Source organism: Acipenser ruthenus, chromosome 45, assembly GCF_902713425.1.
Source record: "Acipenser ruthenus chromosome 45, fAciRut3.2 maternal haplotype, whole genome shotgun sequence".
NCBI lineage: Eukaryota > Metazoa > Chordata > Actinopteri > Acipenseriformes > Acipenseridae > Acipenser > Acipenser ruthenus.
Window position 1 is genome coordinate 2,888,384 of NC_081233.1, and position 60,898 is coordinate 2,949,281.

Below are 60,898 nucleotides of genomic sequence, written 5' to 3' on the forward strand. Positions count from 1 at the left end.
GTCCTTTGTGAAGTTCATTTTCTGAAACAAAACACATAATTAAATAAGATGAATTATGGAACAGTACAGAAAGGCTTTCTGTAGCTATAGGATGTATTGCGTTGCATCTAGCTCTTTGCACAGCCTTGCCTATCCCTGATCAAACGAGCTCAGGAAGCATTCAAATCAGATGTTTTCAATACTGCAACACACGATGCTGGTCAAAAAGGTAAATGCTGGGTCTTTATGAAAACTAAATTATAATTGATTCTTTCATTTCTATCTGTATTTGTTTCATGCAAAATAATTTTAAAATTGAAAATGTTTTTGAATAAGTGATTGATCGTGTAAAGCAGTTTAATTTAAAGACGAATCTCCCGACAGCGTTCTGGTGAAGCAAACCTGTAATAGTAAGAATTGTAAAAACGTGTTTATTCATAAAAAAAAAACTGTGTTCTCTAACATTTTGAAATCTCACTCCATGACAGGAAATAACTTTTTTTTACATAATTGTGCAAATGTTGTAAAAAAAATAAAAATAAACTAAATAAGCACACCTCTGCACTGTATGTAATTAATGAACTGCTGTTCACAGTGACTGGACTCACGTCCTGATACCTCTATCTCTCTCAAATAGAAAAGATGACAACTGACACAAATACAGTACAGCGAGCCTCACACGGGTACAGTGCAGTGAGCCTCACACGGGTACAGTGCAGTGAGCCTCACACGGGTACAGTGCAGTGAGCCTCACACAAGTACAGTGCAGTGAGCCTCACACGGGTACAGTGCAGTGAGCCTCACACGGGTACAGTGCAGTGAGCCTCACACAAGTACAGTACAGCGAGCCTCACACAAGTACAGTGCAGTGAGCCTCACACGGGTACAGTGCAGTGAGCCTCACACAAGTACAGTGCAGTGTGTCTCACACGGGTACAGTGCAGTGAGCCTCACACAAGTACAGTGCAGTGAGCCTCACACGGGTACAGTGCAGTGAGCCTCGCACAAGTACAGTACAGCGAGCCTCACACAAGTACAGTGCAGTGAGCCTCACACGGGTACAGTGCAGTGAGCCTCACACGGGTACAGTGCAGAGAGCCTCACACAAGTACAGTGCAGTGAGACTCACACAGGTACAGTGCAGTGAGCCTCACACGGGTACAGTGCAGTGAGCCTCACACAAGTACAGTGCAGCGAGCCTCAGTGAGTCTCACACGGGTACAGTGCAGTGAGCCTCACACGGGTACAGTGCAGTGAGCCTCACACGGGTACAGTGCAGCGAGCCTCACACGGGTACAGTGCAGTGAGCCTCACACGGGTACAGTGCAGCGAGCCTCACACGGGTACAGTGCAGTGAGCCTCACACGGGTACAGTGCAGTGAGCCTCACACAAGTACAGTGCAGCGAGCCTCACACGGGTACAAAGCAGACGCCTCTTTAGCTGAACTATTTGGATTGAAGTACATCGGACGAAGCTATAAACTCAGAGGCTTTATTTTTTGCACATTATCATTTCGTTTGTTCCTTAGATAGTTTAAATTTTCTATTTCATATCTACACTGTTGTCTGAATCATGTTGTGTGCCATTGTATAATGTATTGAAGCAGGGATAGTAAAACGTGGGGTAATTGTCTTAATCATGTTTGGTGCTGCTGTATATTTTAAAATATATAAAACGTGCACCTTTTCTAAAATGGGCGTGACTATCACTGCTTACTGAATGACGTCACTGGCTGTGCTGGTTGTCTCCACCCATCATGCTCAGTATATCACAGCAGGTCTAAACTGAGCGTCACAGTGTCAGCGCGTTTCAGACCAGGGACGACACTTTGGCACTGCTTTGTGTCTAAGGTAAGACTTTCCAAAAACATGATCTAGATGTGTTTGTCTGTATGTAGATTACTAAATATCCATTAAAAACAGCAGCATGTTTATATGTGAAAGTCCCAATAGGGTTTAAATATAGATTTTAAGGAGGCAGTTTCCTCAATAGTCCATGTTAAACATATTAGCTTTATAGTTGCTTCTTGCAGAAGGAGTTTACTACTCTATAGGAAATAAATTTAACAAAAATGTTATTATTACGATTATTATTGTATTGCTTTTTAATATTTATATTTTGTATTGTTTTAGATGCATATGTGTTTCTTATACAGCCCTACTCTGTTTAAGTCTGTTTAAGGGTTAAATGCGGGAGTCATTTGAGCAGGAATTCTTCGAAAAATATTTAAACTGTAGAAATATATTCAATTCAATCTGTAGCAGCATAAAAAGTCATTTGGTCTATGGGATGGGCTGTACTTTGCATAGCCTTGCTTAACCCTACTCAAACCTGCCAAGAAAACATTCAAATCAGATGTTTTCAATGCTTCAAAGTGCAATATTGGGTCTTTATGAAAACATAGTGAAACGAAATCATTATAATTGATGATGTGTATTCCATATAGTATTGTTTGCTTCATTCAATAGTACTTGTACATTTGAATTTCCATCGCATAACAACCCAATAAGTGACTGATGGTGTGAAGCAGTTTATTTGATCAATACATCTCAGTGTTCCGGGGCAGCAGCACAACTCGACTCGTTTTTCCTTTTCTCTGTTTTTGACGTACAGTCGGGTTTTGGTACTGAATGCATCAGAGAAATAGAAAAGGGATTGCAAAATAAATAAATAAATGCATTTTTATTTAATTAATTCATATTCAGTATTCATGTTAATATTATTTTTCCATGTCTCCGATCAACACACACAAATAAACATGCTTTTGAAACACGCAACCGGGTGAAGCATGTTCCCTATTCTGTAGTGATGGAACGACAATCACAATGCTACGCTTCTGAAGATGATTATATTGTTAGTACAGTGAAAGCCGGGAGACTTTGTAGGTGTTTGAGTTTTCATAATGAAGGGAAGGCTTCTCCGTGGAATATAGTACTTTTATATTGCAGATTTTTATAGTATTTTAAATAGAAAACTTAATAATTCTTCTATTCGCTGCAAGCTGCTTGTCTCAACTCTCGCTCTCTCAGGCTCACTCGACGGAAGATTTGATTTCTGGCAGGAACACGCGCAGCCTGTAGCTGTGCAAGGACGGAACGGTGTTGAAAGCGTCATTAAAGACGCAGCTCACAAACAGCGTCCTCAATACTACTTAACTATATACACAAATCATAGCACATTATTTAAGAAATGAAAGGCCATATTTGCATCCTGAACCATTCGAAAAAAAAAACATAATACCACAGTAGTGACGTAAAAAAGTGATAATTCCTCTAGAGCAGTGGTTCCCAACTCCAGTCCTCAAGTACCCCTGTGTCTGCCTGGGGTTTGTTCGAGCTGAGCTCTGTTACTTAATTGAACCCTTAATTGAACTAAGAATTAGCCTAATCAGATAAAATATACAATTGTATAATGGACTTGAATTATCCAACCTTTTATAAACTAAACAATTAAATAATTAAAATTTAGCAAATTCTTAGTTTAATTAAGGGTTCAATTAAGTAACAGAGCTTGGTTGGGACAGAAACCAGCAAACACAGGGGTACTTGAGGAATGGAGTTGGGCACCACTGATCTAGAGGAGAATATACTTGAACTTTGACTCATTCGACTCCTTGAGACCACCACTTTCAATTCAAACACAAAACGTCTTGTTTTCAATCACTCGACAACACCCATAGTACAGAAATGTTCATTAATGAGCAACAAAATGAGAATATATTTTTAAAAAATGATGTAAAGCTGGTACATTTGTATCTCAGATAAACTGGAGAGGAACGGGAAATTAAAACCAGGTAAAGACAATCATCCAAATAAAGCTGAAACACTAACGGATAATGACACAGGAAGTCTGTACAGCACTGAAACATGACGTTTAAAAACAACAATAACTGTACTGCTGATCCTCGTCTTCTTAATATTAGCATCACAAGGGTATCCGTGGATTATAATGTATGACGTCACAGAAACCCTATCTATCTATCCGCATATTAAAGAACTGTGTAGTCATAATCAACGCTACTACTAACATAATGTTAACAACAACAACAATTATCATACTACTAATATTACTACTACTACTACTGGCACTTTTTCAGAGCTCCTCCAGTAGTGCAATTCAAACAGTTTGTGGAAGGGTGGTGGGCAATTCACTGATACACAGGAGACAGAACTTCATTTAAATGCCCCTTGGTGCATTGATTTATTTCTGCCACAAGGTGGCACTGTGATTCAAGTCCAGAGCACAACCTGATAGCAGCAATGGTAAAAGGCTGGCCGTTCACTCATGGTGTGCTGCACACAGGTGCTCAAAAATAATAATGAAAACAAAGGGCACAGAGAAAAAGGGAAAATAAAACACTGTAATAAAAACTACAAACAAAAGTTGGTGCTTATGCAGCGTCCCCCACTGCCACTAGACCGGTCAGCTCGGGGCTCCACCCTGTGCTCTCACTATACACTGGGGGGGCCAAGGTTCCCAACTACCTACACACACCCCCCCCCCCCCCTCGGGTACGTCACAATTATTTTGATTGTTTCTCTTATTTAACCCTTTGCAGTCCATTTATTAAGTGCGTGTCAGGCGCGTCAGGTCCAATTTATTTTCACATGCGCAGTTAATTTTAGACGCACTGTTTAAAAGTTTTTTTTCCACAGTCAAACGGATTTAAAAGGCCCTGCAGATCAACTAAGCACTCACTAGGCATCTCCAGCCCCGCCCCACCCTTTTGTTCGCTATCGCTTTCACATATGCTAATAAATAAATAATAATAATAATAATAGTCGTACATACCGATCGATCATCTCCTGATCACTCGTTTTATCGCCAAACTCCTCAATAGTGCAATCCAAGTCATTATTTTATTACTATAACATCTCAAAAAAGCTCTGCAAATGTCTGTGTTATTCTCTGTGCGCTGATTCAATAACGGCCAGCTTGTTTCCTTATGACGGCCCCTATGTGATGCCAGGGGCATGTATGACTATTTTTTTTTTCTATCGGCTTGTCTCGGCTCCAGTCGCTCCCACTTGGTCATTGAATGGTTTTCTCGGCTTTTTCCGGAGAAAAAACAACTAGAAACCCGTTTTTTGTGTTTTTTTGATGATGTCGGACAGGGTCCGACAATGGACCGGATAGGAATAATTGCAATGTCGGACCAGGTCCAACAATGGACTGCAAAGGGTTAATATTGGCTGTCTTCCTCAGCCATGCTTGCCTGTTTCGTTCTCTCGCTCCAGCCGCTGGTGTTCCTGCTTTGGGTTATTTACACCGGCTTCCTCAGCCAACGTCACTGGGTTTCCCCTGTAATGGCCACCTGAATGCATAACAGAGCGAAGTTCTTATAGGTCGAGCGACCCCTCCCAAGGCCCGCCTCTCAACCACTCAGATAGCAGCACAGACATCCCCCTGCAGGATCATGCATGCGTTAGATAACCAGCACAGACCTCGCCCTGCAGGATCATGCATGTGTTAGATAACCAGCACAGACCTCGCCCTGCAGGATCATGCATGTGTTAGATAACCAGCACAGACCTCGCCCTGCAGGATCATGCATGTGTTAGATAACCAGCACAGACCTCGCCCTGCAGGATCATGCATGCATTAGATAACCAGCACAGACCTCCCCCTGCAGGATCATGCATGCGTTAGATAACCAGCACAGACCTCGCCCTGCAGGATCATGCATGTGTTAGATAACCAGCACAGACCTCGCCCTGCAGGATCATGCATGTGTTAGATAACCAGCACAGACCTCCCCCTGCAGGATCATGCATGCGTTAGATAACCAGCACAGACCTCCCCCTGCAGGATCATGCATGCGTTAGATAACCAGCACAGACATCCCCCTGCAGGATCATGCATGCGTCAGATAGCAGCACAGACCTCCCCCTGCAGGATCATGCATGCGTTAGATAACCAGCACAGACCTCGCCCTGCAGGATCATGCATGCGTTAGATAACCAGCACAGACCTCGCCCTGCAGGATCATGCATGCGTTAGATAACCAGCACAGACCTCCCCCTGCAGGATCATGCACGCGTCAGATAGCAGCACAGACATCCCCCTGCAGGATCATGCACGCGTCAGATAGCAGCACAGACATCCCCCTGCAGGATCATGCACGCGTCAGATAGCAGCACAGACATCCCCCTGCAGGATCATGCATGCGTTAGATAACCAGCACAGACCTCGCCCTGTTACACAGTTATTTAAAAAAATATATATTTTCTAAATCTTTTTACTTTTCTTTTTTCTAGTAGTAGGGCACCTTTTTGTTAAGGTATTTTTGGTTTTATTGGTTAAAGTTTAAAAAAACACTGTTTCTTTTTTCTTTTGTTCTCCCTGCACTTGCACTGTTTCCAAGTGAGAGCAGTCATTTCCCTTTGTCTGTTTCTATTTTTTCTTCATTGAAACTCTTTTAATTTATTTGCTTTTAAATATTTAATTATAAAGCACTTCCTTTTGTTTCTTTTAATTTTAATTGTAATTTTAATGACAAAACTTTTTTATTTTAAATTATATTTTAGTTTTAATCCCCTGCTTCTGCTTGTGCAGAGTGGGAGAAGGGCCGGCGCATTGCTCTGTTCTGTTTTCTTATTTTTTTTATTTCTCCCCAATTTGAAATGCCCAATTATTTTTAGGCTCAGCTCACCGCTACCACCCCTGCGCTGACTCGGGAGGGGCGAAGATGAACACACGCTGTCCTCTGAAGCGTGTGCCATCAGCCGCCCGCTTCTTTACACACTGCAAACTCACCGTGCAGCCGCCTCAGAGCTACAGCGTCAAAGGACAACACAGCTCTGGGCAGCTTACAGGCAAGCCTGCAGGCGCCTGGCCAGGGGTCGCTGGTGCGCGGTGAGCCGAGGACCCCCTGGCCGACCTAACCCTCCCACCTCCCGGACGATGCTCGGCCAATTGAGCACCGCCCCCGGGAGCTCCCATCCACGGTCGGCTGTGGAATAGCCTGGACTCGAACCGGCGACGTCCAGGCTATAGAGCGCATCCTGCACTCTAGCAAGTGCTTTTACTGGATGCGTCACTCGGGAGCCCCTTATTTTAATTAATTAATTTTAATTACGTTGAACTTTGTTTGGTTTGTGCTGTGTTTTTGTGTGCCCCTGTACTGGTGTGCAGGGGTGTGTCTATGTGTGTGTGTCTTTGTCTCTGTGTGTGTGTGTTATTTGTTTAATTAAAACTAAATAAATACATAACAAAATAAAAAATAGTGGACAGGCTCCACAGCCCCAGAAACAGTGGGCACAGGTCCTGCAGGGGAAGCTGCTCCCCATTTAAAATATTAGAAGGTGGTACGGGGTGATGTGCCTCCTGAGAGACACCCTCTCAATCAAGGCCATGGTGAAAGCCATGGCCAAGGTGGTCAGACCGTCGCCCATTGTGGTGACACACACTGCGGGTTGAGAGGGGTCTCGCAGTTGGGGGGATGTACATCCTCATAGAACCCATGGAGTGGTTGGGCAGCAGGGTCGTCCTTTCTAACGTCCCACCTTTCTTAAAGCATGACCTTCTAAAGCCCCATCTTCAGGCCCTAGGGGAGCTGAAAACAGCGATCCACCCCATCCCCCTAGGGTGCAAAGACCAGCCCCTCTGCCACATGTTGACCTTCTGACACCAGGTTACCATCCACCTGATGGGGAGGGAAACCATGGAGGCCAACTACTGTATGTGATTTTTTTCTCCTCGGAGGAAGTGCGGTGCTACCACTGCAGAGAGCTGGGGCACCAAAATAAGAGGTGCTCTAAACTCAAGCAGAGCGCAAAACCATCCATGCCGGCACCGCACACCTCCGAGTCACCTCCCCCTCAGGGCCCTCAAACAGGTATCTCGAGGGGGTCCTTAGGACCGGAGAGCCGGTCCTGCTGATTAAACCAAAGGTGCTGGACCCTTCTCAGCCTTCCCTCGAGAACAACCTGAGCAGGATCTCTGATTTCTCCTCGACCCCTCCCTCCGCTCCACGTCAAGGACAACCCTGTACTATTTGTTACAAATAGTTAATGGCCAGTTTTTGTTAGCACCCCCTTTTATTTAGGGAATGCTAATTAGTATTTTTTTTATCAGTTGTTACATTAGCCATACCATATTTAGTAAGCCTCATCTCGTCTGAGCTCAGACGCTAAGCAAGGCTGGGCTTGGTTTGTACTTGGATGGGAGACCACCTAGAACACCATGTGCTGAGTGAAGACTGACTTAGTCCTCCTATTGGTCATCAAATAGGACTACTACTAATAATAACAACAAAATCTCTATTGAGGTTCCAATGTGATTGAGTGTTTTGTTTTGCTGTGTTTTTTATATTTGAAGCGTCCCTTATGAAGGTGATTAATTGAAAGTCTTCTCTTTCTAATGCAGAGTCTGCTGTGATGGGGGAGAGAGGGCTGCTCATCCTTCTGCTTGCAGGTGGGTTTCCTTTATTTCTGTTTTTCTCACTATTTGCTTTGGTATTTTCCACATTCTCTCTCAGAAAAGTTAATGCGGTTCTTAAAGCTGCAGTGTCCCTCAATCATGTTCACTGTGAAACTAACATGTGATTCCTGGGTATGTGTGTTTACTGCACTGCTCCACTTCTACAGAGCAGACCTGGCTGCAGTTATATCTACTCAGCTCAGCACAAGCTATTGATCGGTACTGTGGGAGGTATATGGAGGCTGTCTGTCACACCTACATTGTTACAAATGTGTAGAGAACCGCTTGTCCACTTAAGATGAAAGGGACTTTTTAAAGTAAAAATAAAATCTGGTTTTATTCCCTAAAGGTGTATTTATTTATTTATTTATTTATTTATTTATTTATTTATTTATTTTTTAAAAGTTATTCTATATCTTTTAAACAGACATTAATCTGGGATGTACAGGACATGGAGGCTGTCTGTCTGCCCAAAGTTACTCTCAGAATCCTGGGGTATACTGGGGCAGTCTCACTGGGCTCTATGTATCATTGATTTTTCTTTTGTATCTTGACTTTTTGTAGGTTTTTGTGGATTTGTAGATTTACCCACGATGTATTAAAGTCATTTTCATTCTCGTAACTCAGTTTCATGGCTGCAAACTACTTTCAAACTACTTTCATATGTAAATGTGTGGATCTCATGATAATAGTAGTATCATTTTCTTCCTGATTTACGACTTCGGTTTGTTATTTTACGCATGCCTCTCTGTGGCGGAGTGTCCCGCCCCTATTTATTATTATTTGTATTTTTGTTTGCGGCGCGGGTAAAAGCGCCGCGTCTTTTATTATTATTTAAAAAACCCCGTGAGGATGCATGGCTGATCAGCTACTGATTACTTAAATAGCTGACAGTCATGCATCCTTACCAAACGCGTGCAGACTCTGGCCGGGGGATAATAAGATAATTACCAACTAGTTAATCCCTCGGCCAGAGTATATAAACCTGCAGCTCTCTGCACTTGATGTTGGGGTGTTGGAGTAGAGAGTACGGGGAGCGGAGAGAAGGATAATATTTAAAAAACAATTGCTAATACGTGCTGGATAATCCAGCACGGCACTTACTTGTTTGTTTATTTATTCGTTTGGCCCTCGTGCCCTTTTGTTTGTATTTTGTTTAAATCTGTTGTTTGTTTATTATTAAATACGCCGAGTGCTTTTGCACTCGGTTTCACCCGCCCATCCACTGTTTTGGAGTCAGTTACTTCCTGGTCCGTGACGTCATCCACCACACCACTGCGAGCCAGACTGTCACATATGGTGTCCTGCGTGGGACAAAACAAACGCCTCCAATAGCCGGACCAGGAAAGAAAAGCTCGTTTTTTTTGTTCGTTTTTTTTTCAAAGTGTTTTTGTGTGTTTTTTGGGGAAAAAAAAAAAAAAAAAAAAAAAGAAAATATGGGAAGAAGCGGACGGAGGAAGCAGCAGCTACAGCAGCGTGGGGCCGGTCGCAGGTCCCACTGTAGCTCAACCATGCTGGACGTCTGCCCCACCTGCTTGAAAGGTGAGGAGTGGTGCTTCGCTGTTGGGGAGGTGGGTCACATAGCACCCGACCAACCCCCTCCATGGCAGGAGAAAGAGGAGCCAGAGCATCCAGTGAGGGAGGACCTGCATCCTCCAAAGAGGACGAATGCACTCTCCTCTGAGGGAGTCTGGGACTGGCTGGTGGAGCCGGGGAGGGATTATGAGGAAGCCCTCCCTGCAGTGATCAACCTCCTGTGGGCAAGAGATGGGGAGCGCTGGGAGGCCTGGGAACAGCAACACCACCCAGCATCCCTCCCAGACATCGCAGCCATGGTGCTCAACTACCTGGCTGCGGATATGGGAGAGACCCTGCTGCTGCCATCTCCAGCACCAAAGGGAGAGGAGCCATCGCTACCGTCTCCACCAGCAGAGGGAGAGGAGCCATCGCTACCGTCTCCACCAGCAGAGGGAGAGGAGCCATCGCTGCCGTCTCCAGCGCCAGAGGGAGAGGAGCCATCGCTGCCGTCTCCAGCGCCAGAGGGAGAGGAGCCATCGCTGCCGTCTCCAGCGCCAGAGGGAGAGGAGCCATCGCTGCCGTCTCCAGCGCCAGAGGGAGAGGAGCCATCGCTGCCGTCTCCAGCATTAGAGGGAGAGGAGCCATGGCTGCCGTCTCCAGCATTAGAGGGAGAGGAGCCATCGCTACCGTCTCCACCAGCGGGAGAGGAGCCATCGCTACCGTCTCCACCAGCAGAGGGAGAGGAGCCATCGCTACCGTCTCCACCAGCAGAGGGAGAATGCCTGCTGGTTTCGCCTCCACAGCCTGAGGAGGAGGAGCCCGAACGTCCTACGCCCGAGTGGGAGGAGCCCGAACGTCCTACGCCCGAGTGGGAGGAGCCCGAACGTCCTACGCCCGAGTGGGAGGAGCCCGAACGTCCTACGCCCGAGTGGGAGGAGCCCGAACGTCCTACGCCCGAGTGGGAGGAGCCCGAACGTCCTACGCCTGAGTGGGGGGAGCCCGAACGTCCTACGCCCGAGGGGGGGGAGCCCGAACGTCCTACGCCCGAGAGGGGGGAGTCGGTGCGTCCACAGCCCAAGAGGGAGGAGTCGGTGCGTCCACAGCCCAAGAGGGAGGAGTCGGTGCGTCCACAGCCCAAAGAGGGGGGAGTCGGTGCGTCCATAGCCCAAGAGGTGGAAGTCTGCGCTTCCACAGCCTTAGGACCCAAGCTGCAGTCCCAAGAGCCAGAAGGGGAGGAGTTACAGGCTCAACCCCCTGAATTTTTCTGGGGGGGAGAAGGGCAGGATGCTGGTGTTCCCCAGCAGCCTCTATTTATGCTGCTGAAGGGAGCACGGCACACACCAGCCCAGCCGCCACAGCAGAGGGAGCCAGCACCGCCACAGCCTCCCTCTGAGTGGCCAGCATCCGCCCCATCGCCTCTGCCTCCACCACCACCAGGAGCAGAGCAGCAGGAGCTGCCTCTGTCTCCACCACCACCAGGAGCAGAGCAGCAGGAGCTGCTTCTGTCTCCACCATCACCAGGAGCAGAGCAGCAAGAGCTGCCTCTGCCTCCGCCACCTCCACCAGCAGAGGGTGAATGCCTGCTGGTTCCACATCCACCGTCGTGGGAGGACTGCTTGCCCCTCCCACCTCCACCAGCAGAGGGTGAATGCCTGCTGGTTCCGCCTCCACCGTCGTGGGAGGACTGCTTGCCCCTCCCACCTCCACCAGCAGAGGGTGAATGCCTGCTGGTTCTGCCTCAACCGTCGTGGGAGGACTGCTTGCCCCTCCCACCTCCACCAGCAGAGGGTGAATACCTGCTGGTTCCGCCTCAGCCGCCGTGGGAGGACTGCTTGCCACTCCCAGCTCCACCAGCAGAGGGTGAATACCTGCTGGTTCCGTCTCAGCCGCTGTGGGAGGACTGCTTTCCCCTCCCACCATCGCCATTGCCTGGGGATGGCTGTTCTGCATCGCCTGGGGCTGCCTTTTGTTCTCTACAGGACACAGGGTACGAGGGAGAAGTGGAGCTCCCGCTGCCGCCTCCATGGCCAGGGGCTCCCCTCCCGAGTTCGCCTCCCGAGGGTCCGCTGCGGCTGCCGTCGCCTTCCGAGGGTCCGCTGCGGCTGCCGTCGCCTTCCGAGGGTCCGCTGCGGCTGCCGTCGCCTTCCGAGGGTCCGCTGCGGCTGCCGTCGCCTTCCGAGGGTCCGCTGCGGCTGCCGTCGCCTTCCGAGGGTCCGCTGCTGCTGCCGTCGCCTTCCGAGGGTCCGCTGCTGCTGCCGTCACCTGGGGTCGCCAGGGATCCTGCTTCGCCTGGGGTCGTCGAGGGTCCGGCTTCGCCTAGGGTCGCCGGGGATCCTGCTTTGCCTGGGGTCGCCAGGGATCCTGCTTCGCCTGGGGTCGTCGAGGGTCCGGCTTCACCTGGGGTCGCCAGGGATCCTGCTTCGCCTGGGGTCGCTACACGATGGCCGGAGCTCCATGAAAGGGAGCTGCCAGAAATGAAGAAAGGGGGGGAGGTCAGGAGACCAGCTCCCCCAGCCGCACTTTCGCGGCTGGAGATCATGTGGTCGGAGCCCCACGGAGGGGAACTGCCGGCCATGAAGAAGGGGGGAGAGGTCAGGAGACCAGCTCCCCCAGCCGCACTTTCGCGGCAGGATAGAGTGTGGCGGGAGCCCCGGAAGAGGGAGCTGCCGGCCACGAAGAATGGGGGGGTGCCAGAGATTCCACCATGGCCACCCCCCAGAAGTAACTTGCTTCCCCCTCTTCCGGGACTTTAAGACTGAGGGGGGAGGTGGCCGTTGGGGCCATGTGTGCTGCGCACAAGGGGGGGCATGTGTGGCGGAGTGTCCCGCCCCTATTTATTATTATTTGTATTTTTGTTTGCGGCGCGGGTAAAAGCGCCGCGTCTTTTATTATTATTTAAAAAACCCCGTGAGGATGCATGGCTGATCAGCTACTGATTACTTAAATAGCTGACAGTCATGCATCCTTACCAAACGCGTGCAGACTCTGGCCGGGGGATAATAAGATAATTACCAACTAGTTAATCCCTCGGCCAGAATATATAAACCTGCAGCTCTCTGCACTTGATGTTGGGGTGTTGGAGTAGAGAGTACGGGGAGCGGAGAGAAGGATAATATTTAAAAAACAATTGCTAATACGTGCTGGATAATCCAGCACGGCACTTACTTGTTTGTTTATTTATTCGTTTGGCCCTCGTGCCCTTTTGTTTGTATTTTGTTTAAATCTGTTGTTTGTTTATTATTAAATACGCCGAGTGCTTTTGCACTCGGTTTCACCCGCCCATCCACTGTTTTGGAGTCAGTTACTTCCTGGTCCGTGACGTCATCCACCACACCACTGCGAGCCAGACTGTCACACTCTCACTGGTGTAGATTCAACTAGCTGTTCGGATCTGAGACTTCCAGTTTAAACGTTTCCAGGGTTTTAGTTACTTTAGAATAAAGCACCTTCAAATAGAAAAGAAACCAAATAAATACATTTTGTTTTGGTTTCTTTAATATTTGAAGGTGCTTTATTTTAAACTGTACATTAATAATGGAAAGGAAGCACAGAAACAAATCATTGCAGAGTTCTTTAAACACACACTGAAATCTTTTCTACTCAGTAATTCATTATGTAATGTATAGACAACTCAGTTACCATGAAAAGTATTTACTTGCGAAGCCTACATACTGTACTTTATTCCTTTACACAACTAAAATATACATCAACTCAAACAAAAGAGTCTGCGATATTGTTAAATAAAGCACTGAAAGCATAGGGAAGCATGGTCAGGGTACAGAGGAGTACAAACATGGTAAACTGCAGAATTACCGTGCTGATTTCCCATGGTAAACTTCCATATATAGCAACAAGCTTAGTTTTATTCATGCTTTCTGTTGTTGGGACCCTTTCTTTTCGATCTATGTGTTGGTTTGTTTTCGCTGTGCTCAGGCTCTGCGTGTGTTTAACGCATCACATTCAGTTTGTCCTGTTTGTTTTCTCTGTGCTCAGGGTCTGCGTGTGTTTAACGCATCACATTCAGTTTGTCCTGTTTGTTTTCTCTGTGCTCAGGCTCTGCGTGTGTTTAACGCATCACATTCAGTTTGTCCTGTTTGTTTTCGCTGTGCTCAGGCTCTGCGTGTGTTTAACGCATCACATTCAGTTTGTCCTGTTTGTTTTCGCTGTGCTCAGGCTCTGCGTGTGTTTAACGCATCACATTCAGTTTGTCCTGTTTGTTTTCTCTGTGCTCAGGGTCTGCGTGTGTTTAACGCATCACATTCAGTTTGTCCTGTTTGTTTTCTCTGTGCTCAGGCTCTGCGTGTGTTTAACTCATCACATTCAGTTTGTCCTGTTTGTTTTCTCTGTGCTCAGGCTCTGCGTGTGTTTAACGCATCACATTCAGTTTGTCCTGTTTGTTTTCTCTGTGCTCGGGGTCTGCGCTGTGTTTAACGCATCACATTCAGTTTGTCCTGTTTGTTTTCTCTGTTCTCAGGCTCTGCGTGTGTTTAACTCATCACATTCAGTTTGTCCTGTTTGTTTTCTCTGTGCTCAGGGTCTGCGTGTGTTTAACGCATCACATTCAGTTTGTCCTGTTTGTTTTCTCTGTGCTCAGGGTCTGCGTGTGTTTAACGCATCACATTCAGTTTGTCCTGTTTGTTTTCTCTGTGCTCAGGGTCTGCGTGTGTTTAACTCATCACATTCAGTTTGTCCTGTTTGTTTTCTCTGTGCTCAGGCTCTGCGTGTGTTTAACGCATCACATTCAGTTTGTCCTGTTTGTTTTCTCTGTGCTCGGGGTCTGCGCTGTGTTTAACGCATCACATTCAGTTTGTCCTGTTTGTTTTCTCTGTTCTCAGGCTCTGCGTGTGTTTAACTCATCACATTCAGTTTGTCCTGTTTGTTTTCTCTGTGCTCAGGGTCTGCGTGTGTTTAACGCATCACATTCAGTTTGTCCTGTTTGTTTTCGCTGTGCTCAGGCTCTGCGTGTGTTTAACGCATCACATTCAGTTTGTCCTGTTTGTTTTCTCTGTGCTCAGGGTCTGCGTGTGTTTAACTCATCACATTCAGTTTGTCCTGTTTGTTTTCGCTGTGCTCAGGCTCTGCGTGTGTTTAACGCATCACATTCAGTTTGTCCTGTTTGTTTTCTCTGTGCTCAGGCTCTGCGTGTGTTTAACGCATCACATTCAGTTTGTCCTGTTTGTTTTCTCTGTGCTCAGGGTCTGCGTGTGTTTAACGCATCACATTCAGTTTGTCCTGTTTGTTTTCGCTGTGCTCAGGCTCTGCGCTGTGTTTAACGCATCACATTCAGTTTGTCCTGTTTGTTTTCTCTGTGCTCAGGCTCTGCGTGTGTTTAACGCATCACATTCAGTTTGTCCTGTTTGTTTTCTCTGTGCTCAGGCTCTGCGTGTGTTTAACGCATCACATTCAGTTTGTCCTGTTTGTTTTCTCTGTGCTCAGGGTCTGCGTGTGTTTAACTCATCACATTCAGTTTGTCCTGTTTGTTTTCGCTGTGCTCAGGGTCTGCGTGTGTTTAACGCATCACATTCAGTTTGTCCTGTTTGTTTTCTCTGTGCTCAGGGTCTGCGCTGTGTTTAACGCATCACATTCAGTTTGTCCTGTTTGTTTTCGCTGTGCTCAGGGTCTGCGTGTGTTTAACGCATCACATTCAGTTTGTCCTGTTTGTTTTCTCTGTGCTCAGGCTCTGCGTGTGTTTAACGCATCACATTCAGTTTGTCCTGTTTGTTTTCTCTGTGCTCAGGCTCTGCGTGTTGTAACACAGCAGGGAGGGGGTTAAAGCCTCCCTGAGTAGAAAACATGTGCAGAATGCACATTTGTTTAGTTTAATTGTTTTGGTTTATCGTTGAATTTGATTTGTTAATTGTTTTATTATTAATTATCCCCTGCACCTGGTAGCCATTGTTAAATTAGTACCAGGTGCAGGGTATTTAAGAGAGGCAGATAGTCTGCCCATGGCTGCTGAGAGAGAAGGAAGCAGGATAGGTGCTCTGCTTCCGAGCAGTCGGGTGAAGAAAGGTAGTGTAAACCTGTGTGGTTTGTTTCGTGGTGAAGACTTTGTTTTGTTACAGGTAAACAGCTTAGCTGTCCTGATTTATAGTTTAGGTTCCTGTTTGTTTAGTTAGTGCTCGTAAAGAGCTAGGTGTTTATTTTGTGTTTGTTTATTTTTGTGTTTATTAAAAATAGCGCAACCGCGCTGAAAACTCAATTTCTGTCTGCTGGGTCAAGTTCTTAAAGGGGCAACGAACCCGAGTGAGTTGTGCTTTGTCACATGTGGTGGAGAATGCGGGCATGAAACGCGCCCTACTGACCCAGCACAGTAAAATAAATAAATAAAAAAATGGAAGCGCTGCACGAGATGATCCGGGCAATGAAAGCGGCCACCGCTGTTCAGGAGGAACTGAACAGAAAACGGAGACAGGAGCGGGGACTTCCGGACCCAGAACCAACGGAGCTGGAGCTAATGTTCCAGAGATGGGTGAGGTCAAGAGAAGCCCCGCTGTCTCCAGCACCCGAGGGAGAAGCCCCGCTGTCTCCAGAGCCCAGAGGGGAGGAGCTGCCGCTTCCAGAGGCCAGAGGGGAGGAGCTGCCGCTTCCAGAGGCCAGAGGGGAGGAGCCGCCGCTTCCAGAGGCCAGAGGGGAGGAGCCGCCGCTTCCAGAGCCCAGAGGGGAGGAGCCGCCGCTTCCAGAGCCCAGAGGGGAGGAGCCGCCGCTTCCAGAGCCCAGAGGGGAGGAGCCGCCGCTTCCAGAGCCCAGAGGGGAGGAGCCGCCGCTTCCAGAGCCCAGAGGGGAGGAGCTGCCGCCGCCCGAGCCAGAGGGGGAGGAGCTGCCTGAGCTGCAGCAGGAGCTGCAGCTGAATGAGGAAGAGGAGCTAAAGTGCCCAGCACCACCACAACCCCGACCTCCACCCCAGCAAAGCAGTCCGGCGCTGGTGGGTACGGTCCCTTGCTCCGTGCTCGTGGACACCATGCCGGAATGCATGGACCTCCCTGTGCTCGACCTAGTGCCCAGGTCGGGGCACCACCAGGCACAGTTGCTCACCTGGTCCCTTGCTCCGCTCCCCCTGAAACCTCAGACGTCACGACGCGGTCGTGTGACGTCACTGGCGTTCCCCCTTCCTCCCGCTGTGTTCCCCCTGGAGTCTCAGAGGTCGTTGCGCCGGTCCTGTGGCTCACACCTCTGCCTGTTGCTGCACCGTCCAGGGTACCAGCCTACGCGTCGGTCGCCCCTAGCAAGCCGTTTGGGTCCCTCCTTGCTGGATCATGGTCCCTACCCTGAAGCGCCGGAGGACTCCACCCATCCTCAAGCCCACCCGAAGGATCGGGAGAAGGTGGAACTTTGTGGACTCGAGGGTGGGTGGTTATGCTTTAGGGGAGGGGGTGGCCTTGGAATGGCCGATCAGTGTTGCACACTTAAGGGGGGGGAAGTGTAACACAGCAGGGAGGGGGTTAAAGCCTCCCTGAGTAGAAAACATGTGCAGAATGCACATTTGTTTAGTTTAATTGTTTTGGTTTATCGTTGAATTTGATTTGTTAATTGTTTTATTATTAATTATCCCCTGCACCTGGTAGCCATTGTTAAATTAGTACCAGGTGCAGGGTATTTAAGAGAGGCAGATAGTCTGCCCATGGCTGCTGAGAGAGAAGGAAGCAGGATAGGTGCTCTGCTTCCGAGCAGTCGGGTGAAGAAAGGTAGTGTAAACCTGTGTGGTTTGTTTCGTGGTGAAGACTTTGTTTTGTTACAGGTAAACAGCTTAGCTGTCCTGATTTATAGTTTAGGTTCCTGTTTGTTTAGTTAGTGCTCGTAAAGAGCTAGGTGTTTATTTTGTGTTTGTTTATTTTTGTGTTTATTAAAAATAGCGCAACCGCGCTGAAAACTCAATTTCTGTCTGCTGGGTCAAGTTCTTAAAGGGGCAACGAACCCGAGTGAGTTGTGCTTTGTCACAGTGTGTTTAACGCATCACATTCAGTTTGTCCTGTTTGTTTTCTCTGTGCTCAGGGTCTGCGCTGTGTTTAACGCATCACATTCAGTTTGTCCTGTTTGTTTTCTCTGTGCTCAGGCTCTGCGTGTGTTTAACGCATCACATTCAGTTTGTCCTGTTTGTTTTCTCTGTGCTCAGGCTCTGCGTGTGTTTAACGCATCACATTCAGTTTGTCCTGTTTGTTTTCTCTGTGCTCAGGGTCTGCGCTGTGTTTAACGCATCACATTCAGTTTGTCCTGTTTGTTTTCTCTGTGCTCAGGGTCTGCGCTGTGTTTAACTCATCACATTCAGTTTGTCCTGTTTGTTTTCTCTGTGCTCAGGCTCTGCGTGTGTTTAACGCATCACATTCAGTTTGTCCTGTTTGTTTTCTCTGTGCTCAGGCTCTGCGTGTGTTTAACGCATCACATTCAGTTTGTCCTGTTTGTTTTCTCTGTGCTCAGGGTCTGCGCTGTGTTTAACGCATCACATTCAGTTTGTCCTGTTTGTTTTCTCTGTGCTCAGGGTCTGCGTGTGTTTAACTCATCACATTCAGTTTGTCCTGTTTGTTTTCGCTGTGCTCAGGGTCTGCGTGTGTTTAACGCATCACATTCAGTTTGTCCTGTTTGTTTTCTCTGTGCTCAGGGTCTGCGCTGTGTTTAACGCATCACATTCAGTTTGTCCTGTTTGTTTTCTCTGTGCTCAGGCTCTGCGTGTTGTAACACAGCAGGGAGGGGGTTAAAGCCTCCCTGAGTAGAAAACATGTGCAGAATGCACATTTGTTTAGTTTAATTGTTTTGGTTTATCGTTGAATTTGATTTGTTAATTGTTTTATTATTAATTATCCCCTGCACCTGGTAGCCATTGTTAAATTAGTACCAGGTGCAGGGTATTTAAGAGAGGCAGATAGTCTGCCCATGGCTGCTGAGAGAGAAGGAAGCAGGATAGGTGCTCTGCTTCCGAGCAGTCGGGTGAAGAAAGGTAGTGTAAACCTGTGTGGTTTGTTTCGTGGTGAAGACTTTGTTTTGTTACAGGTAAACAGCTTAGCTGTCCTGATTTATAGTTTAGGTTCCTGTTTGTTTAGTTAGTGCTCGTAAAGAGCTAGGTGTTTATTTTGTGTTTGTTTATTTTTGTGTTTATTAAAAATAGCGCAACCGCGCTGAAAACTCAATTTCTGTCTGCTGGGTCAAGTTCTTAAAGGGGCAACGAACCCGAGTGAGTTGTGCTTTGTCACATGTGGTGGAGAATGCGGGCATGAAACGCGCCCTACTGACCCAGCACAGTAAAATAAATAAATAAAAAAATGGAAGCGCTGCACGAGATGATCCGGGCAATGAAAGCGGCCACCGCTGTTCAGGAGGAACTGAACAGAAAACGGAGACAGGAGCGGGGACTTCCGGACCCAGAACCAACGGAGCTGGAGCTAATGTTCCAGAGATGGGTGAGGTCAAGAGAAGCCCCGCTGTCTCCAGCACCCGAGGGAGAAGCCCCGCTGTCTCCAGAGCCCAGAGGGGAGGAGCTGCCGCTTCCAGAGGCCAGAGGGGAGGAGCTGCCGCTTCCAGAGGCCAGAGGGGAGGAGCCGCCGCTTCCAGAGCCCAGAGGGGAGGAGCCGCCGCTTCCGGAGCCCAGAGGGGAGGAGCCGCCGCTTCCGGAGCCCAGAGGGGAGGAGCCGCCGCTTCCTGAGCCCAGAGGGGAGGAGCCGCCGCTTCCAGAGCCCAGAGGGGAGGAGCCGCCGCTTCCAGAGCCCAGAGGGGAGGAGCCGCCGCTTCCAGAGCCCAGAGGGGAGGAGCCGCCGCTTCCAGAGCCCAGAGGGGAGGAGCCGCCGCTTCCAGAGCCCAGAGGGGAGGAGCTGCCGCCGCCCGAGCCAGAGGGGGAGGAGCTGCCTGAGCTGCAGCAGGAGCTGCAGCTGAATGAGGAAGAGGAGCTAAAGTGCCCAGCACCACCACAACCCCGACCTCCACCCCAGCAAAGCAGTCCGGCGCTGGTGGGTACGGTCCCTTGCTCCGTGCTCGTGGACACCATGCCGGAATGCATGGACCTCCCTGTGCTCGACCTAGTGCCCAGGTCGGGGCACCACCAGGCACAGTTGCTCACCTGGTCCCTTGCTCCGCTCCCCCTGAAACCTCAGACGTCACGACGCGGTCGTGTGACGTCACTGGCGTTCCCCCTTCCTCCCGCTGTGTTCCCCCTGGAGTCTCAGAGGTCGTTGCGCCGGTCCTGTGGCTCACACCTCTGCCTGTTGCTGCACCGTCCAGGGTACCAGCCTACGCGTCGGTCGCCCCTAGCAAGCCGTTTGGGTCCCTCCTTGCTGGATCATGGTCCCTACCCTGAAGCGCCGGAGGACTCCACCCATCCTCAAGCCCACCCGAAGGATCGGGAGAAGGTGGAACTTTGTGGACTCGAGGGTGGGTGGTTATGCTTTAGGGGAGGGGGTGGCCTTGGAATGGCCGATCAGTGTTGCACACTTAAGGGGGGGGAAGTGTAACACAGCAGGGAGGGGGTTAAAGCCTCCCTGAGTAGAAAACATGTGCAGAATGCACATTTGTTTAGTTTAATTGTTTTGGTTTATCGTTGAATTTGATTTGTTAATTGTTTTATTATTAATTATCCCCTGCACCTGGTAGCCATTGTTAAATTAGTACCAGGTGCAGGGTATTTAAGAGAGGCAGATAGTCTGCCCATGGCTGCTGAGAGAGAAGGAAGCAGGATAGGTGCTCTGCTTCCGAGCAGTCGGGTGAAGAAAGGTAGTGTAAACCTGTGTGGTTTGTTTCGTGGTGAAGACTTTGTTTTGTTACAGGTAAACAGCTTAGCTGTCCTGATTTATAGTTTAGGTTCCTGTTTGTTTAGTTAGTGCTCGTAAAGAGCTAGGTGTTTATTTTGTGTTTGTTTATTTTTGTGTTTATTAAAAATAGCGCAACCGCGCTGAAAACTCAATTTCTGTCTGCTGGGTCAAGTTCTTAAAGGGGCAACGAACCCGAGTGAGTTGTGCTTTGTCACAGTGTGTTTAACGCATCACATTCAGTTTGTCCTGTTTGTTTTCTCTGTGCTCAGGGTCTGCGCTGTGTTTAACGCATCACATTCAGTTTGTCCTGTTTGTTTTCGCTGTGCTCAGGCTCTGCGTGTGTTTAACGCATCACATTCAGTTTGTCCTGTTTGTTTTCTCTGTGCTCAGGGTCTGCGCTGTGTTTAACGCATCACATTCAGTTTGTCCTGTTTGTTTTCTCTGTGCTCAGGGTCTGCGCTGTGTTTAACGCATCACATTCAGTTTGTCCTGTTTGTTTTCTCTGTGCTCAGGCTCTGCGCTGTGTTTAACGCATCACATTCAGTTTGTCCTGTTTGTTTTCTCTGTGCTCAGGGTCTGCGTGTGTTTAACGCATCACATTCAGTTTGTCCTGTTTGTTTTCTCTGTGCTCAGGGTCAGCGCTGTGTTTAACGCATCACATTCAGTTTGTCCTGTTTGTTTTCTCTGTGCTCAGGCTCTGCGTGTGTTTAACGCATCACATTCAGTTTGTCCTGTTTGTTTTCTCTGTGCTCAGGGTCTGCGCTGTGTTTAACGCATCACATTCAGTTTGTCCTGTTTGTTTTCGCTGTGCTCAGGCTCTGCGTGTGTTTAACGCATCACATTCAGTTTGTCCTGTTTGTTTTTTATTTTCTGCTGCTTTCTGTTTTGTAATCCTCATGCCATTTTATAATATCAAGTGTCTGTCGTTTAGTGTTCAAGTGAATTTGTTTTGTTAGTTATTTCTGTTTCTCATTAACAGTGATTCTGAATGAATACCCCGCTAGTCTGTTTATATCATTTACCCTCCTGCTAATACCCCGCTATTCTGTTATCATTAACCCTCCTGCTAATACCCCGCTATTCTGTTCATATCACTAACCCTCCTGCTAATACCCTGCTATTCTGTTCATATCACTAACCCTCCTGCTAATACCCTGCTATTCTGTTCATATCACTAACCCTCCTGCTAATACCCCGCTATTCTGTTTATATCATTTACCCCCTGCTAATACCCCACTATTCTGTTATCATTAACCCTCCTGCTAATACCCTGCTATTCTGTTCATATCACTAACCCTCCTGCTAATACCCCGCTATTCTGTTTATATCATTTACCCCCTGCTAATACCCCACTATTCTGTTATCATTAACCCTCCTGCTAATACCCTGCTATTCTGTTCGTATCACTAACCCTCCTGCTAATACCCTGTGTAACAGGGCAAGGAGCTCATTAAAATGTATTATTTATTTATTTTTAGCACGGGGTCTCCCCCTCTGCCCCTGTGCAATTTATTGTTTTGTATTATGATTTATTTATTATTATATTTATATGACGGTGAAGCGCTGCAGGTTTTGTTATTGTTTTGTTGTTTATAAGTGTGACGGCGGAGCTGTGTATTTTGTTTAGTAGCGTGGATGGGAAACCCCATCCACAGTAATTTAATAATCTCGTGCAGATTGTGGTAGAGGGGTCATAGAATAATTACTAGCCAGTTAAACCCCTCGGCCACGATATATAAACCTGCAGCTTTCTGCACTCGGGGTGGGTGTGTGTTAGGAGCGAGAGGAGCGAGAGAAAAACAAAACAAAAAATTAAATACAGGATCAGTGAAGGGTACTGTCCAGCCTGACTGGTATTGTTTAAACTTTGTGTTTGAGATTTGTTTTGTTTACCTGTTTTATTTTAACTCTTTTTGAATCTTTTTATATTTATTTTTGTATTATTTGTATAAAACGGCGCACACCACGTCTTTCTTTTTGAATCCGCAGTATTTGGTGTCAGTGTTTAGTTCCTGCTTCTGAGCTGACGTCACTGCTCAGCCACCCTGTCACACGTGCTGTTCTGCGTGGGATCACCAGCGCCTCCTGGACGCAGGCAGAGTAGGATACTGCAGGGTTTTTTTTTTCTTTTTGTTTTTGCTATTTTTCGTTTTTTAATACTTGTGGAGTGAAAATGAGAGTGAGGAAGAAGGACTGGAGGAAAAAGGAGAAAGAGCTGCCAGGAAAAGCAGCAGCAGCAAAGCAATAGGTGGTGGTCCCGGGTGCCAACTAATTTTGGGCCCCCGGACTGGGCAGCCGAACAGGAGCAGTGGAGGATGGAAGGCGCCTGTGTTGAGTTTGGGCACGTCCGGGAGGACTGCCCCTACGGGGACCCCCAGTATGAAGAGGCATGGAACCAGGGTCTGGTGGTAGACGCTGCAGAGTGGTTCTGGGCAGTAGACCAGACCCGGCCATCTCCAGCACCCAAGAGGGAGGAGCCCGAACGTCCTGTGCCCAAGAGGGGAGAGTCGTTGCGTCCACAGCCCAAGAGGGGGGAGTCGGTGCGTCCACAGCCCAGAAGGGGGGAGTCGGTGCGTCCACAGCCCAAGAGGGCGGAGTCGGTGTGTCCACAGCCCAAGAGGGGGAAGGCCAAATGTCCACAACCAAGGTACCCACCAGCAGAGGGAGAATACCTGCTGGTTCCAACTCCGTCACCGTGGGAGGACTGCGGGTCACTCCCACCTCGACCAGCAGAGGGAGAGTACCTGCTGGTTCCGCCTCCATCGCCGCCACAAGCAGAGGGAGCATGCCTGCTGGTTTCCCCGCTGCAGCCAGAAGGGGAGGAGCCCCTGCCACCTTCGCAGCCAGAAGGGGAGGAACCCCTGCCGCCTTCGCAGCAAGAAGGGAGGAGCCCCTGCTGCATTCGCCACGATCAGAGCAGCAGGAGCTGCCTCTCCCTTCAAGACAGGATGGACCAGGACAAGATGCTGGCGGTCCGCAGCTGCCCTTGCATGGGCTGCTAAGAAGAGCAAGGGGGAAAACCGCCGGGTTGCAGCGGCTGAGAAGAGAGCCGACCCCAGCACCACCGCTGGTCCTGGCTCCCCTCCTGCAATCGCCTTCCCGAGGGTCTGCTGCCGCTGTCGCCTCCTGAGGGACCGCTGCAGCCCTGTCGTGCATTGCCTGGGGATGCCAGTTCGCCATCGCCTGGGGATGCCTGCTGCTCCGCATCACCTGGGGCTGCCTGCTGCTCTGCTTCGCCTGGGGTCGCTACCAGTCCTGCCATGCAGCAGGAAACACTCATGGAGCTGAGCCATGAAGAAGGGGGGTGGAAGACATTCCACCATGGCCACCCCCAGAAACACCCTGCTTCCCCCTCTTCCGGGACTTTGAGACTGAGGGGGGAGGTGGCTGTTGGGGTCAAGTGTGCGTTGCACACAAGGCCCTGTAAAATGTATTTATTTATTTTTAGAACGGGGTCTCCCCCTCCACCCCTGTGCAATTTATTGTTTTTACATAAAAAAATCCTCACCTCCAGACGATATTACAGCGAGCCGTGGCGGCGCAGACTGACACTTTCCTTGACATGGTGAAGGACTTGCTAGCCAAGGCTTTGAGGCCTGTAAGGGAGGCAATGCATGACAATGGTGTGCTCCTTCATTCCATGAGAGCAGACCTCGATGCACACAGACAGGGTGCGATTTGTCAAATTTCCAGTGGGGGGGGGGGGGGGGTGTAACAGGGCGAGGAGCCCTGTACAGTGTTTTGTTAGGCGGGGGTGTAACAGGGCGAGGAGCCCTGTACAGTGTTTTGTTAGGCGGGGGTGTAACAGGGCGAGGAGCCCTGCACAGTGTTTTGTTTATTTATTTTTAGAACAGGGTTTCCCGCTCCGCCCCTGTGCAGTTTATTATTTTGTATTTGTGGTTTATTATTATTATGTTTCTTGTTCTGATTTATTATTGTATTTATATGACAGTGAAAGCCGTGTTTATTGTTTATTTGTATTTATTTAAAAATGCATTTATATATGACAGTGAAGTGTTATGTTATTTATAAATGTGACGGCGTAGCCGAATATTTTGTAATGTTTAATAGTGTGGCTGGGAAACCCCATCCACAGTGATTTAAAAACCTTGTGCAGAAGGTGGCCATCTCCCAAATTAATTAAGTGATTCACTTGTTGCTAATCGGGAGATGGTCACCTGCTCTCTGCACTCAAGGTCGGTTGTTAGGAGTGAGAGAGTGAGAGGATCACTGATGGCTGCTGCCCAGCCTGACTGAGGTACCAAAAACTACCTACGTTACAGCAACTCCAATAATGTTAAAATGCATTCATGACAAGTACTTGCATTTTTGCACATAACCTCAATCATGGGCTTTCCATGGAAGTTTTTTTTTTTTTTTTTTAGCTCAAGACATTTACCCGAGAAACATGTCTCGTGTAAAATGCTTTTCTGAGTTTCCATTCGCTCCGTTTACTCGAGTAAAATAAACTGGGCTTTTCACTCGACGTCATGCAAATGAACAGGAAAGGTGGAGGTTGATATGTAAAGTACTCATGCTGTTTTTGAAGATTACTAGTGAAATTTTGTGAAAATGTGGTTTCCATGTGCAGAGACCTGCTACACGAGTGAATCGAAGCTGCTGTAATAAAGCAAAATACCTCGTGCCTGGCTGGTTAATAATGTGTTTTACTTCTCTTGCCCAAATTGTTTTTCAAAAATTAGTAGTGAATACTGTTTCAACTACTGTATCTTACGACTCATTAATTAAAAATAAACTCAGAGGTATAAAATGAAACTGACCAGCAGGTATTGCAGATCACCATGGCTGAAAACCGGCGTATCAGAAAAAAAGGACAGGAATTAATTCAGTTAGACATTTAAGTAGCAAGGGTATTCTCAAACAGCTGCATTAATAACAAGGGCAGAACGCAGTTCAGGGTAAGTGTTTTTATACAGAACTGTAAACCCACAAGAGATACAACATGACAGAGCAGACACAGCAAAAAACAATAATAAAAAAAATAAGCCGCCCGCATTATCATTGAGGTGAACTACACCACTGCTAACCATAAAATCACCCATCAGCCACTACTTTCTGCCGTCTAGGAATCCACAGTAACAACTGACCTGCTCCCTTGCAATATTGATAGTTAAGGATAAACACTCTCATTAACATTTACATGTGAAATGCGGGTTCCCATGCGAAGCTGGGCGTGGTTTTCCCGTGTATTTCGTCATTTACACGAGTAAATGAGATTTACCCTATCCTCCTCTTTGGCCATTTTTTCCAGCCACAAACCTGATTTACCCGAGTAATTCTCCCTAACGTGCCCGCGCATCGCCATTTCACGTGTGAACTGACCCGCATGGAAACCCCATGATTGATAACTGCACAGAGTGTAACAGCAATGAAGGGAACATAATACAACACCCGTATTTTAACAGCTTAATCTGCAGGAGTTCATTGTTGTTAATCTTTTCCACTCTGCTCAGCGGGTCACTCGACGGGTAAAAGTTCCAGTCTTTGGCTCTGGGGCTGTTTAAAAAAAGCTACTATGGATTTTTCGTGTCCTGTCTTCATTTCTTTTTTTCTTTAGTATAGTATGCACTTCCGATAATAATAAAAAAATAATATTTTTGAAATGCAGCAACTGAATGGCGTTGACACAGTTGATTTTCATTGGTTAATTTGCCTTGCTCCGGTGCACACACCACTACTGTTGGATGACAATGACGGGTGAGTGGAATCCAAGCCTGATGGTTTCAATAACACAGCACAAACAAAAACACTCTTCTTCTCCTTCCAGAACTCTCTCCTCTAACTGGGAGGCTGAGGCCTCCTTTTATGCCAGGTGGCTAAGTCCATAATTGAATAATTAATTGACTGATTGCTCCCACCTGAAGCAATCAATCTGGGCAGGGAGGAGAATTTAACTCATTCCCTGCCAGTATTTCTAAGAGCAGAGCCCTGCTCTGCCACACACCTCCCTCCACGTACAAAGTACGGAGGTCGCAATCGGCAAAACTCCCCCCCCCCCTTTGAACCCAAGCCCTCCCCCCAAGAGTCCCCTTATGTCCCTTTGGTGGGCTATTTCAACGGGCGGTGGTGGGCGGGGTTGATGCCAGATCCCCCAAGCTTCCTTCAATAGTGGGGGCCCCGGACCTTCAAAGCCCATGAACGCTGGTAGGGAACCTGGAACGTCTCCCTCTAGTGGCGGAGGCGGGAACGGCGTCCCGTCTCCCTCTGGTGGCGGAGGCGGGAACGACGGCTCGTCTCCCTCTGGTGGCGGAGGCGGGAACGGCGGCCCAACTCCCTCTGGTGGCGGAGGCGGGAACGGCGGCCCGACTCCCTCTGGTGGCGGAGGCGGGAACGGCGGCCCGACTCCCTCTGCTGGCGGAGGCGGGAACGGCGGCTCGTCTCCCTCTGCTGGCGGAGGCGGGAACGGCGGCCCGACTCCCTCTGCTGGCGGAGGCGGGAACGGCGTCCCGTCTCCCTCTGGTGGCGGAGGCGGGAACGGCGGCTCGTCTCCCTCTGCTGGCGGAGGCAGGAACGGCGGCTCGTCTCCCTCTGCTGGCGGAGGCGGGAACGGCGGCCCGACTCCCTCTGCTGGCGGAGGCGGGAACGGCGGCCCGTCTCCCTCTGCTGGCGGAGGCGGGAACGGCGGCTCGTCTCCCTCTGCTGGCGGAGGCGGGAACGGCAACTCGTCTCCCTCTGGACCCCCTGGCCCCTCTGACGACGCTGGACCCTCTGGACCCCCTGGCGGCGCAGACAGGCAGGCAACCCCAGGCGATGGAGGGAGAGACAGCTCCGGCTGTTCCCCCTCTGCTGGCGGTGGAGGGAGAGACAGCTGCGGCTGTTCCCCCTCTGCTGGCGGTGGAGGTGGGAACAGCCTGTATTCTTCCCCTGCGGGTCCCTTCAGCCCAGGGCCTGTGGGCTTCCCCTTCTTGGGCCGTGGACGCACCGACTCCTCCCGCTCGGGCCGTGGACGCACCGGCTCCTCCCGCTCGGGCCGTGGACGCACCGGCTCCTCCCGCTCGGGCCGTGGACGCACCGACTCCTCCCGCTCGGGCTCCTCCCCCTCGGGCTGTGGACGTTCGGGCTCCTCCCTCTCGGGCTGTGGACGTTCGGGCTCCTCCCTCTCGGGCTGTGGACGTTCGTGCTCCCCCTCTCTGGGCGACGGCAGCGGCTCTCCCTCTCTGGGCGACAGCAGCGGCTCCCCCTCTCTGGGCGACGGCAGTGGTTCCCCCTCTCTGGGCGACAGCAGCGGCTCCCCCTCTCTGGGCGACGGCAGCTCCTCCCCTTCTGGCTCTCGGGACGGCGGCTCCTCCCCTTCTGGCTCTCGGGACGACGGCTCCTCCCCTTCTGGCTCTCGGGACGACGGCTCCTCCCCTTCTGGCTCTTGGGTCGATGGCTCCTCCCCTTCTGGCTCTCGGGACGACGGCTCCTCCCCTTCTGGCTCTCGGGACGACAGCTCACCCCTCTCTGGCTCTCGGGACAACAGCTCACCCCTCTCTGGCTCTCGGGAAGACAGCTCCACCTTCTTTGTTGGAATGACTGGGGCCTCTCCCATATCTACCGCCAGGTAGTTAATGACCATCAGGGCCAGCTCTGCGAAGGACGCCGGGTGATGCAGTTCCTCCCACTTTTCCCACCTCCCCCCATCTCGACGCCACAGCGTGTTGATAACTATGGGGAGGTCGTGGAAGAGGTCCGCCTCAGGGTGCATCAACCAGTCCCATATTTCCTGGGATGGTGGTGAAGGCGGTGATGTTGGAAGTGGTGGGGTGGCTGCCGAGGACGGGGTTTGCAGCTGCTCCTGGTCCAGATTGTGGGGGCATCCTGCCCAGCTGTGGCCATCCGCCTCACAGCGCCCACACCTGTCAGCTGGTGGCCCATCTGGACAGGACCTCCACCGATGATCCACCTTCCCGCACCAAGAGCACCAGGGAAAAAGGCTGGCTGGGTCCTCCAGCTGGGGTGGCTGTTGTTGCAGCAGCTTACATTTCTTCAGCTGCTGCATCTCCTGCCTTTGCCGCTGTCTGCTCTTCTTCCCCATTTTTTTTCAAAAAAAACCTCACAAAATTCAAAAAACAAACAAAAAAAAAAAAAATACTGCCCTGAGCCTCCAGGTGGCGTTATCCCACTTCTGAGCACCAACTGTGACAAGGATGACCGAGGTTTGAGACTCAGAGACAGTTTTAAAGTTCAAAATAAAGCTTTTTAATAAACAAAAATACAAAATAAATAGCCACAAGGGCCAAACAAAAAGGTTTCAAAAACACAAAACAATCAACACAAAACAAAACTTACAAAATAAAGCTTCCAGGCTGGGCGTTGCCTTCACTGGCTTCAATAACACAGCACAAACAAAAACACTTTATACAGCCAAACTGTATGATCCGGATCCAGTGAAACTAAACTCCATTCCTTTTCTTTTTTTAAATCATGTTAATACAATTTGCTACTGATCTTATGGTCTGAAGTGCTAAGACCGAGATTTTTTTTAAGTCAATTTGCGTAAAAATGATGCAGCATACATTTATTATTTTAAATATGTTTAAAATTTCTTGAAGAAATCATTGTTAATTCAAAATCTTTTATCGGGGGTGTGACAAGGATGACCGAGGTTTGAGACTCAGAGACAGTTTTAAAGTTCAAAATAAAGCTTTTTAATAAACAAAAATACAAAATAAACAGACACAAGGGCCAAACAAAAAGGTTTCAAAAACACAAAACAAAACTTACTAAATAAACCTTCCAGGCTGGGTGTTGCCTTCACTGGTTTCAATAACACAGCACAAACAAAAACACTCTTCTTCTCCTTCCAGAACTCTCTCCTCTAACTGGGAGGCTGAGGCCTCCTTTTATGCCAGGTGGCTAAATCCATAATTGAATAATTAATTGACTGATTGCTCCCACCTGAAGCAATCAATCTGGGCAGGGAGGATAATTTAACTCCTTCCCTGCCAGTATTTCTAAGGGCAGAGCCCTGCTCTGCCACATGGGGTGATAAATGTATCCTCCCCGGGATGACAACTGAAAGTGCAGAGCCAGGGAAAAAAAAAATCAGAGCCAGGGAAATCCCCTCCATCCCCCCCCCCCCATCAAACCTCACCCTGCACACAGAAAAGCAGTGGAGAAAGTTATTGCAAAGATGGACACCCTTAAAGGCGACATGAGGCAGGTGAAAAGGATACGAACTATTGTCTTGACCGTGTGGAGGCGTTTCAAGACAAGCTTAATGATTTGGAAGACCGATCAAGGTGCTGCAATGTGCATGTTGTTAATCTACCAGAGGGGCAAGAGGGGAGCAATCCCATCCAGTACCTCTGTGGATCCCCAGCCTTGCTCTCCCCTCATCTTCTTCAGCGATCCCGATCGAGACAGACAGAGCACACTGCGTGTTTAATAGCTCAACACATGGCTCTAACAAACCACGTACACTAATATTTAAGTTACTTTGCTATTTGGATCACCAAGCTATTCTGCAGGGATCTTGGGAATCACAACCTATGCAAGTGGAGGGTCATCGCATCAGCTTCTTTGTGGATTATTACCCGACTACAGCTAACAAGAGGAAGGCCTTCACACAGGTCAGAGCTAAACTTCACCAGAGAGGAGTGGATGCTTTCCAAATCTACCCGGCAACATTGAAGGTTTCTTATGAGCTGTCATTTGGGTCTCCTGTTGAAAAAGAGAAATTCCTAACACGTTTGACCAGCCCAGGGCCACTACCTCGCAGGAGAGCTCTCATCTTTGATCTTGCCCCCTTCAAGAGGACTCAGTCGCAGATGAGTAACTGTTACGCTTGATCTCTGCACCGCTCTGCAGCCTGCGGAGCTGTGTATTTCAATGGGGACTATTCATTGTTGATCCTTCTTCTTCTTCTTCTTCTTCTTATGATGTTCTTCTCTTTACTACTTTAAAGCCAGTTCTGTTGTTGCTATTTTTATCACTCCTTTGCTAAACCTTGTATTATCTAAGGGAGGGGGGATCCCTCGGGCTCTGGGCGCGGGGGGTTGGTGTGAGGGACATATTGTGGGTTATTTTCTCTGTACTTGTTCTTTTGGGAGTTCTAAGTACCTTCTGTGTTTTTCTACGGGTTACTGTAATCTTCCCTGCACTTTATTTTGGTATGGCGCTGTTGGGTGGATTTTTCAATGCTTTCTTATCTATATCATACTGTGCTTTTATGATAATGGCTAAGTTCTCTGTTTTATCTTTTAATGTATGAGGTTTGAATTCAAGATTTAAATGTGCAAAGGTATTATTTATAAAGGCAAAAGGCTGACATAGCTTTGATTCAAGAAATGCATTTAAAGCCAATACACATTTCGATTAAATTAAATTCCGAGTTAATTGTAGCTTCCAGCGATGGATCAAAGACAACGGGAGCTTCAATCTTAATGGAACACATCATGGATATATCTATCGATAGGATTAATTCTGATCTAATAGGTAGACTTTTGCTCTGCTATGCTAATGTGAATAGCGAAAAAAATTGGTTTTGCATCGATCTACTCGCCTACAGTATATGAGCCTGCATTTTTTCCTTGGCTCACAAATAAATTGCTATCTTTGGGAGAGTATAAGTTAATAGCGGGTGCAGACATGCATGTGTGTGTTGACAATCAATTGGACAGATCCTCAGCCAGTATTTCTAATACACAGTCAGCAGCTTCTAATGGTAATTTCAAAATCCATCTGCCAAGGATTTCACATATTTTTCTCCATATCACACAACATTCTCTAGGGTTGATTTTATTCTTTCTTTTGCTAATATTTCATGCTGCTCTGGTAATGTGGATATACTGCCTAGAAATACCTCTGACCACTATGCAGTTGTGCTGTACTTAACCTGGCTCCCAGCCAAGGCAAATTCATCAGGTGGAGATTCAATACATCACTTCTGCAGAATCAGGATTTTCTGTCTCAGTTTAGATCAAAATGTACATAATTTGTTAATATTAATGTGGCTTGGTATACAATCGAGCAATGAGTTGTGCTTCTATCAAGGGTTTTATGTGTGGTAATGCGATTTGCTTTTCATCCCATCTAAAGAAGTCAAATTTGCAACTGATATCTCAGCTGGAGTCTAGCTGTAGCAACTTAGAAAACACTTTAAATAAATGCTGCCATTACATCTGGCGGTTTTCATTGAGATTGTAATGCTACTTTGTACTGCCCAAATCAGGCAAACATCTTAGTGAGTGCACCAGCTATCGTATTAATGGCGACATAAAAATGTCCTCCCGGCGCATCCAGTAAAAGCACTGGCTAGAGTGCAGGATGTGCCCTATAGTCTGGACATCGCCGGTTTGAGTCCAGGCTATTCCTTTGCCGACCGAGGATGGGAGCTCCCAGGGGGCGGCACACAATTGGCCGAGCGCCGCCCGGGGGAGGGAGGGTTAGGTCAGCCAAGGTGTCCTCGGCTCACCGCGCACCAGCGACCCCTGTAGTCTGGCCGGGCGCCTGCAGTCTTGCCTGTAAGCTGCCCAGGGCTGCGTTGTCCTTTGACGCTGAAGCTCTGGCTGGCTGCATGGTGAGTCTGCAGTGTGTAAAAAAGCGGGCAGCTAACGGCACACACTTCGGAGGACAGCGTGTGTTCATCTTCACCCCTCCCGAATCAGCATAGGAGTGGTAGCGGTGAGATGAGCTGAACAAAATAATTGGGCACTACTAAATTGGGGAGAAAATAACAAAAAAATGGATTGGCGACTACTAAATTGAAAAAAAATGCTCCACGCACTCATCCCGTCCCTAGTTCTACCATGACAGAGGCATCAATCTGCAGGATAAAATGTATGAATCAGGCTCATTTTACGTATTCCTTTATTTCAGTTTTAGGTCCAATTTAAACACACAGGAGGCTCATTGAAACAATAGAAAAGTCAACAGACCGCTCACTTGAGGAATGCAGACTGATATAATCAAACTTCAATACATGACTGCAAGTCCTGACTGATGAATACAAATAATACCGCAACACCTCATTGTTATAATAGGTTTTCTATGTAGAGGTTGATTTGTCCACTCCTGGTCGGACTAGGTGTGACAGTTATCTCGCAGCAACATGATTCTTTCTTTGTCAGGGTAATTAGTACATACAGACGTGCTCAAATTTGTTGGTACCCCTCCACAAAAAATGAAGAATGCACAATTTTCTCTGAAATAACTTGAAACTGACAAAAGTAATTGGCATCCACCATTGTTTATTCCAGATTTAATAGAAATCAGACTTTGCTTTTGATTTTTTATTCAACATAATATTGTAAATAATAAAACAAATGAAAATGGCATGGACAAAAATGATGGGACCGCTAACCTAATATTTTGTTGCACAACCTTTAGAGGCAATCACTGCAATCAAACGTTTTCTGTAGCTCTCAGTGAGACTTCTGCACCTGTTAACAGGTAGTTTGGCCCACTCTTCCTGAGCAAACTGCTCCAGCTGTCTCAGGTTTGATGGGTGCCTTCTCCAGACTGCAAGTTTCAGCTCTTTCCATAGATGTTCGATAGGATTCAGATCAGGACTCATAGAAGGCCACTTCAGAATAGTCCAATGTTTTGTTCTTATCCATTCTTGGGTGCTTTTAGCTGTGTGTTTTGGGTCATTATCCTGTTGGAGGACCCATGACCTGCGACTGAGACAGAGCTTTCTGACACTGGGCAGTACGTTTCGCTCCAGAATGCCTCGATAGTCTTGAGATTTCATTGTGCCCTGCACAGATTCAAGGCACCCTGTGCCAGGCGCAGCAAAGCAGCCCCAAAACATAACCGAGCCTCCTCCATGTTTCACTGTAGGTATGGTGTTCTTTTCTTTGAAAGCTTCATTTTCTCGTCTGTGAACATAGAGCTGATGTGACTTGCCAAAAAGCTCCAGTTTTGACTCATCTGTCCAAAGGACATTCTCCCAGAAGGATTGTGGCTTGTCAATATGCATTTTAGCAAATTCCAGTCTGGCTTTTTTATGTTTTTCTTTGAAAAGTGGAGTCCTCCTGGGTCTTCTTCCATGGAGCCCACTTTCGCTCAAAAAGTGACAGATGGTGCGATCAGAAACTGACATACCTTCACCTTGGAGTTCAGCTTGTATCTCTTTGACAGTTATCCTTGGTTCTTTTTCTACCATTCGCACTATCCTTCTGTTCAATCTGGGGTCGATTTTCCTCTTGCGGCCGCACCCAGGGAGGTTGGCTACAGTTCCATGGACCTTAAACTTCTTAATAATATTTGCAACTGTTGTCACAGGAACATCAAGCTGCTTGGAGATGGTCTTGTAGCCTTTACCTTTATCATGCTTGTCTATTATTTTCTTTCTGATCTCCTCAGACAACTCTCTCCTTTGTTTTCTCTGGTCCATGTTCAGTGTGGTGCACACAATGATACCAAACAGCACAGTGACTACTTTTCTCCATTTAAATAGGCTGAATGACTGATTACAAGATTGGAGACATGTGTGATACTAATTAAAGAAACTAATTAGTTTGAAATATCACTATAATTCAATTATTTATTATCTTTTCTAAGGGGTACCAACAAATGTGTCCAGGCCATTTTAGAATATCTTTGTAGAATAAGCAATAATTCATCTCTTTTCACAGCTTCTTTGCTTTTTTCTATGACATACCAAATGCATGTAAGTATACATGATAAAATAGCTTTTAATTTCATCACTTTTCAGGAGGAATGAAGCATTATTTCAATGAGCTCTAAGGATACCAACAAATTTGAGCACGTCTGTATACAGTGCTTATAGAAAGTCTACACCCCCTTGAACTTTTTTCATGTTTTGTTGTGTCAGTGCCTCAGAGTTTCATGCATTTAAATGAGGATTTTTTCCACTTATCTACACACCATAGTCCACAGTGTTAAGGGGAAAAAAAGTTTTTATTGAGAAAAAGATTATATATTACAAATACAAAACTGGAAGATCATAATTGGATAAGTCTCCACCCCCCTGAGTTAATACTTGGTGGAAGCACCTTTGGTAGCAATTACAGCTGTGAGTTTGTTGGGATAGGTCTCTACCAACTTTGCACACCTAGATTTGGCAATATTTGACCATTCTTCTTTACAAAACTGTTCAATCTCTGTCAAGTTCCTTGGGAGCGTTGATGGACAGCAATCTTCAAGTAATCTTCAAGAATGGGCAGCAGTGTGGAGTAGTGGTTAGGGCTCTGGACTCTTGACCAGAGGGTTGTGGGTTCAATCCCCGGTGGGGACACTGCTGTTGTACCCTTGAGCAAGGTACTTTACCTAGATTGCTCCAGTAAAAACCCAACTGTATAAATGGGGAATTGTATGTAAAAAATAATGTGATATCTTGTAACAACTGTAAGTCGCCCTGGATAAGGGCGTCTGCTAAGAAATTAATAATAATAATAATAATCATAATAATGCCACGCATTTTTTATTGGATTTAGGTCGGGGCTCTGACTGGGCCACTCAAGGACATTTACCTTTTTGTTCCTTAGCCACTCCAGTGTAGATTTGACTGTGTGCTTTGGGTCGTTGTCATGCTGAAAGGTGAACTTCCGTCCCAGTTTCAGCTTTCTTGCAAAGGGCAGCAGGTTTTCTTCAAGGACTTTTCTGTACTTTGCTCCATTCATTTTCCCTTCTATACTGACAAGTGCCCCATTCATTGCCGATGAGAAACATCCCCATAACATGATGCTGCCACCACCATGCTTCACAGTAGGGATGGTGTTCTTTGGGTGATGCGCTGTGTTGGGTTTGCACCAAACATAACGCTTTGCATTTAGGCCAAAAAGTTCCATTTTAGTTTTGTCAGACCACAAAACTTTTTGCCACATGGCTACAGAATCTCCTGAGTGTTTTTTTGCATACTTCAAACAGGATTCAAGGTGGGCTTTCTTGAGTAATGGCTTCCTTCTTGCCACCCTTCCATACAGGCCAGAATTGTCAAGTGCTTGGGATATTGTTGTCACATGCACACTTTAACCAGTCTTGGCCATAAAAGCCTGTAGCTCTTGCAAAGTTGCCATTGGCCTATTGGTAGCCTCTCTGATTAGTCTCCTTCTTGTTCGGTCATCCGGTTTGGAGGGACGACCTGATCTAGGTAGGGTCTTGGTGGTGCCATACACCTTCCACTTCTTAATAATTGTCTTGACCGTGCTCCAAGGGATATTCAAGGCCTTTGATATTTCTTTATACCCATCCCATGATCTGTGCCTTTCAACAACTTTGCCCCAGAGTTCTTTTGAAAGCGCCTTGGTGCTCATGGTTGAGTCTTTGCTTTGAAATGCAATACCCAGCAGAGGGAACCTACAGGAACTGCTGAATTTATCCTGAAATCATGTGAATCACTACAGTTTAGCACAGGTGGAGGCCACGTAACTTGGTGTGTGATTTTGAAGGCAATTGGTTACACCTGAGCTAATTTAGGATTGCTATTACAAGGGGGGTGGACACTTATCCAACCAAGCTATTTCAGTTTTTATTTTTAATTAATTTTCTACAATTTTCTAGAATTTTTTTTTTCACTTGGAAGTTGTGGGGTAGGCTGTGTAGATAAATGAAAAATATGTATATTTTAATGCATTTTAATTCCAGGCTATAAGGCAACAAATGGTGAACATTTTGAAAAGGAGGTATAGACTTTCTATAGGAACTGTATATATAGGGAAAATCAGGAAAGCACAGGCTCCGTATCATAATATTTAAATTTAAATCCATAAAATAGTCAAAATGACTGCCTTGCCCGCTCTAGTGTTAATCATGTTGTTTTTTCTTTATCAGGGTTTTGTGTGCCTGTGTACAACCAGTTCAGAAAACATGTGTTTGTGGAAACTGTGAAGACCTGGTCTGAAGCTCAGAGCTACTGTAAGATGAATCACACAGACCTGGCCACTGTGCGCAGCCAGGAAGAAGCAGACCAGCTCTTAAGTATTGTAGGAGCTTCTCTCGGTGATTTCTGGATTGGGCTGTATCGTGATGACACACAGAACTGGCAGTGGTCTAACAGCGATGATGTCATCTACTCCAACTGGAGGGCAGACGTCTTCTGTGCTTCAGTCAATTCAGATGGAAAGTGGATTGATTTACCCTGCCACCTTCAGAAAGCCTTCATGTGCTACAAAGGTAAAGACATAATTATTGCTATATTGCAATTGATTATTCATTTATTTCAGTTCTTCTGATTATTAAGCATCCCTGTGAGGGGAGCTTGTATGGGTTTGAAAATCTTGAAAATCTAATATCTCCAACTATTACAGCTTGCAAATATTTCTCGCCTATTGCTCTATTCATCACACTGCCCAAATCCTATCTCCAGTCCCACGAGTCTCATTATATTCCCTCTCGCCCTCTCCGCTCATCCTCTGCTGGCCAACTTGTTATGGCTTCTCTCCACTCTCCTTCATCCCGTGCTGCTTCTTCTCTTCACTCTCCTTCCTCCCGTGCTGCTCCTTCTCTTCACTCTCCTTCCTCCCGTGCTCGATCCTTCTCTTCACTCTCCTTCATCCCGTGCTGCTCCTTCTCTTCCCTCTCCTTCCTCCCGTGCTCGCTCCTTCTCTTCCCTCTCCTTCCTCCCGTGCTCGCTCCTTCTCTTCACTCTCCTTCCTCCCGTGCTCGCTCCTTCTCTTCACTCTCCTTCCTCCCGTGCTCGATCCTTCTCTTCACTCTCCTTCCTCCCGTGCTCGCTCCTTCTCTTCACTCTCCTTCCTCCCGTGCTCGATCCTTCTCTTCACTCTCCTTCCTCCCGTGCTCGCTCCTTCTCTTCACTCTCCTTCCTCCCGTGCTCTCTCCTTCTCTTCACTCTCCTTCCTCCCGTGCTCTCTCCTTCTCTTCACTCTCCTTTCTCCCGTGCTCGCTCCTTCTCTTCACTCTCCTTCCTCCCGTGCTCGATCCTTCTCTTCACTCTCCTTCCTCCCGTGCTCGATCCTTCTCTTCACTCTCCTTCCTCCCGTGCTCGATCCTTCTCTTCACTCTCCTTCCTCCCGTGCTCGCTCCTTCTCTTCACTCTCCTTCCTCCCGTGCTCGCTCCTTCTCTTCACTCTCCTTCCTCCCGTGCTCTCTCCTTCTCTTCACTCTCCTTCCTCCCGTGCTCTCTCCTTCTCTTCACTCTCCTTTCTCCCGTGCTCGCTCCTTCTCTTCACTCTCCTTCATCCCGTGCTGCTCCTTCTCTTCACTCTCCTTTCTCCCGTGCTCGATCCTTCTCTTCACTCTCCTTCATCCCGTGCTGCTCCTTCTCTTCACTCTCCTTCATCACGTGCTGCTCCTTCTCTTCACTCTCCTTCCTCCCGTGCTGCTCCTTCTCTTCACTCTCCTTCCTCCCGTGCTGCTCCTTCTCTTCACTCTCCTTCATCCCGTGCTGCTCCTTCTCCACTCTCCTTCATCCCGTGCTTGCTCCTTCTCTTCACTCTTCTTCCTCCCGTGATCGCTCCTGGAAGCAGCTACCGGTTCTCTTCAGGACTGTTCAGTCTTTTACTGCTTCCCGACATCTTCTCAGAACCCACTGATTCAACCTTTATTTGTAAATTCCTATTTTTATATATTTTTGTATTTCTTTATTTATATTTATTTTGTATATATTGTACATATGTGTTTGTTTTGCATTTCTATTGCCTGTAAGTTATATACGTTTAATTTCTGGAAGTCGCTTTGGATAATACCTACATTTCGTTAGTGATAGGGCTGTCAGGTTTACCTTCCCCTCTGGGCTGGGGTTTGCTGTGTGAAGGCTGAAATCTTCTCTGGGAGTTCTGTGGCAGTTCATTTCTTTCAGATCCAGGAAAGTCAGGCTCTGCTTCATCTCCTAGTACCCGAGTGCTGCTGGTATTGGGCCGGGTATCTGTATATTTCACCATACTCTCCGCAGCTTCCAGGATGGTGGGCATTGAGTTGTCTGCATTTACCACTGTTCTCATAGCAACTCTGACCTCTGCAGACAGGTTACGTATGAACAGCAAAGCTTGGTTGGATAAGTGTCCACCCCCCTTATAATAGCAATCCTAAATTAGCTCAGGTATAACCAATCGCCTTCAAAATCATACACCAAGTTAAGTGGCCTCCACCTGTGTTAAATTGTAGTGATTCACATGATTTCAGGATAAATTCAGCAGTTCCTGTAGGTTCCCTCTGCTGGGTAGTGCATTTCAAAGCAAAGATTCAACCATGAGCACCAAGGCGCTTTCAAAAGAACTCCGGGGTAAAGTTGTTGAAAGGCACAGATCAGGGGATGGGTATAAAAAAATATCAAAGGCCTTGAATATCCCTTGGAGCATGGTCAAGACGATTATTAAGAAGTGGAAGGTGTATGGCACCACCAAGACCCTACCTAGATCAGGTCGTCCCTCCAAACCGGATGACCGAGCAAGAAGGAGACTGATCAGAGAGGCTACCAATAGGCCAATGGCAACTTTGCAAGAGCTACAGGCTTTTATGGCCAAGACTGGTTAAAGTGTGCATGTGACAACAATATCCCAAGCACTTGACAATTCTGGCCTGTATGGAAGGGTGGCAAGAAGGAAGCCATTACTCAAGAAAGCCCACCTTGAATCCCGTTTGAAGTATGCAAAAAAACACTCAGGAGATTCTGTAGCCATGTGGCAAAAAGTTTTGTGGTCTGACGAAACTAAAATGGAACTTTTTGGCGCTAAATGCAAAGCGTTATGTTTGGCACAAACCCAACACAGCGCATCACCCAAAGAACACCATCCCTACTGTGAAGCATGGTGGTGGCAGCATCATGTTATGGGGATGTTTCTCATCGGCAGTGACTGGGGCACTTGCCAGGATAGAAGGGAAAATGCATGGAGCAATGTACAGAAAAGTCCTTGAAGAAAACCTGCTGCCCTCTGCAAGAAAGCTGAAACGGGGACGGAAGTTCACCTTTCAACATGACAACGACCCAAAGCACACAGTCAAATCTACACTGGAGTGGCTAAGGAACAAAAAGGTAAATGTCCTTAAGTGACCCAGTCAGAGCCCCGACCTAAATCCAATCGAAAATTTGTGGCATTGTACTTCCCGTTGGTATAGTTCAGTTTCAGGTAAAGCAGGATCTCTTGAGGGAACCAGAGACGTGGTACACCAACTCCACAGCTTTGCAGCCATTCTGAAGGGACAACTTTGACTTGAATCTTCAGAACAAATGGAGGCCAGAGAGCGTTTCTGATTGGCTAGTCATATCAGAGCTGAGACACTGTTTGAAGTGGAGGTGCCAATCACTGTCTCCTGTGTCGGGCAGACGTTGAGTAGATTATAGAGATGAGCGATTATCACTTTTACAAGTCGAGTCGATATTTGAAAATAATCCCGATTATGATTATCGATTATTCTAATAACATCATTTTAGGGGGAAAAAAGACACAAAAAGGTTCCTGATTAAATGTTTATTTTTTATTTCTAATTAAAAACAACAATAAAACTTCAATAACTGTTTTCAACAGCATATATATATATATATATATATATATATATATATATACAGACTTTTCCACATTTTGCAGTGTTACAACCTGGAATTAAAATGGATTTAATTGATTTACACAACATACTTAACACATTGAAGGTGCAAAATATTTTTTATTGTGACACAAAAGTTAATTAAACAAAAAAAAGACATTTGTTGGTTGCATAAGTATTCACCCCCCTGAGTCAATACTTGGTAGAAGCAGCTTTGGCAGCAATTACAGCTTTGAGCCTTTTTGGGTAAGTCTCCTCCAGCTTTGCACATCTGGATCCTGCAATTCATGCCCATTCTTCTTGGCAAATTTGCTCAAGCTCTGTCAAGTTGGATGGGGACCATTGTTGAACAGCAATTTTCAAGTCTTGCCACAGATTCTCAATCGGATTGAGGTCTGGGCTTTGACTGGGCCATTCTAAGACATTCAGGTTCTTGTTTTTAAACCACTCCAGTGTAGCTTTGGCTGTGTGTTTAGGGTCATTGTCCTGCTGGAAGGTGAACCTCCGCCCCAGTCCCAAGTCTCTTGCAGACTGAAACAGGATTTCCTCTAGAAATTCTCTGTATTTGGCTCCATCCATCTTGCCCTCAATCCTGACCAATTTCCCAGTCCCTGCCGATGAAAAGCATCCTCATAAAATGATGCTGCCACCACCATGCTTCACCGTGGGGATGGTGTTCTCACGGTGATGAAAAAAGGAAGAAGGAAGTTAGAAAGGCCAAGAGAGAGATAGAAACCAATATTGCTAAGGGGGCTAAAACCAATTCCAAAATATTTTTCCAATATTATAACAGCAAGAGAACATTCAAAGAGGAGGTCAAATGTCTAAGAGACACAAATGGCAAAATCATAGATGAAGAAAAAAAAATAGCAAATATATTAAATTATTACTTTTCACAGTTTTTTACAAAGGAGGACACGGACAACATGCCTGGCATGTCGACCTGTTCCTATCCAATTTTAAATAACTTTAGCATAACAGAGGCAGAAGTGTTAAAGAGACTAGGAGCTCTTAAAATAAACAAATCCCCTGGGCCGGATGAGATCCTCCCAATAGTACTCAAAGAAATGAAAGAAGTTATTTACAAACCGCTAACCAAGATCATACAGGGGTTGTAAAGACAGACTGGAAAATAGCAAACGTAATACCGATCCACAAAAAGGGAGACAAAACCGAACCAGATAACTACAGACCAATAAGCCTGACTTCTATTATATGTAAACTTATGGAAACTATAATAAGATCCAAAATGGAAAATTACCTACATGGTAACAATATCCTGGGAGACAGCCAGCATGGTTTTAGGAAAGGGAGATCGTGTCTAACTAACCTACTTGACTTTTTTGAGGATGCAACATTGAAAATGGATAACTGCAAAGCATACGACATGGTTTATTTAGATTTCCAGAAAGCTTTTGACAAAGTCCCGCATAAAAGATTAATTCTTAAACTGAACGCAGTAGGGATTCAAGGAAATGCATGCACATGGATTAGGGAGTGGTTAACAGGTAGAAAACAGAAAGTACTGATTAGAGGAGAAACCTCAATATGGAGTGATGTAATCAGTGGTGTACCACAGGGATCAGTATTAGGTCCTCTGCTATTCCTAATCTACATTAATGATTTAGATTCTGGTATAGTAACTTGTTAAATTTGCAGACGACACAAAAGTAGGAGGAGTGACAAACACTGTTGCAGCAGCAATGGTCATTCAAAATGATCTAGACAGCATTCAGAATTTGGCAGACACATGGCAAATGAAATTTAATAGAGAAAAGTGTAAAGTGTTGCATGCGGGCAATAAAAATGTTCATTATAAATATCATATGGGAGATAGTGAAATTGAAGAAGGGAACTATGAAAAAGACCTAGGAGTTTATGTTGACTCAGAAATGTCTTCATCTAGACAATGTGGGGAAGCTATAAATAAGGCTAACAAGATGCTCGGATACATTGTGAGAAGTGTTGAATTTAAATCAAGGGAAGTAATGTTAAAACTTTACAATGCATTAGTAAGACCTCACCTAGAATATTGTGTTCAGTTCTGGTCACCCCGTTACAAAAAGGACATTGCTGCTCTAGAAAGAGTGCAAAGAAGAGCAACCAGAATTATCCCGGGTTTAAAAGGCATGTCGTATGCAGACAGGCTCAAAGAATTGAATCTATTCAGTCTTGAACAAAGAAGACTATGCGGTGATCTGATTCAAACATTCAAAATCCTAAAAGGTATATACAATGTTAACCGAGGGGACTTCTTTGACCTGAAAAAAGAAACAAGGACCAGGGGTCACAAATGGAAATTAGATAAAGGGGCATTCAGAACAGAAAATATGAGGCACTTTTTTACACAGATAATTGTGAGGGTCTGGAACCAACTCCCCAGTAATGTTGTTGAAGCTGACACCCTGGGAGCCTTCAAGAAGCTGCTTGATGAGATTCTGGGATCAATAAGCTACTAACAGCCAAACGAGCAAGATGGGCCGAATGGCCTCCTCTCGTTTGTAAACTTTCACATGTTCTTATGTTCAGTGTTGGCTTTGCACCACACATAGCATTTTGCGCTAAGGCCAAAAAGTTCAATTTTGTTCTCATCAGACCAGAGAACCTTTTTCCACATGTTTGCTGTGTCTCCCACATGCCTTTTCGCAAAATTCAAACAGGATTTGATATGGGTTTTTTTCAGCAATGGCTTTCTTCTCGCCACTCTTCCATAAAGCCCAGCTTTGTGGAGCGTCCGGGTTATAGTTGTCCCATGGACGGTTTCTCCCATCTCAGCTGTGGATCTCTCCAGCTCCTTCAGAGTTACCATGGGCCTCTTGGTTGCTTCTCTGACTAATGCCCTCCTTACCTGGTCACTGAGTTTTGGTGGACGGCCTTCTCTAGGCAGAGTCATGGTTGTGCCATATTCTTTCAATTTTTTAATAATGGATTTAACAGTGCTCCGGGGGATGTTCAAAGTTTGGGATATTTTTTTATAACCCAACCCTGATTGGTGCTTCTCCAGAACTTTATCCCGGACTTGTTTTGATAGCTCCTTGGTCTTCATGATGCCGTTTGTTTAGCCAAAGTATATATATATATATATATATATATATATATATATATATATATATATATGGCATGACAACTACTTGTTATTGTTTATATTCAAATCCATGATTTATTCTTACATGATGTAATGGTGTTCTATATATTGTGACATCATTTTTACTTCTATCTTTGAATCTGTATTAATTATAATTAACATTACTTTATATAAACTTAGATTTATATTATCATGCAATGCTGGCTCTGAGGATCAGTCTTGATTTGGCCTCCCCAGGGCATTAGCATTATTATTATTATTATTATTATTATTGATTTCTTAGCAGACGCCCTTATCCAGGGCGACTTACAATTGTTACAAGATATCACATTTTTACATTATACAGATTCACATTATTTTACATACATTATTATTATTATTATTATTACAGCTTTTGAATGCATTTTATTTATTTATTTATTTAAATGTTATATATTTATTGAAGTTAATTAGTTCATTCTTTTCTGTTGAGTCCCGCTGGCATAATCGTGTTCAGTCTATTTATCCATTTACTTTCTTTTATTCTTCTATATGTCGCATTGTCTAATTTGAGCTGTTCTAATACTACAAACTTTACATCATTTATGTCATGTCCCTGACTGGTGAAGTGCTGTACTATTGGTTTATTCATTTTTTTATTTCTAATTAATGAAAGATGGTTCTGAATTATTTTATATAAAGTTGTTCCAGTCTCTCCAACATATTTTATTTCATCACATTTTTCACAGGATATTTCATAAACAACATTGCTATTTTTACAGTAGGTGTTAGTTTTTAGTGGCTATGTAGTGTTCTTATGTTTAATTGTATTTTTACTTTTGTCCGTGTATTTACACACCTTACATGTATTGGTGCACGTGTTCGTATAACCTATTTTGTCAATTATTCTTTCATGTTTATTGTGAACTAAAATATCACCTAAATTAGCTTCTCTTTTGAATGCTACAACTGGGGCCTTAAGAAATACTTTTTTCAATTTTTCTGAATTATGTAGAATCCGCAAGTGTTTCCAAACTATCTTAGAAATATTGGGCAAAAGTTTAGAGTAAGTCATTACTAATGGGACTCTTTTGACCTTTTTATCTCTATTTTTATAATCTAGTAGATCATCTCTTTTTAGTTTATCCACTTTTCTTAACTCCTTCTCTATAATTCTTTTTTTGTATCCTCTTTTTTAAGGTTTGTTTTTAATACATTTCTTTGATTTACATAGTCACTTTCTTTAGAGCATATTCTTCGTATTCTTATTCCTAATAGCCTGCACTAATCGATTATTGGGCAAATTAACCAATAACATTGAATGGGCACGAATGCAATTCAAGCCCACTAAATCAAGGAGCATCTCTATAATTAAAGGCAAAGTAGTAGATAAAACATTCTTCATTAATGGTGAGGCAATACCAACAGTGTCTGAGAAGCCAGTGAAGAGTCTTGGGAGATGGTACGACGGGGATCTAAAGGACAGTTTGTGTGGGAGAAGTTAGACAACAAGCAGTGGAAGGGTTGAAGAGCATAGACAGCTGCGCTCTACCAGGTAAACTAAAACTCTGGTGCTTTCAGTTTGGTCTACTGCCGAGGTTGCTGTGGCCACTGACTGTGTACGAGGTTTCTTTGACAACAGTAGAGAAGCTGGAAGCTTTAATCAGTTCATACATCAGGAAATGGTTGGGAGTTTCACGCTGCCTCAGCAGAGTGGGACTTTATGGTAAAGGAATACTGCGGCTACCAGTCTCTACTCTAACCGAGGAGTTTAAGTGCGCCAAGGTCAGACTGGAAATTACATTAGTAGAGTCACGCGACAAATCCGTAAGGGAGGCAGCACCTGTGTTGAAAACTGGAAGAAAGTGGGCGGCAAAGAAAGCTGTGGAAGATGCAAAGGCTGCCCTTCGAATTGGTGATATCATAGGGCAAGTTCAGCATGGAAGAGGGGGTCTTGGTTTCAGTTCAGCTCCTCCTACATGGCACAAGGCAGCCCCAGCTCAAAGGAGGAAGCTGGTAGTCAACGAGGTGCAAAAGCAGGAGGAGAGGATGAGGTGTATAAAGGCCATTTCCCAGGCCAAGCAGGGAGAATGGATGAGATGGGAGAGTGTGGAACAACGCAAGATTGGCTGGCAAGACCTATGGTCAATGGAGCAGAGCAGGATCAGTTTCCTCATCAGGTCAACATATGATGTTCTCCCATCACCACAGAACCTAAACCTCTGGGTAGGAGAGGATCCCTCATGTCCTTTGTGTTCATCACCTGCAACATTAAGGCACATTTTGACAGGATGTAAGGTGGCTCTTAACCAAGGACGGTTTACTTGGCGCCATGACCAGGTGCTGCGATGTTTGGCCTTAGCATTGGAAGACAAGCGTAACATGACTAATAAGTTGCCACCTGTTCCATCAAAACATTACACACAAAAGACAACATTCCTCCGCCCAGGAGAGCAACCACCAAGAAAAGGTGTTAAAACCAATCCTCGCCCAGGACAACTGGAAGCTGCTAGAGACTGGAAAATGCTGGCAGATGCTGGTCAACGGCTTATTTTTCCACCTGAGATTGTCACCACTAACCTTCGACCAGATATTGTCTTGTGGGCTGGATCAGCACGCCTTGTTCACCTGGTAGAGTTAACAGTGCCATGGGAGGATGCTGTAGATGAGGCGTATGAGAGGAAGAAACTGCGGTATGCTCAACTAGCCACTGAAGCGGAACAGCGAGGATGGAGAGTCCGGGTTTACCAAGTGGAAGTGGGTTGTCGAGGATTTGTGGCACACTCTACAACCCGGTTTCTCAGAGACGTCGGATTCAGTGGCCAAGAGTTGCGTCGCACAGTGAAAAACTTATCTGAAGCAGCAGAGAGGAGCAGCAACTGGCTGTGGTTGAGACGGTAAGATTCTGGCTGGGGATCTCAAGCACAATAGAAAGAAAGCAACGCTGATGTACAGGTAAGTAAGCCGGGCTGAGTTGAGTGGGGGACGGAGGGGGGTGATGCTGGGACGCCAGAATCACCGTCGAGCCCTCTTGAAGTGTCGTGGGCTAGTCGACGAAACACTGAGGATGGAAGGTGCCCACTTGAAAACCCCAGAGATGTACCCTACTTAGCTCCTTCCAGACGGTTGTCATGCTGTTGCGCTGGGGAGGCCGCACTGTGGTTGATCCCTGGAGCCAGCATCACAGCCGTTGTGTGTGCTGATGCACCAGGGAGGCAAAATAAGCTGATCCCTGGAGCCAGCATTACACTTCAGCCATTAACACCAGGCAGAAGGATATCTACATCATCATATGGAAGGAAACGTAAATGGATGGAGACACATATGGATCACATTAGTTTACTTAGTTGGTGCTTATCTTGGCGAGAGCCGAGTTCAAATCAGCATGAAGTTTTAACATCTACTCTCGTGTAATGGAAATCTAGACCCTTTGGGATTTCCCTTTTAGTGTGTATTGGATTGCAGAGGACATGTGTAAATACTGGTGCATGTCAGTAGGTTTACAGAAGAGCTCTGTCTCAATTGAACCCTCTTCAAGTTTTACTATGGCATCTAAAAATTCTATTGATTTTCTTGACCATCGAAAATCCACTTTAATATTACTGTGTATTTCATTTGCCATTTTATGAAACTGGAAAAGAGATTCTTCTCCATGTGTCCAAACCCCAAAAATATCATCTACAAACCGAATGTATTCTAAAGGTTCTCTTTCCGATTTTCTAAGTAATTGTTCTTCCCATTTCCCCATGTATGTACTCACAAAATGCATTCCTAATTTAGATCTTATTGCGGTACCATCATTTTGTTTGTAATTCTTATCAACAAATGTAAAATAACTGTTTTCTAAAACTACGTTGATCATGTTCAGCACCTCTGCTGTTGGTATTGATTTATCCAGTCTATTATCTAGTGCTTATTGACAAGCTTCTAAAGTTTCTTTACGAGGGACACTTGGGCACAAGGATTTTACATCCATGCAAAATAAAATTCTCTGGAAGGTTGTGTTTTAGTGATTCAAGTCTTTTTAAAAATTGTGTTGTATCTTTAACAAAGCTTGGTAATTTCTCAACATGTGAAATTCTCAAAGTTGTTTTTCTGCTATTTCAGCTATTATGTGTGTTGGATTATCAATTGTACTGACTATCGTTCGCATAGGGTGATTTTCTTTGTGCATTTTAGGATTTCCTCTTGCTAGGCCTGTTCTTGCATTATGTGGCTGCATGTATTTTTTTTAATTCTTTTGATATAATGCCTTTATTGTATAGTCTCTCCGCAATTTCCTTAACCTCTTTTACCGATTTATTGATCTTATTGCTTTTAACTTCTTCATATGTAAATGTATTATTTAATTCACATTCTACAGATTTCATATAGTCATCTGTGTTCATTATCACTACTCCTGAGCCTTTATCTGCTGGTCTTATATCAAGCAGCTTCTTGAAGGATCCCAGGGTGTCAGCTTCAACAACATTACTGGGGAGTTGGTTCCAGACCCTCACAATTATCTGTGTAAAAAAGTGCCTCATATTTTCTGTTCTGAATGCCCATTTATCTAATTTCCATTTGTGACCCCTGGTCCTTGTTTCTTTTTTCAGGTCAAAGTCGTCCCCTGGGTCAACATTGTCTATACCTTTTAGGATTTTGAATGTTTGAATCAGATCGCCGCATAGTCTTCTTTGTTCAAGACTGAATAAATTCAATTCTTTTAGCCTGTCTACATACGACATGCCTTTTAAACCCGGGATAATTCTGGTTGCTCTTCTTTGCACTCTTTCTAGAGCAGCAATTACCTTTTTGTAACGGGGTGACCAGAACTGAACACAATATTCTAGATGAGGTCTTACTAATGCATTGTAGAGTTTTAACATTACTTCCCTTGATTTAAATTCAACACTTCTCACAATATATCCGAGCATCTTGTTGGCCTTTTTTGTAGCTTCCCCACATTGTCTAGATGAAGACATTTCTGAGTCAACATAAACTCCTAGGTCTTTTTCATAGTTCCCTTCTTCAATTTCAGTATCCCCCATATGATATTTATAATGCACATTTTTATTTCCTGCATTCAATACTTTACACTTTTCTCTATTAAATGTCATTTGCCATGTGTCTGCTCAGTTCTGAATGCTGTCTAGATCATTTTGAATGACCTTTGCTGCTCCAACAGTGCAAATTTAACGAGTTTGCTTACTATACCAGAATCTAAATCATGAATGTAGATTAGGAATAGCAGAGGACCCAATACTGATCCCTGTGGTACTCCACTGGTTACCTCGCTCCATTTTTGAGGTTTCTCCTCTAATCAGTACTTTCTGTTTTCTACATGTTAACCACTCCCTAATCCATGTACATGCATTTCCTTGAATCCCTACTGCGTTCAGTTTGAGAATTAATTTTTTATGCTGGACTTTGTCAAAAGCTTTCTGGAAATCTAAATAAACCATGTCGTATGCTTTGCAATTATCCATTTTCAATGTTGCATCCTCAAAGTCAAGCAAATGTTATTGTAAATAAATATAAACCTATGGTCAGGTACTGTAGTATTTTCTATTACGTTACTAAAGATAGGAATGTTAATCGCTATTAATCTCATAGTTTTGCTACTCCTGCACAGCTATAACGTTTCTCTTTTTTTAAAAAAAAAAAAGGGTTTGGAGAGTGACATTAGCTTCATTATTGTTATTCTAAATATTGCAATTACTATTAGTATTATTAAAATAAAACATGACATAGGCTACCTCGAATGTTGCTCACTCCATCTGAAAACGAGTTTTAAATGCAGCATCAGTGTAGCCGCTCTATCACGACATTCTCAACGTAATTTTCAACCCTCACTGGACTGTCTGAGTTCACTGCTGTCCCAGCCGCTAATGCTGCAATATTCATTGTTGAGTATACTGTCATGTAGGCATGATGCTGTCTGTCTTCCAGAAACTTCTGCAAAACTAACCCGATTGCAACTTTGTCCGCCATTTTTGAAAACGTTTGCTAACATATCGTTCAATAAGACCTAACTTCCGCCTCGTGGAGCCACAAAAAAAGAGTTCTGCCTATTGAACGCAGGAATCCAAAGTGGCTGAGATGCAGCGGTAACTTTTATGATGTGTGACCATAAAGACGTGAAGTTTTATAGTATAATAATCGATGAAAACATGTACTTGTGATAACACAAACATGTACTTGACTGTATTTTTTTAAATTGTAGGATTGATGAAAACACACAGTTTGTTTTGGGTTCAGAGCCAGCTCACCTCCACAGCTCCCAGCCTCTCAGCTGCTGTTTGTTTGTGTTTACAGAGACCAGCACCATCACTGAGAGATACACCCTGATTGAAGAACTGAAAACCTGGAATGAAGCTCAGCAGTACTGTAGAGAATACCACACTGACCTCGTCAGTATAAAGAACACCAGTGAAAATGAAGAAATAGTGAAGAAAGCGCAGGGCAAGCCCTTCTGGATAGGCCTGTTCAATGAGCCCTGGAAGTGGTCACACCAGGGGGATAGCTACACATTTCACAACTGGTACTCTGGGGAACCAAACAACTGGGGAGGGTATGAGAACTGTGCGACGATCAGCTACACTGGTGAATGGAATGATGATGACTGCAACTATCAGTACCCCTTCTTCTGCTGTGATGGTGAGGAATCTGTTCAGACTGTGTTCTCATTTAATTCAGTGTAAACCTGCAGGTTCAAAGAGGGAAGCATGATTAGATCTCTTCAATAGGTCCTGGTGGTGACAAATCTAGCAGTTTCCAGAGAGGGTTTAAATGGGGTTAAAAGGGTAAACAAATGGGGGCTCCTGAGTGGCGTATCCGGTAAAGGCGTTCTGCGTGGAGTGCAGGATGCGCCTATAGCCTGGAGGTTGCCAGTTCGAGTCCAGACTATCGACCGTGGACAGGAGTTCCCAGGGGTTGGCACACAATTGGCCGAGTGCCGCCTGGGGGGGCTTAGGTCACCAGGGTGTCCCCAGCTCACCGCACACCAGCGACCCCTTTAGACTGGCCGGGCGCCTGCGGTCCTGCCTATACGTTGCCCAGAGCTGAGTGGTCCTCCGTCGCTGTAGCTCTGAGGTGGATGCATGGTAGACCTGCAGAGTGAATAGAAGCGTACGTCTAACAGCACACGTTTCGGAGGACACGTCTTCGTCCCTCCTGAGTCAGCGCGGGGGTGGCAGCGATGAGCTGGGTTGAAATTAAACAAGAATTGGGCTTACCAAATTGTGGAGAAAAATAAGACAACTAATTGGCGATTCCACATTTTAAAAATATAAGTAAATAATAAAAGGGTAAACAAAACCCCAGTTATATTTCCTTAGGCTTTAAGGTATTGTGCTGTGCTGTGCAATATCCTATAATAACAAGACATGTACCTTTACACATTCTAAAATAAAATTAACATTGATTGACAGTGAACTGAGTTTTTCTCAACGATTTCTTTGTCTACCTGGTGTTTCCATGACCTTCGTCACTCATGCCAGAATGATACTCATGTTACAGTACAAACCACAAGCATGTTGTTAGTATATTTATTATCACCATACACTTCTACTAGTATCTTACATTCTTACAAGCCCAGTCATCTGTGACTGTTGGTTCCATTTCCAGTGGAAATCTTTTCTGTGAAGAACACGTTTTCACTCATCTTTATTGTGCTGTCCCCTCTCCCCAGGCGGCTCCTCTGGTCAGTGTTTCTATGAAGGAACTTGGAAGACATGGCAGGAAGCTCAGAGCTACTGCAGAAAGCAAGGCAGAGACCTGCCCAGCATTCAAGACCAGGCCAGGGCTAATGAGCTTATAGATCTTATACCTTCAACTAGTGACTCGGATCACTGGATCGGGCTGTATCATGACAAGGAGAATTGGCAGTGGTCCAGTGGAGGTGATGTCATCTACTTCAACTGGGAACCATACCTCTTCTGTGCTTCAGTCAATTCAGAGGGAGAGTGGGAGGATTCACTCTGCAGTCAGGGAAACTATTTCATGTGCTACAGCGGTGAGTTGAGATTCAATTCCTTTGTTAATGAAACAGCTGACCGGACTGGGGGATGAAGCCAGGTCCCCTGGATGCTGCACAGGGGCCATAATCTTGAAACGTTCAAAAGAAGAAACATATTTTTGTTATTAAGAAAAATGTTAAGAAAATGTGTTATTCATACCACAGTTCCTTATGATTGTTTTTCCTTCATAAGAAACTTAAGAACATGTGAATTCTTCAAAGAAATGTTCTTATTGTTTTGTTTAGATTGTTTATATTCCAGACAGCAAAATCCTTGTCTTAAATATCTAGCCCTTATTAGATATGTAGAAGAAATATGTTTAGCAGTTAAATAACTATTTGTATTAGAATAAAAGGTGATAAAGAAGGTTGTAGCTTTGCTGTATTATGTGAAGTGGGCTGAACCTCACATGACTGATTTGTTTGTTATGCAAATGGAGTCTGACAGGTATTCTGCAATATATACAAGTTGCATCTCCATGTTACAAGTTATTTTCAGTCACCATGGGCAAATGATCTGACAGACTGATACACAGTTTATAGCACAGCAAGTGCTCGGTTGGCAGGTGCTTCCCTAACCAACACTAGGCTACATAAATGCCATGTTTCATGAGGTACAGTCTCCACAGTGATGAGCCAGTCTTGTTGTTCGTGACAAATGTAACTTTTATTTCTCTTTTAAACAGTTTCATTTCCCCACTTTGCTATTAAATACTTTTCAGATATAAACTAAAGAGACTCCCATGCACTGCTAGAGATGCTGCTTTTCAGGACCTTGATAGCTGAGCCGAGTGTGACTCGGGTTCAATCACTATACAACAGGAGAGGCAGCGCACCTCTACAGCAGACATTGATTTTGATCTGCTGTTTGTGTTTACAGAGACCAGCAACATCACTGAGAGATACACCCTGATTAAAGAACTGAAAACCTGGACTGAAGGTCAGCAGTACTGTAGAGAACACCACACAGACCTCGTCAGTATAAAGAACGCCAGTGAAAATGAAGACCTAGTGAAGCAAGCGCAGGGCAAGCCCTTCTGGATAAGCCTGTTCAATGAGCCCTGGAAGTGGTCACACCTGGGGGATAACTACACATTTCACAACTGGAACCAGGGGCAACCAAACAGTGGGGGATGGGGTGAGAACTGTGTGACGATCAGCAAGACTGGTGGATGGAATGATGATGACTGCAACAATCCGTTCCCCTTCTTCTGCTGTGAGGGTAAGGATCCTGTTCAGACTGTGTTCTCATTATGGGTGATGTGGATTGCAGCTATCAGTACCCCTTGTTCTGCTGTGACTGAAGGCTCCCTGTTCAGTCTGTGCTCTTGTTCAGCTCAGTGTTTATACCCCAGTCTGTGAGCAGGGACTCAGAGGCTCAGTCCATCTGATCCTACAGTAGCTGTCTGACCTCCAGAGCAGGGCAGGGTGTAGCCTAGAGATCTGAAGAACCAGAAACCTGCCTCGTCATTAAGAGTGTGAGAGGGAGCAGCTACCCCTCATTGTTATACCCAGGAGAGACGTGTGCTGTGATATACATTCTTACTGTCTATTTATTATATTTATTTGTAAACAATAAACCATGTCATTGTCAGAATTGCCCTGGTGGAGACAGCAGCATAGACACAGTTTCATTGAAATGCATTTGAACAATACACTTAAAACAGGAAACACTAAATCTTGTTGTTGTGTGTTTTCTTTACAGATTCAGACCCCACAAGCCCCCCTTCCACTCCGGTCTCTCAAGGTATGCAGTGTAATCACTTCAGTGGATTCAGAACCACTGCAGGAACAATTGTTCAAGTTTTGCTGCCGTTGATCATGCATGAGTCAGTACCATTAAAAGATCATATTGCCAGTCATAAACATGTAGAGAGAACAAGAAAGCAAATAAGACGGCAACAATGACAAAGCATGCATTCACTATACTGAAAACTGAGGTCTAAGACACTGCATTCACGATGCTGAAAACTGAGGTCTAAGACACTGCAATCACTATGCTGAAAACTGAGGTCTAAGACACTGCATTCACTATACTGAAAACTGAGATCTAAGACACTGCATTCACTATGCTGAAAACTGAGACCTAAGACACTGCATTCACTGTGCTGAACACTGAGATCTTAGACACTGCATTCACTATGCTGAAAACTGAGATCTTAGACACTGCATTCACTATGCTGAAAACTGAGATCTTAGACACTGCATTCACTATGCTGAAAACTGAGATCTAAGACACTGCATTCACTCTGCTGAAACTGAGGTCTATCCACTGCGTTCTCTGTGCTGAAAACTGAGATCTAAGACACTGCATTCACTATGCCGGAAACTGAGGTCTAAGACACTGCATTCACTCAGCTGAAAACTGATATCTAAGACACTGCATTCACTATGCTGAAAACTGAGATCTTAGACACTGCATTCACTATGCTGAAAACTGAGATCTTAGACACTGCATTCACTATGCTGAAAACTGAGATCTAAGACACTGCATTCACTATGCTGAAACTGAGGTCTAAGACACTGCGTTCTCTGTGCTGAAAACTGAGGTCTAAGACACTGCGTTCTCTATGCTGAAAACTGATGTATTTTTTACTTGTGCAAATCCAAACCTCTCAAGCCTTCTCTCAACCCCAGCCTCTAATGGTATGGAGTGCACTAGCTCAGTTTGAATGTGGCTTTGTAATAAATTACTTATTGTTTAATTGTATTAGTATGTATTTATTGTCCTGGTGGAGACAGCAGCATAGACATAGTTTCATTTAAATGCATTTGAAGAATACACTTGAAACACGAAATACTAAATCCTGTTGTTGTGTGATTTCTTTACAGATTCAGACCCCACAAGCCCCCCTTCCACTCCGGTCTCTCAAGGTATGCAGTGTAATCACGTCAGTGAATTCAGAACCACTGCAGGAATCTGGCTTTGTTATAAACTTTCTTTTTTCTCTCTTTCTTTTTAAAGAAGCAGAATCCTCGAGGCCCCCTTCCACTCCGCTCTCTCAAGGTAAGTGCAGTTTGAAGATGGCAGTCTGTTTAGTGTGATTGACAGCCCACCTCACGTGTCATGTGATCCACTAGAACTATATAAGCTGTGGGAGAGCTGTGTGCAACTATTCAGCAACAACACTAGGAGAGCAGACGGTTGTCTTTCGGTTTGGAATCCTAGTATATAGAGTTACATTATATTGTCCAGTACAAATAATCTGTCTACAGGTAACCCTGTTTATACTGTTGAAAACTGCCCTAACATTAGACACTCATCTAAACATCTAAACACAAGAGTTCATCTCTGAAAGTCTACCTCTACACGTCTGCTTCTTGTGTTCTAGGTACCAGCATGCCACCTGAGCCCTGCACTTAACTCACATTCAGATTTCCCTCTAAGGGTGAAATGCGCACATTTTTCACAATAACTGGCAACAAGGTTCCACACAGTTTATTAACTTTTACAATTGATCAAATATCAACCTCACTCGAGACCCCAGCATTTCATTTTGAGAGCATTCGTGCAAAGCATTAACATAAGCACATTTCCGTGTGTCTTGCAGGTGATTCTCTGATTTCCCTGTTAAAATGCACATCACATTAGTACAGAGCTCGCTCGGGCTGCAGTGAATCCAGTAGTGCAGGACGGGCGAAGCAGGCGGCTGGAGATTCTGCCTCTAGGGAGAGGGCTGCCCGGTGCTGCTTAGGAACGTCTCAGTTTTGAACTCGTCATATAATTGAAAACGTTTTTGAAGCACAATCTTACTGCATTATTTAGAAGTACAAATAGTCAACATAAATAAACATAAATAAAAATCACAATATTCATATTATAATTTAGCTGACGACTTTATCCAAGGCGACTTGGAGAAACTAGGGTGTGTGAACTATGCATCAGCTGCAGAGTCTCTTACAATTACGTCTCACCCGAAAGACGGAGCACAAGGAGGTTAAGTGACTTGCTCAGGGTCACACAATGAGTCAGTCGTTGAGGTGGGATTTGAACCCGGGACCTCATGATTACAAAACTGTTTCTTTAACCACTGGACCAGACTTTCACAGGTTTTGTTTTATTTCCCTTTTAAAAAACAAACATTTCAGAAATATCATCATATCAAGCGTTTAGAAACTGGTAAAAATGTAATCTCAATATTTGAGTTGAAAATACACAGGTAAGTGTACAGTGTAGTGATTGAAGACGACATACCAGGTGCATTTGTTTGCAAGTTGAGTTTAGGTGACTTCATTCGCGTGTCTCTGTTGAAACTCAACATGACAGCTGCACCAACGAAGAAAAAAAAGCAATGTTTCAGTAAAAGACAAAGCTAAAACACAATCTGATTATCTCTGTGAGGATGGTGGGACACTATTGTTCAAGTTTTGCTGCCGTTGATCATGCATGAGTCAGTACCATTAAAAGATCATATTGCCAGTCATAAACATGTAGAGAGAACAAGAAAGCAAATAAGACGGCAACAATGGCAAATCATGCATTCACTATGCTGAAAACTGAGGTCTAAGACACTGCAATCACTATGCTGAACACTGAGATCTAAGACACTGCATTCACTATACTGAAAACTGAGATCTAAGACACTGCATTCACTATGCTGAAAACTGAGATCTAAGACACTGCATTCACTGTGCTGAACACTGAGATCTTAGACACTGCATTCACTATGCTGAAAACTGAGATCTTAGACACTGCATTCACTATGCTGAAAACTGAGATCTAAGACACTGCATTCACTCTGCTGAAACTGAGGTCTATCCACTGCGTTCTCTGTGCTGAAAACTGAGATCTAAGACACTGCATTCACTATGCCGGAAACTGAGGTCTAAGACACTGCATTCACTCAGCTGAAAACTGAGATCTAAGACACTGCATTCACTCTGCTGAAACTGAGGTCTATACACTGCGTTCTCTGTGCTGAAAACTGAGATCTAAGACACTGCATTCACTCTGCTGGAAACTGAGGTCTAAGACACTGCATTCACTCTGCTGAAAACTGATATCTAAGACACTGCATTCACTCTGCTGAAAACAGAGGTCTAAGACACTGCGTTCACTATGCTGAAAACTGAGGTCCAAGACACTGCGTTCACTATGCTGAAAACTGAGGTCTAAGACACTGCATTCACTATGCTGAAAACTGAGGTCTAAGACACTGCGTTCTCTATGCTGAAAACTGATGTATTTTTTACTTGTGCAAATCCAAACCTCTCAAGCCTTCTCTCAACCCCAGCCTCTAATGGTATGGAGTGCACTAGCTCAGTTTGAATGTGGCTTTGTAATAAATTACTTATTGTTTAATTGTATTAGTATGTATTTATTGTCCTGGTGGAGACAGCAGCATAGACATAGTTTCATTTAAATGCATTTGAAGAATACACTTGAAACACGAAATACTAAATCCTGTTGTTGTGTGATTTCTTTACAGATTCAGACCCCACAAGCCCCCCTTCCAATCCGGTCTCTCAAGGTATGCAGTGTAATCACGTCAGTGAATTCAGAACCACTGCAGGAATCTGGCTTTGTTATAAACTTTCTTTTTTCTCTCTTTCTTTTTAAAGAAGCAGAATCCTCGAGGCCCCCTTCCACTCCGCTCTCTCAAGGTAAGTGCAGTTTGAAGATGGCAGTCTGTTTAGTGTGATTGACAGCCCACCTCACGTGTCATGTGATCCACTAGAACTATATAAGCTGTGGGAGAGCTGTGTGCAACTATTCAGCAACAACACTAGGAGAGCAGACGGTTGTCTTTCGGTTTGGAATCCTAGTATATAGAGTTACATTATATTGTCCAGTACAAATAATCTGTCTACAGGTAACCCTGTTTATACTGTTGAAAACTGCCCTAACATTAGACACTCATCTAAACATCTAAACACAAGAGTTCATCTCTGAAAGTCTACCTCTACACGTCTGCTTCTTGTGTTCTAGGTACCAGCATGCCACCTGAGCCCTGCACTTAACTCACATTCAGATTTCCCTCTAAGGGTGAAATGCGCACATTTTTCACAATAACTGGCAACAACGTTCCACACAGTTTATTAACTTTTACAATTGATCAAATATCAACCTCACTCGAGACCCCAGCATTTCATTTTGAGAGCATTCGTGCAAAGCATTAACATAAGCACATTTCCGTGTGTCTTGCAGGTGATTCTCTGATTTCCCTGTTAAAATGCACATCACATTAGTACAGAGCTCGCTCGGGCTGCAGTGAATCCAGTAGTGCAGGACGGGCGAAGCAGGCGGCTGGAGATTCTGCCTCTAGGGAGAGGGCTGCCCGGTGCTGCTTAGGAACGTCTCAGTTTTGAACTTGTCATATAATTGAAAACGTTTTTGAAGCACAATCTTACTGCATTATTTAGAAGTATAAATAGTCAACATAAATAAACATAAATAAAAATCACAATATTCATATTATAATTTAGCTGACGACTTTATCCAAGGCGACTTGGAGAAACTAGGGTGTGTGAACTATGCATCAGCTGCAGAGTCTCTTACAATTACGTCTCACCCGAAAGACGGAGCACAAGGAGGTTAAGTGACTTGCTCAGGGTCACACAATGAGTCAGTCGTTGAGGTGGGATTTGAACCCGGGACCTCATGATTACAAAACTGTTTCTTTAACCACTGGACCAGACTTTCACAGGTTTTGTTTTATTTCCCTTTTAAAAAACAAACATTTCAGAAATATCATCATATCAAGCGTTTAGAAACTGGTAAAAATGTAATCTCAATATTTGAGTTGAAAATACACAGGTAAGTGTACAGTGTAGTGATTGAAGACGACATACCAGGTGCATTTGTTTGCAAGTTGAGTTTAGGTGACTTCATTCGCGTGTCTCTGTTGAAACTCAACATGACAGCTGCACCAACGAAGAAAAAAAAGCAATGCTTCAGTAAAAGACAGCTAAAACAAAATCTGATTATCTCTATGAGGATGGTGGGACACTATTGTTCAAGTTTTGCTGCCGTTGATCATGCATGAGTCAGTACCATTAAAAGATCATATTGCCAGTCATAAACATGTAGAGAGAACAAGAAAGCTAATAAGACGGCAACAATGGCAAAGCATGCATTCACTATGCTGAAAACTGAGATCTAAGACACTGCATTCACTATGCTGAAAACTGAGATCTAAGACACTGCATTCACTATGCTGAAAACTGAGATCTAAGACACTGCATTCACTCAGCTGAAAACTGAGGTCTAAGACACTGCGTTCTCTGTGCTGAAAACTGAGGTCTAAGACACTGCGTTCTCTATGCTGAAAACAGAGATCTAAGACACTGCATTCACTCAGCTGAAAACTGAGGTCTAAGACACTGCGTTCTCTATGCTGAAAACTGAGATCTAAGACACTGCATTCACTATGCTGAAAACTGAGATCTAAGACACTGCATTCACTCAGCTGAAAACTGAGGTCTAAGACACTGCGTTCTCTGTGCTGAAAACTGAGGTCTAAGACACTGCGTTCTCTATGCTGAAAACAGAGATCTAAGACACTGCATTCACTCAGCTGAAAACTGAGGTCTAAGACACTGCGTTCTCTGTGCTGAAAACTGAGGTCTAAGACACTGCGTTCTCTATGCTGAAAACAGAGATCTAAGACACTGCATTCACTCAGCTGAAAACTGAGGTCTAAGACACTGCGTTCTCTATGCTGAAAACTGAGATCTAAGACACTGCATTCACTCTGCTGAAAACTGAGGTCTAAGACACTGCATTCTCTATGCTGAGAACTGAGATCTAAGACACTGCATTCACTATGCTGAAAACTGAGATCTAAGACACTGCATTCACTATGCTGAAAACTGAGGTCCAAGAGACTGCGTTCACTATGCTGAAAACTGAGATCTAAGACACTGCATTAACTATGCTGAAAACTGATGTCCAAGAGACTGCGTTCACTATGCTGAAAACAGAGGTCCAAGACACTGCGTTCACTATGCTGGAAACTGAGGTCTAAGACACTGCATTCACTATGCTGAAAACTGAGGTCTAAGACACTGCGTTCACTCTGCTGAAAACAGAGATCTAAGACACTGCATTCACTCAGCTGAAAACTGAGGTCTAAGACACTGCGTTCTCTATGCTGAAAACTGAGATCTAAGACACTGCATTCACTCTGCTGAAAACTGAGGTCTAAGACACTGCATTCTCTATGCTGAAAACTGAGATCTAAGACACTGCATTCACTATGCTGAAAACTGAGATCTAAGACACTGCATTCACTATGCTGAAAACTGAGGTCCAAGAGACTGCGTTCACTATGCTGAAAACTGAGATCTAAGACACTGCATTAACTATGCTGAAAACTGATGTCCAAGAGACTGCGTTCACTATGCTGAAAACAGAGGTCCAAGACACTGCGTTCACTATGCTGGAAACTGAGGTCTAAGACACTTCATTCACTATGCTGAAAACTGAGGTCTAAGACACTGCGTTCACTCTGCTGAAAACAGAGATCTAAGACACTGCATTCACTCAGCTGAAAACTGAGGTCTAAGACACTGCGTTCTCAATGCTGAAAACTGAGGTCTAAGACACTGCGTTCTCTATGCTGAAAACTGATGTATTTTTTACTTGTGCAAATCCAAACCTCTCAAGCCTTCTCTCAACCCCAGCCTCTAATGGTATGGAGTGCACTAGCTCAGTTTGAATGTGGCTTTGTAATAAATTACTTATTGTTTAATTGTATTAGTATGTATTTATTGTCCTGGTGGAGACAGCAGCATAGACATAGTTGCATTTAAATGCATTTGAACAATACACTTGAAACACGAAATACTAAATCTTGTTGTTGTGTGTTTTCTTTACAGATTCAGACCCCACAAGCCCCCCTTCCACTCCGGTCTCTCAAGGTATGCAGTGTAATCACTTCAGTGGATTCAGAACCACTGCAGGAATCTGGCTTTGTTATAAACTTTCTTTTTTCTCTCTTTCTTTTTAAAGAAGCAGAATCCTCGAGGCCCCCTTCCACTCCGCTCTCTCAAGGTAAGTGCAGTTTGAAGATGGCAGTCTGTTTAGTGTGATTGACAGCCCACCTCACGTGTCATGTGATCCACTAGATCTATATAAGCTGTGGGAGAGCTGTGTGCAACTATTCAGCAACAACACTAGGAGAGCAGATGGTTGTCTTTCGGTTTGGAATCCTAGTATATAGAGTTACATTATATTGTCCAGTACAAATAATCTGTCTACAGGTAACCCTGTTTATACTGTTGAAAACTGCCCTAACATTAGACACTCATCTAAACATCTAAACACAAGAGTTCATCTCTGAAAGTCTACCTCTACACGTCTGCTTCTTGTGTTCTAGGTACCAGCATGCCACCTGAGCCCTGCACTTAACTCACATTCAGATTTCCCTCTAAGGGTGAAATGCGCACATTTTTCACAATAACTGGCAACAACGTTCCACACAGTTTATTAACTTTTACAATTGATCAAATATCAACCTCACTCGAGACTCCAGCATTTCATTTTGAGAGCATTCGTGCAAAGCATTAACATAAGCACATTTCCGTGTGTCTTGCAGGTGATTCTCTGATTTCCCTGTTAAAATGCACATCACATTAGTACAGAGCTCGCTCGGGCTGCAGTGAATCCAGTAGTGCAGGACGGGTGAAGCAGGCGGCTGGAGATTCTGCCTCTAGGGAGAGGGCTGCCCGGTGCTGCTTAGGAACGTCTCAGTTTTGAACTCGTCATATAATTGAAAACGTTTTTGAAGCACAATCTTACTGCATTATTTAGAAGTATAAATAGTCAACAT

The 60,898-nt window shown here is 45.2% G+C and overlaps 1 protein-coding gene across 1 annotated transcript; it reads left to right on the forward strand.

Annotated features, from left to right (window-relative positions):
* Nucleotides 1-1,789: 1,789 nt before the first annotated feature.
* Nucleotides 1,790-54,717, forward strand: LOC117404931 (C-type mannose receptor 2-like). The gene is made up of 8 exons (XM_059013039.1): nt 1,790-1,830; nt 8,348-8,395; nt 36,394-36,735; nt 49,424-49,765; nt 50,799-51,122; nt 52,006-52,347; nt 52,831-52,866; nt 54,677-54,717. Exons 2-8 carry the CDS (start codon nt 8,359-8,361, stop codon nt 54,715-54,717), a joined length of 1,464 nt encoding a protein of 487 aa, XP_058869022.1. The 5' UTR covers nt 1,790-1,830; nt 8,348-8,358.
* The last annotated feature ends 6,181 nt before the right edge of the window (nt 54,718-60,898 follow it).

Bases quoted from the DNA above. Each gene is read 5' to 3' on its own strand.
- LOC117404931 (XM_059013039.1), top strand. From the start codon at position 8,359: ATGGGGGAGAGAGGGCTGCTCATCCTTCTGCTTGCAG. The intron at 51,123-52,005 runs GTGAGTTGAGAT...TTGTGTTTACAG, and splicing joins CTATTTCATGTGCTACAGCG to AGACCAGCAACATCACTGAG. The intron at 52,348-52,830 runs GTAAGGATCCTG...TTTTCTTTACAG, and splicing joins CCCCTTCTTCTGCTGTGAGG to ATTCAGACCCCACAAGCCCC.